The 72,089-nt window shown below is 49.1% G+C and overlaps 3 long non-coding RNA genes across 3 annotated transcripts in view; all 3 read right to left on the reverse strand.

The window, feature by feature from the left end:
• Nucleotides 1-27,858: 27,858 nt before the first annotated feature.
• Nucleotides 27,859-28,696, reverse strand: LOC131091262 (uncharacterized). The gene is made up of 4 exons (XR_009115378.1): nucleotides 28,345-28,696; nucleotides 28,227-28,268; nucleotides 28,088-28,131; nucleotides 27,859-27,986 (listed from the first exon to the last, which is right to left on the reverse strand). It is a non-coding gene; the product is annotated as an uncharacterized LOC131091262 (long non-coding RNA).
• A 33,991-nt stretch (nucleotides 28,697-62,687) lies between these two features.
• LOC131091261 (uncharacterized) lies at nucleotides 62,688-65,504 on the reverse strand. The gene is made up of 5 exons (XR_009115377.1): nucleotides 65,419-65,504; nucleotides 64,574-64,638; nucleotides 63,900-63,963; nucleotides 63,132-63,207; nucleotides 62,688-63,009 (listed from the first exon to the last, which is right to left on the reverse strand). It is a non-coding gene; the product is annotated as an uncharacterized LOC131091261 (long non-coding RNA).
• A 4,201-nt stretch (nucleotides 65,505-69,705) lies between these two features.
• The window catches only part of LOC131091260 (uncharacterized), a 3,056-nt gene continuing 672 nt past the window's right edge, over nucleotides 69,706-72,089 (reverse strand). The window contains exons 2-5 of the long non-coding RNA XR_009115376.1: nucleotides 71,903-71,978; nucleotides 71,471-71,780; nucleotides 71,013-71,130; nucleotides 69,706-69,867 (exon numbers count right to left, since the gene is read on the reverse strand). This is a non-coding gene — a long non-coding RNA (uncharacterized LOC131091260). The remainder of the gene's footprint in view (nucleotides 69,868-71,012; nucleotides 71,131-71,470; nucleotides 71,781-71,902; nucleotides 71,979-72,089) is intronic.

Genomic DNA, 72,089 nt, shown 5'->3' on the forward strand with positions numbered 1-72,089 from the left:
GGGGGAAAAAAAAAAAAAAACCCCCGGCTGGGGATTTTTTATTCTAATTTTAAAAATTAGTTGAAAAACCTGAAAAGCAAACGTCACACACACAAGGTTAAATCCACTCACCCTGTGCTCACACACACAGAGACGAGCACACACAGCCAAACACAGCCACAGGCTCTCACACATGCTCACACGCTCTGCCCACTTACACGCTCGCTGCGGCCCTTACCTGAGACGCTGAAGAACGTGCTTCGACGCATGTTGTGGCTGCCCCTCCCTGACATCAAATGGTAGATTAGGGAAATCGGTAGCCTCGGGGACCTGTGAGACAACAGAAAGTGGTCAGCAAGTGCCAATCTGACAGCCGGGAATTGTCCCCGCTCTGAACCGATAAGTTTTCCACCCAAAACCCCACAAAACACAAAGCAACAGGAAAATTTCTATAACTGTTCCACCTAACTATGACTAGCTGCCAGGGCAGGGCAGCTCCGACCATAAGTGGTACAACATAGGTACGCATAATATAAGCCAATGCACAAAGTGCCAGTACAGACAATAAAATGCAATGCACTTACATACATTATAAGTACATACAGTATAAGCCAACACAAGTACACACAATATAACCCAAGACAGGTACAAGCAAGATAAGTACATACAGTATAAGCCAACACAGGTACATGCAAGATAAACCAACACATGTACATGCAACATAAGTACATACAGTATAAGCCAACAGAGGTACATGCAAGATAAGTACATAGACTATAAGCCAACACAGGTACATGCAAGATAAACCAACACATGTACATGCAACATAAGTACATACAGTATAAGCCAACACAAGTACATACAATATAAGTACATACAGTATAAGCCAACACAAGTACATACAATATAAGTACATACAGTATAAGCCAACACAGGTACATACAACATGAGTACATACAGTATAAGCCAACACAGGTACATGCAACATGAGTACATACAGTATAAGCCAACACAGGTACACACAACCTAAGTGCATACAGTAAAAGCTGACACAAGTACATACAGTATAAGCCAACAGAAGTACATGCAACATGAGTACATACAGTATAAGCCGACACAGGTACACGCAACCTAAGTGCATACAGTAAAAGCTGACACAAGTACATACAGTATAAGCCAACACAGGTACATACAATATAATTACATACAATATATGCCAACACAGGTACATACAATATAGGTAGATAGATACAATACAAACAGGACTTAAGATCACTCTGGAAGATGAATTCCTGAGACCTATACCCTTTCAGAAGATGGAACCCATAGAACTACCGCAGTCACGTCAGGAGGGTATAAGACACTGCTCTAGAAGTCAAAGAAAATGTCATTGGGAAAAAAGGCACTACCGAAGCTGGTAGTGAGAAGGAAGACGGATGAGAACATCTTCGCTAATCCTACCTGGCTCAGAGTAAAAAGATAAAGAGGGCAGAATAAGAAAGATCCAGAAAGGCACATGAGTAGAATATAGGCAATATAGCACACATTAGTGCCGACAAAGCGTCGAGACGTAAGAAAGGCCTTAGGCGTGAAAGACAATGGACGCACACAACATAACACGGACGCAGATGACCTAACGCAAAGGCAAGCGCGAACTTTCCCCTTAGGGATCTGATATTGCAAACGCAAGATGAGCCACAGGAAAGGAAGACCTGTGATGATGGCACGTGATGATGAAATGTAGCTCGCAAAAAGAAGTTAGTGTCAAAGCAGTTAGGAAGACCCTCCAGACGCTCGGCCGGCCGACGGAAGGAAGCGGACTGCCGGATGACCGTGGCGAGAGCTGCGGACCCGAAGGCGAGCCCCTCGGGGGAAACGGCCGTGACTATGCCTAGTCGAGGAAAGCTGACGACGCAAAGTCCACGAGAACGTGGAGATGGGTCGGAACTGCCCTGCCCGGCAAAGGCTCTCGTGAGGCTGAGGACAAACCCTCTCTCTTTAATTGCAAAGAGCCCATCCCGCTACAGACCTCTCAGCTAAGCTGACGTGAAACTGCCCCCTGTGATAGTAAAGGCTTTTCCCCTTCTCCCGACCGCCGCCCCGACACTTAGCTTTTGAAAGACGAGCGGACAAAATCCATCCTCGGTCAGACGTGCGCGTTGAGATGTTCTCGATGTGTGTGATTCGGTGCTGCCGCTTCCCAGCTGTGGCTACGAGCCTGCTCAGGGTACCTAAGATACAACAGAAAATGTGACTATTGCCCTCAAAAACAGTAATGACTGCAACTCCTCCGCACCGCAGGCCCAGCTCACCTCAAAACTTGATTTGACTCAGGAGGCATCCCAGAAGACACCTGCAAAAAGAAAATGTACACACTTAGGGTGCTGCTGCATAACCCTCCCCTATGACTCACCCTGCCTAAACACCGACTCACCTGCCCTCCTCTGTTCCTTGGTCATGCTTAGGGCAGCGACAGCACCTGCAAGGAAACAAAGCAAAAAAGCATGCTGAGATACTGGGAAAACACAACCTCCCTACCGTGACAAGTATGCCACACCGATACCTTAGGCTTGCACCCGCCTCGCATGAGCATCCTCGGCCGGGATAGATCACAAGTGGACCACCTAAAAGAATAAAAAAAAAGAAAAAAAAACAAGAGGAGACAGTTAGAGCTGCGCCAGAAACTGAGACCTCAGCAATAAAATTGCGAGTGTACGCTACGCAATGCTCACCTTGCCCGCTGGCCTGGACTGCAGCTCTCTGCCTTGACTTCCTAAAAGGAAAGGCAAAAGAGCTGTGACAGCCATAATTTATGCTTCCTCTACAGAGGAAAACAGTGACTGACCTGCTTGGGGGAAGCCCCTCACCCTAGATGCAGGGCTCGGCCCTGGATTTGATCCTTCTGCATCTGAAAGACAGTTACGAGAAAAGTCAAAGGGCTGCAGGATAACTTAGAGGCTCCAGACATGTCATGTCCATTTACAAATCCCATCTAGACGCCAACTAGACCCCACATTACAAATTACAAGCCCCCGAGACGCCTCCGATTGCACCCGGCTACGGGGCAGGGCGGAGCAGCTCCGGCACAAATGTGTGCGGACACCCGTGACACGGGACGGGACGAGACAAACAACGAGGACAAAACACACACAGAAACCTGTAGGCAAAGAAAATGACTGCAAGGACTGATAAGATGAAAAATGAGATGACCAAAGTTAGACTGATGGTGAGCTGATGAGCCTCACAGATGCCTGGCAAAAGAAAATGCTAAACTTAATGATTCAGTCCAAGAACTGCAAAGATGAATGCCCAGGAGCCCTAGAGTCACAATGCTCTAACTCAGCTCACATGCTCACAAGTGCTAATCAGCCATAACGGAACCTTGCAGGGTGCAAGTGTCCATACAGCTGAGAACAAGACCTGAAAAGACCTCTGACAGACTGCTTCTAAAAAGAGATGCAATTCTGATGCCTGTCTGGGCTCCCGGGTGAAGAGTTCCGTGGCACGGCTGCCAGGGCAAAGAACGCTGAGATCACGGATGCTAGGAAAGGTTACTGAGAGGCCCCTCATACTGCTAAGGTAAAGAGACATGACATATCCAGACAGACAACACACAAAAGACAAGGGACACAAGACACACCGGGACTGCTCTGCCCTGCTGCCCGCCTCAGCACCGTAACCAAAACTGAGGCTTTGCTTTTGTGAGGCCTAAGGGGCCACATGTTGGCTACCCTCATCTCCAGAGCCAATTGAAAACCCCCACCCTGGGAGTCTGACCTAGCACCCCACTTTCATCCCCTCTGTGGTTCATAGCCCTCTACTTATCTCACAGACATCTGGCGATACTGCTCTGTATCGGGTGCGAAGGAAGGCGGCCTCAGCAGCTGCGGAGTTCCTGCTGCCACCGGGCTGGTGTCTCTCAGACAGCTAGATTAAAGAAAACCAAACATCAGTGCCTGATCTTGGCACCGCATGGGCCAAAAGCCACAAGTCTGCTACTCACTGTTGTCCTACCAATGGCCGATCGCCTGGAGTCACACACATCACCATACTGAGACACCGATGCCACCGTCACAGAGTACACCTGCATGAAGAGGACAGGAGATGATGTGGGATTGCTCAAAACTGCATGGACCCACGCTCCTCATCCCTACTTGCCCAACTTACCGGAATTCCTCAGTGGATCCGGACACCTACCCAGAAGACAGGGCTGACAAAGTCAGCAAACCCAGTCCTTCATCTGGTGGGGGATGGCAGCTTGACGTGCTCAGAGCGGCTTGACTAAGGCACAAAAACAAGAATGGAGACTTAGACTGGCCCCGGAAAGTGAGACCTCAGCAACAAGGAAGGCTACTGGTCACTGCTCACCTTGCCTTCTTGAACTTGACTGCTGAGATCCAGCTTTGCATCCTAAAAATAAAGACAAAGAACAGACCTGTAACAGGGTCACACTTACCACACACCCTGCACAGACAACTGTTGACTGACCTGATTTCAGGAACCCCCTCACCCAGGATGGGATGCGCAGCCATGGATGCAATGCACCTGCACCTGAAAGAAAGTAAGAACATAGGTCAAATACCAGGAGGATAACTCAAAATCTGCAAAAACCTTCTATCAACCTAGGAATATCATCTAGAGTCGAAGTACACCCAACATTACAAATTCCAAGTCCACAGGATTACTCCAATTACACCAGGCTAGGCAACAGGGCAGAGCAGCTCCGGCACAAATGTGTGCAGACACCCGTGACACAGGACAGGCAGGACAGGACAGACAACGGGGACACAACAAGAACAGAAATCTCTTGGCAAGGAAAATGGCTGCAAGGACTGAGAGAATGCAAAAGGAGATGACTGAGTTCAAACTGACAGTCAGCTGATGAGGCTCAGAGAACCCTGGAGGAAGAAGATGCTAACTGAAGGATTTATTCCAAGAACAGCAAAGATCGATGCCTAGGAATCCTATGCTCAGAATCCTCTGCCTGCCCTCACATTCTTACAAGTCCTAATCCACCACAATGGATCCAGGTGGGGCATAGCTGTCCGGACAGCTCAGAACAAGACCTGACAAGACACCTGACTGGATGCTTCCAAAGAGAGAACTTTTGACCGGGGAGCTCAGACAGGTATCAGAATCGCATCTATGGCCTGGGTGCCAGGCCAGGGAATGCAGAGATCACAGATGCTAACAAGGATGCCAGGTTTCCTGACAGGCCCCCCTAAGGTAAAAGACACGGCATACACAAACAACACATAATGCACAACAGACAAAGGACACGAGACACACCAGGACTGCTCTGCCCTGCGCTCCTCAGCACTGGGACCAAAAGTGAGACGTGGCTTTTATGGGGCCTAAGGGGCCACTTCATGAACACCCCCCACCTCCAAATTGGACTCAAATACCCCTCCCAGTAATTCCCAAACCAGCACCATTCCTTCATCCCCTCTGTGGGTCACAGCCCTCTACTTATCTCTCAAACATCCGGGGATGCCAGTCCGTCTCAGGTGCAGAGAAAGGCCACCTCGTCAGCTGGGAAGGTCCTGCTGGCAACGGGCTGGTGTCTCTCAGACAGCTAGATTAAAGACAACCAAACATCAGGGCCTGACCTTGGCACCGCATCGGCCACAACCCCACCGCTCTGCTACTCACCGCGCTCCTAAGAAGGCCCGGCACCTGCTAAGCCTGACCCTCTGCCACACCTGGAATGCATCTGCACCTGAAAGAAAGTTAGAACATATATCAAACACCACCAGGATAACTCAAAAGCAGCAAACACCTTATGTCAATCTAGGAAGAGCATCTAGAGCCCAAGTACAGGCCACATTACAAATTCCAACTCCCCATGGTTTGTCCTATTGCAGCAGGCCAGGCGGCAGGGCAAAAGAGCTCCGGCACAAATATGTGCGGACACCCGTGACACGGAACGTGACAAACAGGGGGACGTGAAACACGACACATCATGCTTGCGGTGAGGGCCTCGAGGGAAGAGGGCAAAAGGGACCCCAAAGACACACCAGGTAACAGGCACAGATGACAACACCAGACACACCGGAGCTGTTCTGCACTGCCCGCCTAAAAGCTGCCATCAAAAGTAGAGTCTCTCCCTTCACTTGTCCTAACATGCCCTTGGACATGATTGCTTCTGCCTCCGCTATTTGTTAAATCTGGCCCAAAAACTCCCAATCTCCTACACTCCCATCTCCAGGCCAAGGCCCCCGACTTATCTTTTGGATGATGAGTGATGGCAATCCACATTGGTCCTGAAATGAGTCTACCTCGGAGGGCCCGTGATAGCCTGTTAGCCTCTTGGTCAGCTACAAGAAAGAAAACCGAAACCAAAGTGTGAGTCCAGAATTATGGGGGACATACCCCAACCAGTCAGCTACTTGCCCGTTCCTGAGTGTGCCTGGCTCCCTCAGGCTCCAGCTTCATCCTGATTCCAAGGCTGTGGCCTTCATTAGGGGTGGCACCTGGGTAAGAGAAAGGCAAAGTTAAATGGCATTGCTGTGAGTGCAGTGGATGACCTTGTGTGCTGCAAGACATGGGAATGCCTCAGCTAGGCTTCTGAACAGCCTTGTGGGGGGGGGCCCTCAAATAAACACCCTTTCTCACCCTGCTGCCTGCAAACCCCCTCCCAAGAACTCCTAACTCAATACCTGATCACCCACCCTCTCCCAGTCACAATCCTCAACTCACCTGAAGCCTCAATCTCAAACATCATCCTTGACACTGGGCAGATCTCTCTTGCGACATGATCAATCCGCTGAAATGTTGTTCTTGAGAGCTGAGCAATAACAACCACTTCTCTCCGCTGCTCACCTAGGCTGCTGGTATCCAGATTTATTTCCTAAAAACAAAGACAAAGAACAGTGCTGTAACACAGTCACCATACACACTTCTGCTGCAGAGACAAACGGGGCCTCACCTGCTCGGGGCAATCCCCTCAACGGGACGGGGCCCTCTGGCACAGATTTAATCCATCTCAATCTGAAAAAAAAGTTAGGACAAGAGTCAAACTGCTGCAGGATAACTGAGGAGCTCCAGATATCCTGTGTCCATCTACAAATCCCACCTAGAGTCCAACTACACCCCACATTACACATTCCAAGTCCCCAGGCCCTCTCCTATCGCACCAGGCTGTGCGGCAGGGCAGAGCAGCTCCGGCACATATGTGTGCTGACACCCGTGACACAGGACAGGCAGGACAGGACAGACAACGGGGACACAACAGGAACAGAAATCTCTTGGCAAGGAAAATGGCTGCAAGGACTGAGAGAATGCAAAAGGAGATGACTGAGTTCAAACTGACGGTCAGCTGATGAGGCTCACAGAACCCTGGAGGAAGAAGATGCTAACTGTAGGATTTATCCCAAGAACAGCAAAGATCGATGCCTAGGAATCCTATGATCTGAATCCTCTGCCTGCCCTCACATTCTTACAAGCCCTAATCCACCAAAATGGATCCAGGTGGGGCACAGCTGTCCCCACAGCTCCGAACAAGACCTGACAAGACATCTGACTGGATGCTTCCAAAGACAAAAGAGAGTCTGATGCCTGTCTGAGCTCCCCAGTCAAAAGTTTTGTGGCCGGGCTGCCAGGCCAAGGAATGCAGAGATCACAGATGCTAACAAGGATGCCAAGGTTTCTGACAGGCCCCCCCTAAGGTAAAAGACATGGCATACACAAACAACACATAATGCACAACAGACAAAGGAGACGAGACACACCGGGACTGCTCTGCCCTGCACACCGCAGCACTGGGATCAAAAGTGAGACGTGGCTTTTATGGGGCCTAAGGGGCCACTTCATGAACACCCCCCACCTCCAAATCGGACTCAAAAACCCCTCCCAGTAATTCCCAAACCAGCACCATGCCTTCATCCCCTCTGTGGGTCACAGCCCTCTACTTATCTCTCAGACATCCGGGGATGCCAGTCCGTCTCAGGTGCAGAGAAAGGCCACCTCGTCAGCTGGGAAGGTCCTGCTGGCAACGGGCTGGTGTCTCTCAGACAGCTAGATTAAAGACAACCAAACATCAGGGCCTGACCTTGGCACCGCATCGGCCAAAACCCCACCGCTCTGCTACTCACCGCGCTCCTAAGAAGGCCCGGCACCTGCTAAGCCTGACCCTCTGCCACACCTGGAATGCAGCTGCACCTGAAAGAAAGTTAGAACATATGTCAAACACCACCAGGATAACTCAAAAGCAGCAAACACCTTATGTAAATCTAGGAAGAGCATCTAGAGCTCAAGCACATCCCACATTACAAATTCCAACTCCCATGGGTTTGTCCTATTGCAGCAGGCCAGGCGGCAGGGCAAAAGAGCTCCAGCACAAATATGGGCAGACACCCGTTACACGGAATGTGACCAACAGGGGGACGTGAAACACGACACATCATGCTTGCGGTGAGGGCCTCGAGCGGAGAAGGCAAAAGGGACCCCAAAGACACACCAGGTAACAGGCACACGGCACAACACCAGACACACCGGAGCTGTTCTGCACTGCCCGCCTAAAAGCTGCCATCAAAAGTAGAGTCTCTCCCTTCACTTGTCCTAACATGCCCTTGGACAAGATTGCTTTTCCCTCCACTATTTGTTAAATCTGGCCCAAAAACTCCTAATCTCCTACACTCCCATCTCCAGGCAAAGGCTCCCAACTTATCTTTTGGATGATGAGTGATGGCAATCCACGTTGGTCCTGAAATGAGTCTGCCTCAGTGGGCCCCTGATAGCCTGTTAGCCTCTTGGTCAGCTACAAGAAAGAAAACCAAAACAAAAGTATGAGTCCAGAATTATGGGGGACATATCCCAGCCAGTCAGCTACTTGCCCTCTCCTGAGTGTGCCTGCCTCCCTCAGGCTCCAGCTTCATCCTGATTCCAAGGCTGTGGCCTGCATTAGGGGCGGTACCTGGGTAAGAGAAAGGCAAAGTTAAATGGCATTGCTGTGAGTGCAGTGGATGACCTTGTGTGCTGCGAGACATGGGAATGCCTCTGCTAGGCTTCTGAACAGCCTTGCGTGGGGGGCCCTCAAATAAACAAATAAACACCCTTTCTCACCCTGCTGCCTGCAAACCCCCTCCCAAGAACTCCTAACTGGATACCTGATCACCCTCTCTCTCCCAGTCACAACCCTCAACTCACCTGAAGCTTCAATCTCAAACATCATCCTTGACACTGGGCAGATCTCTCTTGCGACATGATCGATCTGCTGAAAAATTGTTGTTCTTGAGAGCTGAGCAATAACAACCACTTCTCTCCGCTGCTCACCTTGTCTGCTGGTATCCAGATTGACTTCCTAAAAAGAAGGACAAAGAACAGTGCTGTAACACAGTCACCATATACACTTCTGCTGCAGAGACAAATGGGGCCTCACCTGCTCGGGGCAACCCCCTCAACGGGATGGGGCCCTCTGACACAGATTCAATCCATCTCAATCTGAAAAAAAAGATAGGACAAGAGTCAAACTGCTGCAGGATAACTGAGGAGCTCCAGATATCCTGTGTCCATCTACAAATCCCACCTAGAGTCCAACTACACCCCACATTACACATTCCAAGTCCCCGGGCCCTCTCCTATCGCACCAGGCTATGCGGCAGGGCAGAGCAGCTCCGGCACAAATGTGTGCTGACACCCGTGACGCAGGACAGACAGGACATGACAAACAAAGCACACAACACACAGACAGAAATCTACCGGCAAAGAAAATGGGCGCAAGGACTGATACAATGCAAAAGGACATGACCGAGTTGAAACTGATGGTGAGCTGATGAAGCTCAGAGAACCCTGGAGGAAGAAGGTAACTGAAGGATTTATTCCAAGAACAGCAAAACCGGATGCCTAAGAATCCTATGGTCGGAATCCTCTGCCTGCCCTCACATTCTTACAAGTCCTAATCCACCAAAATGGATCCAGGTGGGGCATAGCTGTCCGGACAGCTCAGAACAAGACCTGAAAAGACACCTGACTGGATGCTTCCAAAGACAGAAGAGAGTCTGATGCCTGTCTGAGCTCCCCAGTCAAAAGTTCTGTGGCCAGGCTGCCAGGCCAGGGAATGCAGAGATCACAGATGCTAACAAGGATGCCAGGGTTTCTGACAGGCCCCCCTAAGGTAAAAGACATGGCATACACAAACAACACATAATGCACAACAGACAAGTGACACGAGACACACCGGGACTGCTCTGCCCTGCGCTCCTCAGCACTGGGATCAAAAGGTAGACGTGGCTTCTATGGGGCCTAAGGGGCCACTTCATGAACACCCCCCACCTCCAAATCGGACTCAAAAACCCCTCCCAGTAATTCCCAAACCAGCACCATGCCTTTATCCCCTCTGTGGGTCACAGCCCTCTACTTATCTCTCAGACATCCGGGGATGCCAGTCCGTCTCAGGTGCATAGAAAGGCCACCTCGTCAGCTGGGAAGGTCCTGCTGGCACCGGGCTGGTGTCTCTCAGACAGCTAGATTAAAGACAACCAAACATCAGTGCCTGACCTTGGCACCGCATCGGCCAAAACCCCACCGCTCTGCTACTCACCGCGCTCCTAAGAAGGCCCGGCACCTCCTAACCCTGACCCTCTGCCACACCTGGAATGGAGCTGCACCTGAAAGAAAGTTAGAACATATGTCAAACACCACCAGGGTAACTCACAAGCAGCAAACACCTTATGTAAATCTAGGAAGAGCATCTAGAGCCCAAGTACAGCCCACATTACAAATTCCAACTCCCATGGGCTTGTCCTATTGCAGCAGGCTACACGGCAGGGCAGAACAGCTCCGGCACAAATATGTGCAGACACCCGTGACACGGAACGTGACAAACAGGGGAACGAGAAACACGAGACATCATGCTTGTTTTGAGGGCCTCTAAGGGGAGAAGGCAAAAGGCATGCCAAAGACACACTAGGGAACACGGCACAGTGGACAACATGACGCAGACCGGAGCTGTTCTGCGCTGCCCGCCGGAAAGCTGCCATCAAAAGTAGAGCCTCTCCCTTTAGCTGTCCTAAGAGGCCCTTGGACAAGATTGCTTTCCCCTCTGCTAATTTTTAAATCTGGCCCAAGAACTCCAAATGGGCTACTCTCCCATCTCCAGGCCGTGACCCCCAACTTATCTTTTCAATGATGGGTGATGGGAATCCACGTTGCACCTGAAATAAGTCTGCCTCCGAGGGCCTCGTAATGACCTGCGTGCCTCTCGGTCAGCTACAATAAAGAAAACCAAAACCAAAGTGTGAGTCCAGAGTTATGTGGGCCAAATCCCAGCAAGGCAGCTACTTGCCCTCACCTGAGTGGGCCTGGCTCCCTCAGGTTCCAGCTTCATCCTGACTCCAAGGCTGCGGCCTTTATTCAGAATGGCAACTGGGTTAAACAAAGGGAATGTCAAATGGCATTCCTGTGACTGCAGTGGATGACCTTGTGTGAGAAAGACATGAAAATGCCCCTGCTATGCTTCTGAAAACCTTGGGTGGGGGAGCCCTCAAATAAACACCCTTTCACACCCTGCTGCCTACAATCCCCCCCCCCAAGAACTCCCAACTGGATACCTACTCACCCTCACTTCACCTACTCTCAATTCTCAAATCCCCTGAAGCCCCAATCTCACGCATCTTCTTGGACACAGGGACGATCCCTCTTATGACATGATTGATCTGCTGAAAAATGTACTGGAGTTGACACACCCTGGAATCTGTGAAAGCTGCCCTCCTACTAAAAACAATAGAAGAAAAAAAAAAAAAAAAAACAAACACAAGAACAAAACCAGAAACTACAAACATACTTTACCCCCCCTAAACACAAAACTCGAAACCACAAACCTAAATACTCCCTGTATTCCATGGCGTTTTCTTCACTGTATTTCCCAAGCCTCTGTTACTTTAGATGCCCAGAAACACCTGCTGAAAATGAGCTGAGATAAGCTAAAAGAGACTCTTCACTGAAATGAGAGGAGAGCTCTTACCCCAGCAGTTCCCAGGGAGGGAATGAAGGCCCCCAGCCAAGGCTGGGGTTAATATACCCCTGATAGTGCCCGCCTCTTGTTCCCATGATGCCCTGGAAAAGGGAGGGGACTAATCCCACCGGGTATAAAAGCCCTCAGAAGAGCTGCAGCAGTTTGGCTCCTCTGACTCAGATTCAAGAGGAGCAAAGGGCTTGTTAAAGAAGAAAGCTCTTCATTGAAAAAACAGTGCTTTCCATTTTCACAGCGACTACTTGCAGCAGAAGAACAGAAAACTGGTAAGACATTAAACTTTTTCTTAAGGTTACATAGATAGATACATTGGGTGATAAGCTGCTGCCTTACATAATTAGTCTTTGGTAATTGCTAAGTAGAACATCATGTAGGACTGAGTAGGGTGGAGAAGAAGGATAATGACATAAATAGTCTAACTCCCATTGGGACTCCTAATTAGGCCTAACTGCATTAGAAATAAAAATGAGAAAAAAAACCTCCTGGGTGGCTTATGTGTTAAGTACACGCCGGGCTCGCTCTTCTCTAAGATACCGGCTCCAAAGGCACGGAAAAAAAGTGGCCAGAAATGAATACTTAAATTCTAAAAATGCTGAAAAAGACACAGCTTCCTTCAAGTGAACCCATAGAAATTAGACAGCGGGGCAGTTAGGTCCACTGAAACTGATAACATGACAAATAAACTGATTCTACCCTATAATTCGTTCTCCGAAAATATTGTGAAACGAAGGGTTCTCCTCAATTTAAATTCCTCAAGCAATGAAAAAACAGAATTTTTTCTGTCAATCAAAACCCTTAACAACGAGGGACAGCTGGGGAAGGTTTGCAGGAGGCACTTACGACTCACAAACTGACCTGACTTTCCGGTGGTGACGGCTTGTGTCTGTGAGACGTCTGGCGCGAGGCACGTTTTTCGGCAAGCGGCCGGCCGCTCTGGTCCGTAGACCTCTGAACGCCGGTGCTGGCCCTTATCCCTAGCAATGACAGCTAACTAACTCAGATTCAAGATGGCGATTTGCAAGAGGCACGTGGCACTACCAAAGTACCTTGAGGTGTCCCTGGTGCCAGCTGGAATCTGGAAGGCATACTTCACAAAACAGAATTTCAGGAGACACCGCACCGCTCCGGGCTACAGGCCCGTGAACGCGAACACCGGCCCTTTCCCCTGGCAAACGAAACTCACCTGCCCGGGTTGGTTCAGAGGAGGCGCTTGGGACTGACTACGCAGCCTGATTTTGCAGAGGTGCCGGTGTGGGCTTGAGAGGCATCCTGTGCCATGCAAAATATGAGGAGCCGGCTGGGCACTCGTGGCAGCTGAGTCCTGACCAAAAATGCCACCCCGTTTCCTAGGTAAACAAAACTAACCGTTCCGGGTTCCTGGTGTCCCTTTGCAGAAGGCGCTTGTTATTGTTAATGCAGCCTGAGTGTTCACTGCTGCCGGCTTGGGTCTGCAAGGCATCTGACACAATGCAGAATTTTAGGAGCCAAACAGCCGCTCCAGGCCACGGGCACCCAAACACCAAAGCTGGGTCTTTTCCCTGGAAAGAAAATGCAACAGACTACGTTCCTGATGGCAGATTGCGGGAGCGCCTTAAGACACTCAAACCAGCCTGACCTGCAAGTTGTGCCAGCTTACGACCTGGAAGCATCCTGTGCAATAGGGAATTTCAACAGGCAGCGGAACACGCTGGGCCTGAGGCGCCTGAAAAAAAATGCTGACCCGTTGCCCTGGGAAACGACGCTCAACGGCGCAGGGTCCTGATGGCAGATTCCGGGAGACGCTGGGCGCTGTCAAAGTAGCCTGACTTTGCAGTGGTGGCAGCTAGAGTCCGGGAGGCATCCTCTGCAATGCAGAAGTTCAGCAGGCGATGGGCCTCTCTGGACAACTGGCCCCTCAACACAGAGACCGGCCTTTTCCCCAATCAATCCACACTCACCAGATCACATTCGAGATGGCAGATTACAGAAGCCACTTAGCACTGTGAAACCAGCTAGAGTTGGAACTGATTCCACCTGAGGTCTAGGGGGCACCTGCGCAAGGCAAAAGGTCAGTAGGCAGACAGCCCCTAGGACCTGAACACAATAGGCAGCCCTTTACACAGGGAAGTGTAACTCACCGGCCGAGGTTCCTGATGGCAGATGGCAGGAGACGCGTGCTGAGGAAAAAGCAGCTGGAGTTGGAACTCGTGCCACCTTGGCTCGAAGAGGCATATTTGGCAATACAGAACTTTCAGCAGGCAGCCAGCAACTCCGGGCAAGGCCTCCTGAACACCACTGCCGGCCCTTTCCCAGAAGAAGAAAACTCAGCATCCCAGGTTCCTGATGGAATATTGCTGGAGCCATTTGGGACCCTCAACCGAGACTGACTGTACGGTGGTGGCAGCTTGGGTCTGGGAGCCATCCTGCGCAATGCAGAATTTTAGCCGGCTGATGGCCACGAAGGGCCCCTGGGCCCTGAATGTGAACACCAGCCCTTTTCTCAGGTAAGCGTGACTCAGCTGCCAGGTTCCTGATGGGAGATAGGAGACACGTGCCGAGGCCAAAGCGGCTGGTATTGGGACAGGGGCCAACTGGGTCTGGGAGGCAGATTGGGAAATGCAGAAGTTCAGAAGGCAAACAGCCGGCCGCTCCGGGCCAAACGCCCCTGAACACTAATGCTGACCCTTTTCCCAGGTAAAGAAAACCGAGCAACCCGGGTTCCTGATTTCAAATTGCTGGAGGCGCTTAGGAGTCTCAAATCGTCTCGACTCGGCACCTGTGACAACTTGGATCTGGGAGGCATCCTGCGCAATGTGGAATTTCAGGAGCTAGCCGTCCACTAAGGGCCCCCGGCCCCTGAACGGGAACGCCAGCCCATTTCTCAGGGAAGCGTTACTCAACCACCCGGGTTCCTGATGGCAGATGGCAGGAGACACGTGCCGAGGGAAAAGGAGCTGGACTTGGAACTGGTGCCGGCTTGGGTCTGGGAGGCACATTTGGCAATGCAGAATTTCAGCAGGCAGTCAGCCGCTCGAGGCAAGGCCTCCTGAACAACGCCAGCCCTGTCCCAGAAAATGAAAACTCAGCAGCCCAGGTTCCTGATGGAATATTGCTGGAGCTATTTGGGACCCTCAAACCAGCCTGACTTGGCGGCGGTGGCAGCTTGGGTCCGGGAGGGATCCTGTGCGATACAGAATTTCACCAGACAGCCGTCCACAAAGGGCCCCTGCGCCCTGGACACAAATGCCGCCCGTTACCCCAGGTAAGTGTAACTCACCAGCTCGGGTTCTTCATGGAAGATTGCTGGGGACATTCTGAACCTTCAAACCAGCCTGACTTTGCGGTGCAGGGAGCTAGGGTCTGGGAGGCATACTGTGCGTTGCAGAATTTCAGATGGCAGACAGCCAGCCCCTCTGGACCAGAGGCTCCTAAACACTAGTGCTGTCCCTTTTCCCAGGTAAGCAAAACTCAGCCCCCCAGGTTCCTTGTTGCAGATTAGTGGAGGCACTTGGGACTCTCAAATGAGCTCGACGCGAGTGAGGTGGCAGCTTTGGTCGGGGAGGCATCCTGAGCGATGCAGAACTTCAGCAGGCAGACGGCCGGCCACTCCGGGCCACGGGATCCTTAAAATTAGTCCTGTCCCTTTTCCCAGATAAGGAAAACTCAGCCACCCAAGTTCCTGGTGGCATATTGTTCGAGGCGCTTGGGACTCTCAAAAAGATCAACTAGGCACAGGTGGCAGCTTGGGGCTGGGACGCATCCAGACCAATGCAGAATTTCAGGACGCAGCAGGCCACTACGGGCCACTAAGGGCCCGGGACACCAATGCTGCCCTTTACACAGGGAAGTGTAACTCAGCAGCTCAGGTTCCTGAAGGAAGATTGCTGGAGCCACTTGAGACTCCCAAACCAGCTTGACTTTGCGGTGGTGGCAGCTGGGGTGCGGGAGGCATCCTGCCCGATGCGGAATTTCACCGGGCGGCCGGCCGCTAAGGGCCCCTGGGCACTGGACAAAAATGCTGCCCATTACGCAGGGAAATGTAACCCAGCCACCCGGGTTCCTGATGGCAGGAGACACGTGCCGAGGACAAAGCAGCTGGAGTTGGAACTGGTGCCGGCTTCGGTCTGGGAGGCACGTTTGGCAAAGCAGAAATATCAGCAGGGAGCCAGCCAATCCAGTCAGGGCCTCCTGAACACAAATGCCAGCCCTGTCCCAGAAGAAGAAAACTCAGCACCCCAAGTTCCTGATGGCAGGAGACACGTGCCGAGGACAAAGCAGCTGGAGTTGGAACTGGTGCCGGCTTCGGTCTGGGAGGCACGTTTGGCAAAGCAGAAATATCAGCAGGGAGCCAGCCAATCCAGTCAGGGCCTCCTGAACACAAATGCCAGCCCTGTCCCAGAAGAAGAAAACTCAGCACCCCAAGTTCCTGATGGGAGATTGCTGAAGCCATTTGGGAGCCTCAAAGCCTCCTCACTCTGCAGCGGTGGCAGCTTGGGTCAGGGTGGCATCCTGCGTAATGCAGAAATTCAGCACACAGCAGGTCACTAAGGGCCCCTGGGCCCTGAAAAAAGATGCTGCCCTTTACACAGGGAAGTGTAACTCACCAGCTTAGGTTCTTGATGGCAGATTTCTGGGGCCATTTGGGACCCTCAAACCAGCCTGACTCTGCGGTGGAGGCACCTTGGTCCGGCAGGCATCCTGCGCAATGCGGAATTTCAGCAGGCAGACAGCCACTCCAGGCAAGACCTCCGGAACACCACTGCCAGCCCTTTCCCAGAAGAAGAAAACTCAGCAGCCCAGGTTCCTGATGGCATATTGCTGTAGGAGCTTGGGAGTCTCAAACAAGTTCGACTCAGGTGAGGTGGCAGCCTGGGTCTGGGAGGGATCCTGCGCATTGCAGAATTTCAGAATGCAACCGGCCACTAAAGGCCCCTGGGCCCTGTATACCAATAATGCCCTTTACACAGGGAAGTGGAACTCACCAGCTCCGGTTCCTGATGTCAGATTGGTGGAGCCATTTGGGACCCTCAAACCAGCCTGACTTTTAGGTGGTGGCAGCTTGGGTCTGGGAGGCATCCTGTGCAATGTGAAATTTCAGCAGACATCCGGCCACTCCTGTCCCCAGCCTCCTGAAGACACATGCTGACCCTGTACCCAGGTGAGCAAAACTCAACCCCCAGGTTCCTTGTTGCAGATTGGTGGAGGCGCTTGGGACTCTCAAACCAGCTCGACTCGGCTGAGGTGGCAGCTTGGGTCTGGGAGGCATCCTGCGCAATGTGGAATTTCAGAAGTCAGCCGGCCACTAAGAGCCCCTGGGCCCTGAAAACCAAAGCCGCCCTTTACACAGGGAAGTGTAACTCACCAGCTCAGGTTCCTGATGGCAGATTGCTGGGCCCATTTGGGACCTTCAAACCAGCCTGACTTTGCGATGGTGGCACCTGGGGTCGGGGAGGCATCCTGCGCACTGCAGAATATGAAGAGCCAGCCGGCCACTAAGGGCCCCTGGGCACTGGAACCAAATGCCGCCCATTACACAGGGAACTGTAACTCACCAGCTCAGGTTCTTGATGGCAGATTGCTGGACTTACTTGGGACTCTCAAACCAGCCTGACTTTACGGTGGGGGCAGCTTGGGTCGGGGAGGCATCCTGCACAATGTGGAATTTCAGAAGTCAGCCGGCCACTAAGGGCCCCAGGACCCTGAAAATCAAAGCCGCCCTTTACACAGGGAAGTGTAACTCACCAGCTCAGGTTCCTGATGGCAGATTGCTGGGCCCATTTGGGACCTTCAAACCAGCCTGACTTTGCGGTGGTGGCAGCTGGGGTCGGGGAGGCATCCTGCGCACTGCAGAATATGAAGAGCCAGCCGGCCACTAAGGGCCCCTGGGCCCTGAAAACCAAAGCCGCCCTTTACACAGGGAAGTGTAACTCACCAGCTCAGGTTCCTGATGGCAGATTTCTGGGGCCATTTGGGACCCTCAAACCAGCCTGACTTTACGGTGGGGGCAGCTTGGGTCTGGGAGGCATCCTGTGCAGTCCTAAATTTCAGAAGGCAGCCGGTCCCTCCGGTCCCCAGGCTCCTGAACAGTCATGCTGACCCTTTCCCCAGGTAAGCAAAAGTCAGCAGCCCAAGTTCCTGGTGGCATATTCCTCGAGGCGCTTGGGACTCTCAATTGAGCTCAACTCGGCTGTGGCAGCAGCTTGGGTCTGGGAGGCATCCTGCACAATGTGGAATTTCAGAAGTCAGCCGGCCACTAAGGGCCCCTGGGCCCTGAAAACCAAAGCCGCCCTTTACACAGGGAAGTGTAACTCACCAGTTCAGGTTCCTGATGGCAGACTGCTGGGCCCATTTGGGACCTTCAAACCAGCCTGACTTTGCGGAGGTGGCAGCTTTGGTCGGGGGGGCATCCTGCGCAATCTTAAATTTCAGAAGACAGCCGGCAACTCCGGTCCCCAGGCTCCTGAACAGTCATGCTGACCCTTTGCCCAGGTAAGCAAAAGTCAGCAGCCCAAGTTCCTGGTGGCATATTCCTCGAGGCGCTTGGGAGTCTCCATCGAGCTCAACTCGGCTGTGGCAGCAGCTTGGGTCTGGGAGGCATCCTGCGCAATGGAGAATTTCAGCAGGCAAACGGCCGGCCACTCCAGACCGCAGGTCCCTGATCATTAGGGCTGACCCTTTCCACACGTAAGCAAAAGTCAGCAGCCCAAGTTCCTAGTGGCAGATTGTTTAAGGTGCTTGGGACTCTCAATCGAGCTCAACTCGGCTGTGGCAGCAGCTTGGGTCTGGGAGGCATCCTGCGCCATGTGGAATTTCAGAAGTCAGCCGGCCACTCTGGTCCCCAGGCTCCTGAACAGTAATGCTGACACTTCCCCCAGATAAGCAAAACTCAGATGCCCAGGTTCCTTGTTGCAGATTGCTGGTGGTGCTTGGACTCTCAAACGAGCTCGACTCGGCTTAGGTGGCAGCTTACGTCTGGGAGGCATCCTGCGCAATGCGGAATTTCAGAAGGCACACAGACAGCCACTCCGGGCCACAGGCTCCTGAAAACTAATGATGACCCTTTCCCCAGGAAAGCAAAAGTCAGCAGCCCAAGTTCCTGGTGGCATATTCCTCGAGGCGCTTGGGACTCTCAAACAAGCTCGACTCAGCTGAGGTGGCAGCTTGGATCCGGGAGGCATCCTGCGCACTGGAGAACTTCAGCAGGCAGACGGCCAGCCACTCAGACCACAGGCCCCTGATCATTAGGGCTGACCCTTTCCCCACGTAAGCAAAAGTCAGCAGCCCAAGTTCCTGGTGGCAGATTGCTCAAGGCGCTTGGGACCCTCAAATGAGCTTGACTCAGGTGAGGTGGCAGCTTGGCTCTGGGAGGAATCCTGCGCCATGTGAAATTTCAGCAGGCAGCCGGCCCCTCCAGGCCGCAGGTTCCTGAAAACTAATGCTGCCCCTTACTCAGGTAAGAAAATCTCAGCCCCCCATGTTCCTAGTTGCAGATTGGTGGAGGCGCTTGGGACTCTCAAACGAGCTCGACTCAGCTGAGGTGGCAGCTTGGCTCTGAGAGGCAGCCTGCGCAATGCAGAATTTCAGCAGACAGCCTGTCACTAAGGGCCCCTGAGTCCTCAACACCAATGCTGCCCTTTACACAGGTAAGTGTAACTCACCAGCTCAGGTTCCTGATGGCAGATTGCTGGACACATTTGGGGGCCCTCAAAGCAGCCTGACTCTCCAGTGCTGGCATCTTGGGTCTGGGAGGCATACTGCGCAATGCAGAATTTCAGCAGGCAGACGGCTGGCCACTCCGGGCCACAGGCTCCTGAACACTAGTCCTGTCTCTTTTCTCAGGTAAGCCAAACTCAGCCGCCCAGGTTCCTTGTTGCAGATTGCTGGTGGTACTTGGGACTCTCAAATGAGCTCGATTTGGCTGAGGTGGCAGCTTACATCTAGGAGGCATCCTGTGCAAGGCAGAATATCAGAAGTCACACAGGCAGCCACTCCGGGCCACCGGCTCTCTAAAACTAATGCTGACCCTTTGCCCAGGTAAGCAAAACTCAGCCCCCCAGGTTCCTTGTTGCAGATTGATGGAGCTGCTTGGGACTCTCAAACGAGCTCGTCTCAGGTGAGGTGGCAGCTTGGGTCTGGGAGGCATCCAGGTGTTCCCCCCGACCCTGTGAGAAGCTCTCGCAGTCCTTCCATGAGACAGTGCCGGGAGCGGCCGATAAACCCCTCCACTCAGCAGCTCCATGCAAAAGGGAGCTGAGGCAAAGCCTCCCCCTAAAACAGCCTCGCCCCGGCAGGAGCCACCCCCTCATCATCCTCACACTCACACCTGGGCTGCTCCCAGCCCCCATCATATATTTTTCATATTTATATTCACATGTATATTTAGAATTTATATTACTGTATAATAAAAATTATATTATATATTGCATCTCTTCATGTTACTTACATAGATTTCTATTTCTATTTCTATTTCTATTCATAGTTTGGTATTATATAATAAATATATAGAGATATAAAGATATATTTCTGTATGTCGATTTACATTTCTATAGTACTTATATTATTTAAAATAAAACCCCTGCCTCTAACGACATAAAAAGCTAAGACACCCCTTTCTTTAAAACACATTTAAAATTTTAAAAATAATTTTGTTTGTCATAATTCTATTCACATCTATATTTGTAATTTTCATTTGTTATATTTATAGATATATATATATTGGAGAGAATACCTTTTTATATAATAATAGATACATTCTTTTGACACAATATATGTCTTTTACTTATATAAATATATATTAAATATTTATTGATATCGACATATATCTGATATATTTGCATTTCTAGTTTTATATTTTTTATGAAATCTCCAGCCCATACCCCAATAAAAGCCAAACAATCCCCAATTCATTTAAACTGTATTTAGACATAAATCCTGTCACAGCTGCGTTGCTCAGCAGTGCCCCAAGCTAATCTGACACTTGTTCATCTCCTGGACCTGAATCTGAACCCGCTCACCTTGATCGCACCTGGCAGAACCATTTTCGTACCTTTTTCTGGCATGTCTTGTTTTTGGTTTTTTTTGTCTTGAGTTTTTGTGCCCTTTATTGCCTCTCTTTCTTGCCTTGTTTCTTGGGGCTTTTACTCCCTTTTTCCTTGATTTTTTTCTGGCATTTCTTGGGGTTTTTTCTTCGTTTCTTCTTGCCCATTTTGGTGTTTATTCTGGTTTTTCCTTGCCCCCCTTGGGGGTTTTTTTTCAGTTTGTTTTTTTTTTTTTTCTTCCCCATCTTGGTTTTTTGTTGTGATTTTGTTTCTAGCCCATCTTGGGGTTTTTCTCTGGTCTGTTTTCAGGGATTTTTCTTGCCCATCTTGGTTTTCTTCTGTGGGTTTGTTTTTTGTTGTTTTTTTTTTTTTCTTTTCTTTTTCTTTTTTTCCCCCCTAGGTTTCTCCTTGCCCTCCTTGTTTTTGGTTTTTTTTGTCTGTCTTCCTTCCTTCCTTCTTTCTTCCTTTCAGTTCCTTTCCTTATTTTCTTTTTTTCTTTCTCTTCCTTTCTTTCTTTCCCTGTATTTCTAATCTTGGTTTTCATTTCTAGCTTTAGAATAAAAAAGCAGCAGTAGAAACTTTCAGGCTATCTGGGATTAAAAAAACTCCAAAATGAAAATGATTTAAAGAAAACTATTTATTTCCTGGGAACCTGAAATTTTCTACTGCTGCACGTGACATAGAGCGTTTATTCCTTCTTATAGATAGTTGATATTTCATACTTACTTTATACAGCGCTCCCTGCTGTGTGCACCGGCGCGCTGCAGGCACAGCGCCCCCTGCTGTCTGCACAGGCGCACTGCAGGCACAGCGGTGCGGTGACGTTCAGTTCTGTTTAATGAAACTCGGCTAGGTTCAGCTTGGTTCGGCTCTTGGTCTAAACTCATTTAAGTTCGGCTCTTCGGAACAATTCGCACAGTAACGCTTTACGGCACCTTTTACGACAGTCGCGCTTTACGGCACCTTTTACGACAGTCGCGCTATACGGCAGTCTTTACGACAGTCGTGCTTTACGACGTCTTTACGACAGTCGTGCTTTACGGCACCTTTTACGACAGTCGCGCTTTACGGCCGTATTTACGACAGTCGTGCTTTACGACGTCTTTACGACAGTCGCACTTTACGACGTCTTTTACGACAGTCGCGCTTTACGGCACCTTTTACGACAGTCGTGCTTTACGGCACCTTTTACGACAGTCGCGCTTTACGGCACCTTTTACGACAGTCTTGCTTTACGACGTCTTTTACGACAGTCGTGCTTTACGGCACCTTTTACGACAGTCGCGCTTTACGACGTCTTTTACGACAGTCGCGCTTTACGGCCGTATTTACGACAGTCGTGCTTTACGACGTCTTTTACGACAGTCGTGCTTTACGGCACCTTTTACGACAGTCGCGCTTTACGACGCCTTTACGACAGTCGCGCTTTACGACGCCTTTACGACAGTCGCGCTTTACGACGTCTTTTACGACAGTCGTGCTTTACGGCACCTTTTACGACAGTCGTGCTTTACGACGTCTTTTACGACAGTCGCGCTTTACGACGTCTTTTACGACAGTCGCGCTTTACGACGTCTTTTACGACAGTCGTGCTTTACGGCACCTTTTACGACAGTCGCGCTTTACGACGTCTTTTACGACAGTCGCGCTTTACGACGTCTTTTACGACAGTCGCGCTTTACGGCACCTTTTACGACAGTCGCGCTTCACGGCACCTTTTACGACAGTCGCGCTTTACGGCACCTTTTACGACAGTCGTGCTTTACGACGTCTTTTACGACAGTCGTGCTTTACGGCCGTATTTACGACAGTCGCGCTTTACGACGTCTTTTACGACAGTCGCGCTTTACGACGTCTTTTACGACAGTCGCGCTTTACGGCACCTTTTACGACAGTCGTGCTTTACGACGTCTTTTACGACAGTCGTGCTTTACGGCACCTTTTACGACAGTCGCGCTTTACGACGTCTTTTACGACAGTCGCGCTTCACGGCACCTTTTACGACAGTCGCGCTTTACGGTCGTATTTACGACAGTCGTGCTTTACGACGTCTTTTACGACAGTCGTGCTTTACGGCACCTTTTACGACAGTCGTGCTTTACGACGTCTTTTACGACAGTCGCGCTTTACGACGTCTTTACGACAGTCGCGCTTTACGACGTCTTTTACGACAGTCGTGCTTTACGGCCGTATTTACGACAGTCGCGCTTTACGACGTCTTTTACGACAGTCGCGCTTTACGACGTCTTTTACGACAGTCGCGCTTTACGGCACCTTTTACGACAGTCGTGCTTTACGACGTCTTTTACGACAGTCGTGCTTTACGGCACCTTTTACGACAGTCGCGCTTTACGACGTCTTTTACGACAGTCGCGCTTTACGGCCGTATTTACGACAGTCGTGCTTTACGACGTCTTTTACGACAGTCGTGCTTTACGGCACCTTTTACGACAGTCGCGCTTTACGACGTCTTTTACGACAGTCGCGCTTTACGGCCGTATTTACGACAGTCGTGCTTTACGACGTCTTTTACGACAGTCGCGCTTTACGACGCCTTTACGACAGTCGCGCTTTACGACGTCTTTTACGACAGTCGCGCTTTACGACGTCTTTTACGACAGTCGTGCTTTACGGCACCTTTTACGACAGTCGTGCTTTACGACGTCTTTTACGACAGTCGCGCTTTACGACGTCTTTACGACAGTCGCGCTTTACGACGTCTTTTACGACAGTCGCGCTTTACGGCACCTTTTACGACAGTCGTGCTTTACGACGTCTTTTACGACAGTCGTGCTTTACGGCCGTATTTACGACAGTCGCGCTTTACGACGTCTTTTACGACAGTCGCGCTTTACGACGTCTTTTACGACAGTCGCGCTTTACGGCACCTTTTACGACAGTCGTGCTTTACGACGTCTTTTACGACAGTCGTGCTTTACGGCACCTTTTACGACAGTCGCGCTTTACGACGTCTTTTACGACAGTCGCGCTTTACGGCCGTATTTACGACAGTCGTGCTTTACGACGTCTTTTACGACAGTCGCGCTTTACGGCCGTATTTACGACAGTCGCGCTTTACGGCACCTTTTACGACAGTCGCGCTTTACGGCACCTTTTACGACAGTCGTGCTTTACGACGTCTTTTACGACAGTCGCGCTTTACGACGTCTTTTACGACAGTCGCGCTTTACGGCACCTTTTACGACAGTCGTGCTTTACGACGTCTTTTACGACAGTCGTGCTTTACGGCACCTTTTACGACAGTCGCGCTTTACGACGTCTTTTACGACAGTCGCGCTTTACGGCACCTTTTACGACAGTCGCGCTTTACGGCCGTATTTACGACAGTCGCGCTTTACGGCACCTTTTACGACAGTCGCGCTTTACGGCACCTTTTACGACAGTCGTGCTTTACGACGTCTTTTACGACAGTCGCGCTTTACGACGTCTTTTACGACAGTCGCGCTTTACGGCACCTTTTACGACAGTCGTGCTTTACGACGTCTTTTACGACAGTCGTGCTTTACGGCACCTTTTACGACAGTCGCGCTTTACGACGTCTTTTACGACAGTCGCGCTTTACGGCACCTTTTACGACAGTCGCGCTTTACGGCACCTTTTACGACAGTCGTGCTTTACGGCACCTTTTACGACAGTCGCGCTTTACGACGTCTTTTACGACAGTCGCGCTTTACGGCACCTTTTACGACAGTCGTGCTTTACGGCACCTTTTACGACAGTCGTGCTTTACGACGTCTTTTACGACAGTCGCGCTTTACGACGTCTTTTACGACAGTCGCGCTTTACGGCCGTATTTACGACAGTCGTGCTTTACGACGTCTTTTACGACAGTCGCGCTTTACGGCCGTATTTACGACAGTCGTGCTTTACGACGTCTTTTACGACAGTCGCGCTTTACGACGTCTTTTACGACAGTCGCGCTTTACGGCCGTATTTACGACAGTCGTGCTTTACGACGTCTTTTACGACAGTCGCGCTTTACGGCCGTATTTACGACAGTCGTGCTTTACGACGTCTTTTACGACAGTCGCGCTTTACGACGTCTTTTACGACAGTCGCGCTTTACGGCACCTTTTACGACAGTCGTGCTTTACGACGTCTTTTACGACAGTCGCGCTTTACGGCACCTTTTACGACAGTTTTTTTTCTTCCCAATTTGGAGTTTTTCCTGGGGTTTTTTTGCCAGTCTTGCGGGGTTTTTTCCAGATTTATTCTTGCCCATCTTGAATTTTTTTTCTGGGTTTTTTTCTGGGTTTTTTCTTGCCCATCTTGGTGGTTTTTTTCCCTTTTTTTTTTTTCCTTTTTTTTTTTTTTTCCTTGGTTTTTTCAGGTTTTTTTCTGGTCCATCTTGCTTTTTTTCTTGCCCATCTTGGGGGGATTTTCTGTGATTTTTCTGGGTTTGTTGAGGATCTTCTCCTTGCTCATCTTGGTTTTTTTTTTTTGCGTTTTTTTCCTGCCAGTCTGGGGTTTTTGTTCTTGGTTTTTTTCTGGGTTTTTCCTTGCCCTTCTTGGGATTTTTTTTCCGTTTTTTTTTCCTGGTTTATTTTTCCTGGTTTTTCCTGGTTTTTCCTGCGTTTTTTCTGGTCCATCTTGTGGGGGTTTTTTGGGATTCTTCTTGCCCATCTTGAGGTTTTTTTCCTGGTTTTCTGTGGGTGTTTTCTGCCGTTTTTCTTGCCCATCTTGGGGTTTTTTTCTGGGTATTCTCGCCCATGTTTGGTTTTTTTCCTTGGTTTTTTCTGGGCTTTTCTTGCCCATCTTGGTTTTTTTTTCCTGGTTTTTTCTTGCCCATCTTGGGGTTTTTAGCTTTTTTTCCCGGGTTTGCTCTTGCCCCTCTTGAGATTTTTTCCCTGGGATTGTTCTGGGTTTTTTCTTGATTTTTTTCTTCCCCATCTTGCAGTTTTTTTCCTGGATTTTTGTGGGGTTTCTTTGTTGCCCATTTTGGGGTTTTTTCTGCTTTTTTCTGGGTTTTTCTTGCCCATCTTGGGTTTTTTTACTGGGTTTTTTGGGCCTTTTCTAGCCTATCTTGGAGTATTTTTCTGGGTTTTTACTTGGCCGGGACCAAAAAAAAAAAAAGCAGCCAGGGTGGAAGGCAGCTGGGGATTTTTTATTCTCAATTTAACAATGAGTTGCAAAACCTGAAAAGCAAAAGTCATATACACAAGGTTAAATCCAGTCAGCATGCGCTCACACACGCAGAGACGAGCAGACAGACACAGCCACGTGCTCTCACACACACTCCTTCTTACACGCTCACTGTGGCCCTTCTCTGAGATGCTGAAGAAGGTGCTTTGACACATCTTCTGGCTGCCGCTCCTTGAGCTAAATGGCAGATCCTGGGGAAATCAGCAGCCTCGGCGACCTGTGAGACAACAGGAAGGGTCAACAAGTGGCTATCTGACAGCTAGGACTTGTCCCCACTCTGGACTGATGAATTTTCTACCCAAAATCCCACAAAAGACAGATGAACAGTAAAGTTGTTATAACTGTTCTACCTAACTGTGACTATGTGCCAGGGCAGGGCAGCTCCGATCATAAGTGGTACAGTCTACACACAATATAAGCTGACGCATACAGTGCAAGTGTACACAGAGTGTAAGTACACACAATATAAGGCGACATGCTTACATGCAGTATAAGTACAGACAATATAAGGCGATGCACTTACATTGCATGTACCTATGCTGGCTTATACTGTATGTACTTATACTGTATGTAAGTACATACAATATAAGCCAACATAGGAACATACAATATAAACCACGACTTAAGAAAACTCTCTGGAAGATTACTTATTGAGCCCTGTATCCTTTGAGAAGATGGAACCTATAGAACTACTGCAGTCACGTGAGGAGGGTGTAAGATGCTCCCTCTAGAAGTTCAAGAAAATGGAAAAAAACCCACTACCAAAGCTGATAGTGAGAAGGAAGATGGATGAGAACATCTTGTCCCTGTGAGACATTCCTGTCTCAAAGAGTAAAAATGTAAAGATGCTGGAATAAGGGATATCCAGCAAGGAATGTGAGTAGAACATGGCACAGAAGAGAGCCGATAAAGCATTGAGATGTAACAAAGGCCTATGCCGTGGAAGACAATGGACACACACACCATAACATAGACACAGATGACATAACACAGAGACAAGTTGCAACTGCTTGGCACTTTCCCTTTAGGGACCCGAGAGTCCTAGCACAAGACGAGCCAGAGGCCAATGAGGCCAAGGGAAAGGAAGCCCTATGACAACAGCACGTGATGATGAAATGCAACTCATTAAAGGAAGTTGGGGCCAAAGCAGTTAGGAGGATGCTCGAGAGGGTCAGCAAGCCTAGAGAAGGAAGCGGACTGCCAGGTGACTGCGGCTACAGCTCCGGACCTTAAGGCAAGCTCCACGGGGGAAAGAGCCGTGACGACTTCAAGTCGAGGAAGGCAGATGACGCAAAGTTCACGAGAATGTGGAGATGGGTAGGAACTGCCCTGCCCGGCAAAGGCTCTGGTGAGGCTGAGGAGAAACCCTCTCCCTTTACTTCCAGGGAGCCTGTCCCACTACAGACCTCTCCGCTAAGCTGACATCAGATTGCCTCCTGTGATAGTAAAGGCTTTTCCCCTTCTCCCAACCACTGGCCCCGACACTTAGCTTTTGGAAGACAAGCAAACAAAATCCATCCTCGGTCGGACGTGGACGTTGAGACGTTCTCAATGTGTGCGCTTCGGTGCTGCCGCTTCCAAGCTGTGGCTACAAGCCTGCCCAGGGTACCTAAGGCAAAACAGAAAACGTGACTATTGCCCTCAAAAACAGTAATCCCCGGGACTCCTTCGCACCCCTGCCCCAGCTCACCTCAAGTCTTGATTTGACTCCAGAGGCCGCCTGGAAGATACCTGCAAAAAGAAAATGTACACACTTAGCATGCTGCTGCATAACGCTCACCTAGGAATCAGCCCGCCTAAACTCCGAGTCACCTGCCCTCCTCTCTTCCCCGGCATGCCTAGGGCAGCGACAGCACCTGCAAAGAAACAAAGCAGAAAAGCATGCTGAGATACTGTGAAAACACAACCTCCCAACCCTGACAAGTATGCCACACTGATACCTTAAGCTTGAACCCACCTGGCATGGGCATGCTGGGCTAGGATAGATGGCAAGCAGTCCATCTAAAATAAAAAGAGGAATAATACATACCTAGAGCTGCACCAGAAACTGAGACCTCAGCAATAACAACTGTTTCGGTACCCTACTGAATGCTCACCTTGCCCACTCAGCCTTGACAGCTGCTCTCTGCCTTGACTTCCTAAAAATAAAGACAAAGAGCAGAGCTGCAGCAGCCACAATTTATGCTTCCTCTGCAGAGACAAACAATGACTGACCTTCACAGGGGAATCCCCTCACCCAGAATGGGGGGCTCTGCCCTGGATTTATCCTTCTGCAACTAAAAGAAAGTTAGGATGAAAGTGAAAGGGCTGCAGGATAACTTATGGGCTCCACGTATCCTGTGTCCATCTACAAATCCCATCTAGAATCCAACTACACATTACAAATTCAAAGTCCCTGAGACTTCTCATATTGCACCAGGATATGCAGCAGGGCAGAGCAGCAGCTCCAGCACAAATGTGTGCAGACACCCGTGACACAGGACAGACAAGACGTGACAAACACTGGGGACACAACAGGAACGGAAATCTCTTAGCAAGGGAAATGGCTGCAAGGACTGAGAGAATGCAAAAGAAGAAGAGTTGAAGATGATGGCGAGATGATGAGGCTCAGAGAACCCTGGAGGAAGAAGATGCAAACTGAATGATTTATTCCAAAAACTGCAAAGATGGATGCCCGAGAATCCTACAGTCAGAATCCTCTCCCTAACCTCACATCCTTACAAGTCCTACTCTGCTATAATGGATCATTGCGCAGCATGGCTGTCCGTACAGCTCAGAACAAGACATGACAAGACATTTGACTGGACGTTTCTAAAGAGAGATGCATTTCTGATGCCTGTGTGAGCTCCCCAGTCAAAAGATCTATGGCATGGGTGCCAGGGCGAGGAACGCTGAGATCACGGATGCTAGGAAAGGTTTCTGAGAGGCCTCTCACAGGGCTAAGATAAGAGACATGAGATATCCAGGAAAACACACAATACACAAGTGACACAAGACACACCAGGACTGCTCTGCCCTGCTGCGCACCTCAGCACTGTGACCAAAAGGGAGACTTTGCTTTTATGGGGCCTAAGGGGCAACATCTTGGCTAACCTCATTGCCAGAGCAAACTCAGACCCCCACCTCAGGGAGTCCTGACAAAGCACCCAACGTTCATCCCCTCTGAGGGTTGCAGCCCTCTGCTTATCTCTCAGACATCAGGGGATGCCTGTGTCAGGTGCAAAGAAAGGCCACCTCGTCACCTGGTAAGGTCCTGCTGGCACCGGGCTGGTGTCTCTCAGACAGCTAGATTAAAGAGAACCAAACATCAGTGCCTGACCTTGGCACCGCATCGGCCAAAACCCCACCAGTCTGCTACTCACCATGCTACTAGGAATGCCCAGCACCTCCTAACCCTGACCCTCTGCCATGGATGCAATGCATCCACACCTGAAAAAGTTAGAACATATGTCACACACCTCCACAATAACTTTAACTTTCAAGCTGGAAACACCTTATATAAACCTACGAATAGCACCTAGTGCCCAAGTAGAGCCCACATTCAAATTTCAACTCCCCAGGCTTGTCCCATTGCAGCACGCCATGCGGCAGGGCAGAACAGCTCCGGCACAAATACCTGCAGACACCCGTGACACAGAACATGACAAACAGGAGGACACCAAACACAACACATCATGCTTGTGGTGAGGGCCTCGAGGGAAGAGGGAAAAAGGGACCCCAAAGACACACTAGGGAACACAGCACACCAGACAACAGGACACAGACCGGAGCTGTTCTGCACTGCCCGCCTGAAAGCTGCCATCAAAAGAAGAGCCTCTCCCTTTAGCTGTCCTAACAGGCCCTTGGAGAAGAATGCTTTTCCCTCTGCTGGTTTTTAACTCTGCCCCAAGAACTCCCAACCTGCTACACTCCCATCTCCAGGCCGTGGCCCCCAACTTATTTTTTGCATGATTGGTGAGGGGAATCCACGCTGCACCTGAAATGCATCTGCCTCGGAAGGCTCTGTGATGGCCTGTTAGCCTCCCAGTCAGCTACAATAAAGAAAACCAAAACCAAAGTATGAGTTCAGACTTATGTGGGCCAAATCCCAGCAAGGCAGCTACTTGCCCTTTCCTGAGCATGCCTGGCTCCCTCAGGCTCCAGCTTCATCCTGATTCCAAGGATGTGGCCTTCCTTAGGAGTCGCACCTGGGTTAGAGAAAGGCAAAGTTAAATGGCATTCCTGTGAGTGCAGTGGAGGACCTTGTGTGCTCTAAGACATGGCAATGCCTCTGCTAGGCTTCTGAACAGCCTTGTGTTGGGGGGGCCCTCAAATAAACAAATAAACACCCTTTCTCACCCTGCTGCCTGCAAACCCCCTCCCAAGAACTCCTAACTGGATACCTGATCACCCTCCCTCTCCCAGTCACCATCCTCAACTCACCTGAAGCCTCAATCCCAAACATCATCCTTGACACTGGGCAGATCCCTCTTGTGACACAATGAATCTGCTGAAAAATGGTTGTGCTTCAGAGCTGAGCAATAACAACCACTTCTCTCTGCTGCTCACCTTGGCTGCTGGTATCCAGAGTTACTTCCTAAAAAGAAAGACAAAGAACAGAGCTGTAACACAGTCACCATACACACTTCTGCTGCAGAGACAAATGGGCCTCACCTGCTCAGGGGAATCCCCTCAACGGGACGGGGCCCTCTGGCACAGATTTAATCCATCTCAATCTGAAAAAAAAGGTAGGACAAGAGTCAAACTGTTGCAGGATAACTGAGGAGCTCCAGATATCCTGTGTCCATCTACAAATCCCACCTACAGTCCAACTACACCCCGCATTACACATTCCAAGTCCCCAGGACTTCTCCTATCGCACCAGGCTGTGCGGCAGGGCAGAGCAGCCCCGGCACAAATGTGTGCAGACACCCGTGACACAGGACAGACAGGACAGGACAGACAACGGGGACACAACAGGAACAGACATCTCTTGGCAAGGAAAATGGCTGCAAGGACTGAGAGAACGCAAAAGGAGATGACCGAGCTGAGACCGATGGTGAGCTGATGAGGCTCAGAGAACCCTGGAGGAAGAAGATGCTAACTGAAGGATTTATTCCAATAACTGCAAAGATCGATGCCTAGGAATCCTATGGTCAGAATCCTCTGCCTGCCCTCACATTTTTTACAAGTCCTAATCCACCATAATGGATCCAGGTGGGGCATAGCTGTCCCTACAGCTCAGAACAAGACCTGACAAGACACCTGACTGGATGCTTCCAAAGAGAAAAGAGAGTCTGATGCCTGTCTGAGCTCCCCAGTCAAAAGTTCTCTGGCCCGGGTGCCAGGCCAAGGAATGCAGAGATCACAGATGCTAACAAGGATGCCAAGGTTTCTGACAGGCCCCCCTAAGTTAAAGATATGGGATACACAAACAACACATAATGCACAACAGACAAGTGACACAAGACACCCCGGGACTGCTCTGCCCTGCACACCGCAGCACTGTGATCAAAAGTGAGACGTGGCTTTTATGGGGCCTAAGGGGCCACATCGTGAACACCCCCCACCTCCAAATTGGACTCAAAAACCCCTCCCGGTAATTCCCAAACCAGCACCATGCCTTCATCCCCACTGTGGGTCACAGCCCTCTACTTATCTCTCAGACATCTGGGGATGCTGGTCCCTGTCAGGTGCAAAGAAAGGCCACCTCGTCAGCTGGGAAGGTCCTGCTGGCACCGGGCTGGTGTCTCTCAGACAGCTAGATTAAAGAGAACCAAACATCAGGGCCTGATCTTGGCACCGCATCGGCCAAAACCCCACCGCTCTGCTACTCACCGCGCTCCTAAGAAGGCCCAGCACCTCCTAACCCTGACCCTCTGCCACACATGGAATGCATCTGCACCTGAAAGAAAGTTACAACATATGTCAAACACCACCAGGGTAACTCACAAGCTGCAAACACCTTATGTCAATCTAGGAATAGCATCTAGAGCCCAAGTACAGACCACATTACAAATTCCCACTCCCTATGGTTTGTCCTACTGCAGCAGGCCATGGGCAGGGCAGAACAGCTCCGGCACAAACGTGTGCACACACCCGTGACAGAGAACGTGACAAACAGGGGGGACAAGAAACACGACACATCATGCTTGTGGTGAGGGCCTCAAGGGGAGAAGGCAAAAGGGACCCCAAAGACACACTAGGGAACACGGCACACCGGACAACACCAGACAGACCAGAGCTGTTCTGCACTGCCCGCCTGACATCTGCCATCAAAAGTAGAGCCTCGCCCTTTAGCTGTCCTAAGAGACCCTTGGAGAAGATTGCTTTTCCCACAGCCAATTTTTAATTCTGGCACAAGAACTCCCAACCTGATACACTCCCATCTCCAGGCCGTGGCACCCGACTTATCTTTTGGATGATGGGTGATGGGAATCCACGCTGCACCTGAAATGCGTCTGCCTCGGAGGGCTCTTTGATGGCCTGTGAGCCTCTCGGTCAGCTGCAATAAAGAAAACCAAAACCAAAGTGTGAGTCCAGAGTTATGCGGGCCAAATCCCTGCAAGGCAGCTACTTGCCCTTTCCTGAGTGTGACTGGCTCCTTCAGGCTCCAGCTTCATCCTGATTCCAAGGCTGTGGCCTTCCTTAGGAGTGGCACCTGGGTTAAAGAAAGTCAAAGTTAAATGGCATTGCTGTGACTGCAGTGGATGACCTTGTGTGCTGTAAGACATGGCAATGCCTCTGCTAGGCTTCTGAACAGCCTTGTATGGGGGGGAGCCCTCAAATAAACACCCTTTCTCACCCTGCTGCCTGCAAACCCCCTCCCAAGAACTCCTAACTGGATACCTGATCACCCTCCCTCTCCCAGTCACAATCCTCAATCACCTGAAGCCTCAATCTCAAACATCATCCTTGACACTGGGCAGATCCCTCTTGTGACACGATCAATCTGCTGAAAAATTGTTGTGCTTCAGAGCTGAGCAATAACAACCACTTCTCTCCGCTGCCCACCTTGGCTGCTGGAATCCAGATTTATTTCCTAAAAAGAAAGACAAACAACAGAGCTGTAACACAGTCACCATACACACTTCTGCTGCAGAGACAAATGGGGCCTCACCTGCTCGGGGCAATCCCCTCACCCGGGATGGGGCCCCCTGGCACAGATTTAATCCATCTGATTCTGGAAAAAAAGTTAGGACAAGAATCACACTGTTGCAGGATAACTGAAGAGCCCCAGATATGATGTGTCCATCTACAAATCCCATCTAGAGTCCAACTACACCCCACATTACAAATTCCAAGTCCCCAGGACTTCTCCGATTGCACCAGGCTGTGCGGCAGGGCAGAGCAGCCCCGGCACAAATGTGTGCTGACACCCGTGACACAGGACAGGCAGGACAGGACAGGACAGACAACGGGGACACAACAGGAACAGACATCTCTTGGCAAGGAAAATGGCTGCAAGGACTGAGAGAACGCAAAAGGAGATGACCGAGCTGAGACCGATGGTGAGCTGATGAGGCTCAGAGAACCCTGGAGGAAGAAGATGCTAACTGAAGGATTTATTCCAATAACTGCAAAGATCGATGCCTAGGAATCCTATGGTCAGAATCCTCTGCCTGCCCTCACATTTTTTACAAGTCCTAATCCACCATAATGGATCCAGGTGGGGCATAGCTGTCCCTACAGCTCAGAACAAGACCTGACAAGACACCTGACTGGATGCTTCCAAAGAGAAAAGAGAGTCTGATGCCTGTCTGAGCTCCCCAGTCAAAAGTTCTCTGGCCCGGGTGCCAGGCCAAGGAATGCAGAGATCACAGATGCTAACAAGGATGCCAAGGTTTCTGACAGGCCCCCCTAAGTTAAAGATATGGGATACACAAACAACACATAATGCACAACAGACAAGTGACACAAGACACCCCGGGACTGCTCTGCCCTGCACACCGCAGCACTGTGATCAAAAGTGAGACGTGGCTTTTATGGGGCCTAAGGGGCCACATCGTGAACACCCCCCACCTCCAAATTGGACTCAAAAACCCCTCCCGGTAATTCCCAAACCAGCACCATGCCTTCATCCCCACTGTGGGTCACAGCCCTCTACTTATCTCTCAGACATCTGGGGATGCCGGTCCCTGTCAGGTGCAAAGAAAGGCCACCTCGTCAGCTGGGAAGGTCCTGCTGGCACCGGGCTGGTGTCTCTCAGACAGCTAGATTAAAGAGAACCAAACATCAGGGCCTGATCTTGGCACCGCATCGGCCAAAACCCCACCGCTCTGCTACTCACCGCGCTCCTAAGAAGGCCCAGCACCTCCTAACCCTGACCCTCTGCCACACATGGAATGCATCTGCACCTGAAAGAAAGTTACAACATATGTCAAACACCACCAGGGTAACTCACAAGCTGCAAACACCTTATGTCAATCTAGGAATAGCATCTAGAGCCCAAGTACAGACCACATTACAAATTCCCACTCCCTATGGTTTGTCCTACTGCAGCAGGCCATGGGCAGGGCAGAACAGCTCCGGCACAAACGTGTGCACACACCCGTGACAGAGAACGTGACAAACAGGGGGGACAAGAAACACGACACATCATGCTTGTGGTGAGGGCCTCAAGGGGAGAAGGCAAAAGGGACCCCAAAGACACACTAGGGAACACGGCACACCGGACAACACCAGACAGACCAGAGCTGTTCTGCACTGCCCGCCTGACATCTGCCATCAAAAGTAGAGCCTCGCCCTTTAGCTGTCCTAAGAGACCCTTGGAGAAGATTGCTTTTCCCACAGCCAATTTTTAATTCTGGCACAAGAACTCCCAACCTGATACACTCCCATCTCCAGGCCGTGGCACCCGACTTATCTTTTGGATGATGGGTGATGGGAATCCACGCTGCACCTGAAATGCGTCTGCCTCGGAGGGCTCTTTGATGGCCTGTGAGCCTCTCGGTCAGCTGCAATAAAGAAAACCAAAACCAAAGTGTGAGTCCAGAGTTATGCGGGCCAAATCCCTGCAAGGCAGCTACTTGCCCTTTCCTGAGTGTGACTGGCTCCTTCAGGCTCCAGCTTCATCCTGATTCCAAGGCTGTGGCCTTCCTTAGGAGTGGCACCTGGGTTAAAGAAAGTCAAAGTTAAATGGCATTGCTGTGACTGCAGTGGATGACCTTGTGTGCTGTAAGACATGGCAATGCCTCTGCTAGGCTTCTGAACAGCCTTGTATGGGGGGGAGCCCTCAAATAAACACCCTTTCTCACCCTGCTGCCTGCAAACCCCCTCCCAAGAACTCCTAACTGGATACCTGATCACCCTCCCTCTCCCAGTCACAATCCTCAATCACCTGAAGCCTCAATCTCAAACATCATCCTTGACACTGGGCAGATCCCTCTTGTGACACGATCAATCTGCTGAAAAATTGTTGTGCTTGAGAGCTGAGCAATAACAACCACTTCTCTCCGCTGCCCACCTTGGCTGCTGGAATCCAGATTTATTTCCTAAAAAGAAAGACAAAGAACAGAGCTGTAACACAGTCACCATACACACTTCTGCTGCAGAGACAAATGGGGCCTCACCTGCTCGGGGCAATCCCCTCACCCGGGATGGGGCCCCCTGGCACAGTTTTAATCCATCTGATTCTGGAAAAAAAGTTAGGACAAGAATCACACTGTTGCAGGATAACTGAAGAGCCCCAGATATGATGTGTCCATCTACAAATCCCATCTAGAGTCCAACTACACCCCACATTACAAATTCCAAGTCCCCAGGACTTCTCCGATTGCACCAGGCTGTGCGGCAGGGCAGAGCAGCCCCGGCACAAATGTGTGCTGACACCCGTGACACAGGACAGGCAGGACAGGACAGGACAGACAACGGGGACACAACAGGAACAGACATCTCTTGGCAAGGAAAATGGCTGCAAGGACTGAGAGAATGCAAAAGGAGATGACTAAGTTCAAACTGACGGTCAGCTGATGAGGCTCAGAGAACCCTGGAGGAAGAAGATGCTAACTGAAGGATTTATTCCAATAACTGCAAAGATCGATGCCTAGGAATCCTATGGTCAGAATCCTCTGCCTGCCCTCACATTCTTACAAGTCCTAATCCACCATAATGGATCCAGGTGGGGCATAGCTGTCCGGACAGCTCAGAACAAGACCTGACAAGACACCTGACTGGATGCTTCCAAAGACAGAAGAGAGTCTGATGCCTGTCTGAGCTCCCCAGTCAAAAGTTCAATGGCCCGGGTGCCAGGCCAAGGAATGCAGAGATCACAGATGCTAACAAGGATGCCAAGGTTTCTGACAGGCCCCCCTAAGGTAAAAGACATGGCATACACAAACAACACATAATGCACAACAGACAAAGGACACGAGACACCCCGGGACTGCTCTGCCCTGCACACCTCAGCACTGCGATCAAAAGTGAGACGTGGCTTTTATGGGGCCTAAGGGGCCACCACATGAACACCCCCCACCTCCAAATTGGACTCAAAAACCCCTCCCAGTCATTCCCAAACCAGCACCATGCCTTCATCCCCTCTGTGGGTCACAGCCCTCTACTTATCTCTCAGACATCTGGGGATGCCGGTCCCTGTCACGTGCATAGAAAGGCCACCTCGTCACCTGGGAAGGTCCTGCTGGCACCGGGCTGGTGTCTCTCTGACAGCTAGATTAAAGAGAACCAAACATCAGGGCCTGATCTTGGCACCGCATCAGCCAAAACCCCACCACTCTGCTACTCACCGTGCTCCTAAGAAGGCCCGGCACCTCCTAACCCTGACCCTCTGCCACACATGGAATGCATCTGCACCTGAAAGAAAGTTAGAACATATGTCAAACACCACCAGGGTAACTCACAAGCTGCAAACACCTTATGTCAATCTAGGAACAGCATCTAGAGCCCAAGTACAGCCCACATGACAAATTTCAACTCCCCAAGGCTTGTCCTACTGCAGCAGGCCATGGGCAGGGCAGAACAGCTCCGGCACAAATGTGTGCACACACCCGTGGCACAGAACGTGACAAACAGGGGGACATGGAACACGACACATCATGCTTGTGGTGAGGGCCTCGAGGGAAGAGGGCAAAAGGGACCCCAAAGACACACTAGGGAACACGGCACACACCGGAGCTGTTCTGCACTGCCCACCTGAAAGCTGCCATCAAAAGTAGAGCCTCTCCCTTTAGCTGTCCTAAGAGGCCCTTGGAGAAGAATGCTCTTCTCTTTGCTAATTTCTAAATCTGCCCCAAGAACTACCAACCCACTATTCTCTCATCTCCAGGCCCTGGCCCCCAACTTAACTTTTGGATGATCGGCGATGTGGATCCACGTTGCACCTGAAATGAGTGTGCCTCGGAGGGCTCTGTGATGGCCTGTGAGCCTCTCGGTCAGCTACAATAAAGTAAACCGAAACCAAAGTGTGAGTCCAGAGTTATGCGGGCCAAATCCCTGCAAGGCAGCTACTTGCCCTTTCCTGAGTGTGCCTGGCTCCCTCAGGCTCCAGCTTCATCCTGATTCCAAGGCTGTGGCCTTCATTAGGGGTGGCACCTGGGTTAGAGAAAGGCAAATTTAAATGGCATTGCTGTGAGTGCAATGGATGACCTTGTGTGCTGCAAGACATGGCAATGCCTCTGCTAGGCTTCTGAACAGCCTTGTGTGGGGGGGCCCTCAAATAAACACCCTTTCTCACCCTGCTGCCTTCAAACCCCCTCCCAAGAACTCCTAACTGGATACCTGATCACCCTCCCTCTCCCAGTCACAATCCTCAATCACCTGAAGCCTCAATCTCAAACATCATCCTTGACACTGGGCAGATCCCTCTTGTGACACGATCAATCTGCTGAAAAATTGTTGTGCTTCAGAGCTGAGCAATAACAACCACTTCTCTCCGCTGCCCACCTTGGCTGCTGGAATCCAGATTTATTTCCTAAAAAGAAAGACAAACAACAGAGCTGTAACACAGTCACCATACACACTTCTGCTGCAGAGACAAATGGGGCCTCACCTGCTCGGGGCAATCCCCTCACCCGGGATGGGGCCCCCTGGCACAGATTTAATCCATCTGATTCTGGAAAAAAAGTTAGGACAAGAATCACACTGTTGCAGGATAACTGAAGAGCCCCAGATATGATGTGTCCATCTACAAATCCCATCTAGAGTCCAACTACACCCCACATTACAAATTCCAAGTCCCCAGGACTTCTCCGATTGCACCAGGCTGTGCGGCAGGGCAGAGCAGCCCCGGCACAAATGTGTGCTGACACCCGTGACACAGGACAGGCAGGACAGGACAGGACAGACAACGGGGACACAACAGGAACAGACATCTCTTGGCAAGGAAAATGGCTGCAAGGACTGAGAGAACGCAAAAGGAGATGACCGAGCTGAGACCGATGGTGAGCTGATGAGGCTCAGAGAACCCTGGAGGAAGAAGATGCTAACTGAAGGATTTATTCCAATAACTGCAAAGATCGATGCCTAGGAATCCTATGGTCAGAATCCTCTGCCTGCCCTCACATTTTTTACAAGTCCTAATCCACCATAATGGATCCAGGTGGGGCATAGCTGTCCCTACAGCTCAGAACAAGACCTGACAAGACACCTGACTGGATGCTTCCAAAGAGAAAAGAGAGTCTGATGCCTGTCTGAGCTCCCCAGTCAAAAGTTCTCTGGCCCGGGTGCCAGGCCAAGGAATGCAGAGATCACAGATGCTAACAAGGATGCCAAGGTTTCTGACAGGCCCCCCTAAGTTAAAGATATGGGATACACAAACAACACATAATGCACAACAGACAAGTGACACAAGACACCCCGGGACTGCTCTGCCCTGCACACCGCAGCACTGTGATCAAAAGTGAGACGTGGCTTTTATGGGGCCTAAGGGGCCACATCGTGAACACCCCCCACCTCCAAATTGGACTCAAAAACCCCTCCCGGTAATTCCCAAACCAGCACCATGCCTTCATCCCCACTGTGGGTCACAGCCCTCTACTTATCTCTCAGACATCTGGGGATGCCGGTCCCTGTCAGGTGCAAAGAAAGGCCACCTCGTCACCTGGGAAGGTCCTGCTGGCACCGGGCTGGTGTCTCTCAGACAGCTAGATTAAAGAGAACCAAACATCAGTGCCTGATCTTGGCACCGCATCGGCCAAAACCCCACCACTCTGCTACTCACCGCGCTCCTAAGAAGGCCCAGCACCTCCTAACCCTGACCCTCTGCCACACAGGGAATGCATCTGCACCTGAAAGAAAGTTACAACATATGTCAAACACCACCAGGGTAACTCACAAGCTGCAAACACCTTATGTCAATCTAGGAATAGCATCTAGAGCCCAAGTACAGACCACATTACAAATTCCCACTCCCTATGGTTTGTCCTACTGCAGCAGGCCATGGGCAGGGCAGAACAGCTCCGGCACAAACGTGTGCACACACCCGTGACAGAGAACGTGACAAACAGGGGGGACAAGAAACACGACACATCATGCTTGTGGTGAGGGCCTCAAGGGGAGAAGGCAAAAGGGACCCCAAAGACACACTAGGGAACACGGCACACCGGACAACACCAGACAGACCAGAGCTGTTCTGCACTGCCCGCCTGACATCTGCCATCAAAAGTAGAGCCTCGCCCTTTAGCTGTCCTAAGAGACCCTTGGAGAAGATTGCTTTTCCCACAGCCAATTTTTAATTCTGGCACAAGAACTCCCAACCTGATACACTCCCATCTCCAGGCCGTGGCACCCGACTTATCTTTTGGATGATGGGTGATGGGAATCCACGCTGCACCTGAAATGCATCTGCCTCGAAGGGCTCTGTGATGGCCTGTGAGCCTCTCGGTCAGCTGCAATAAAGAAAACCAAAACCAAAGTATAAGTCCAGAGTTATGTGGGCCAAATCCCACACAGGCAGCTACTTGCCCTTTCCTGAGTGTGACTGGCTCCTTCAGGCTCCAGCTTCATCCTGATTCCAAGGCTGTGGCCTTCCTTAGGAGTGGCACCTGGGTTAGAGAAAGTCAAAGTTAAATGGCATTGCTGTGACTGCAGTGGATGACCTTGTGTGCTGTAAGACATGGCAATGCCTCTGCTAGGCTTCTGAACAGCCTTGTATGGGGGGGAGCCCTCAAATAAACACCCTTTCTCACCCTGCTGCCTGCAAACCCCCTCCCAAGAACTCCTAACTGGATACCTGATCACCCTCCCTCTCCCAGTCACAATCCTCAATCACCTGAAGCCTCAATCTCAAACATCATCCTTGACACTGGGCAGATCCCTCTTGTGACACGATCAATCTGCTGAAAAATTGTTGTGCTTGAGAGCTGAGCAATAACAACCACTTCTCTCCGCTGCCCACCTTGGCTGCTGGAATCCAGATTTATTTCCTAAAAAGAAAGACAAAGAACAGAGCTGTAACACAGTCACCATACACACTTCTGCTGCAGAGACAAATGGGGCCTCACCTGCTCGGGGCAATCCCCTCACCCGGGATGGGGCCCCCTGGCACAGTTTTAATCCATCTGATTCTGGAAAAAAAGTTAGGACAAGAATCACACTGTTGCAGGATAACTGAAGAGCCCCAGATATGATGTGTCCATCTACAAATCCCATCTAGAGTCCAACTACACCCCACATTACAAATTCCAAGTCCCCAGGACTTCTCCGATTGCACCAGGCTGTGCGGCAGGGCAGAGCAGCCCCGGCACAAATGTGTGCTGACACCCGTGACACAGGACAGGCAGGACAGGACAGGACAGACAACGGGGACACAACAGGAACAGACATCTCTTGGCAAGGAAAATGGCTGCAAGGACTGAGAGAATGCAAAAGGAGATGACTAAGTTCAAACTGACGGTCAGCTGATGAGGCTCAGAGAACCCTGGAGGAAGAAGATGCTAACTGAAGGATTTATTCCAATAACTGCAAAGATCGATGCCTAGGAATCCTATGGTCAGAATCCTCTGCCTGCCCTCACATTCTTACAAGTCCTAATCCACCATAATGGATCCAGGTGGGGCATAGCTGTCCGGACAGCTCAGAACAAGACCTGACAAGACACCTGACTGGATGCTTCCAAAGACAGAAGAGAGTCTGATGCCTGTCTGAGCTCCCCAGTCAAAAGTTCAATGGCCCGGGTGCCAGGCCAAGGAATGCAGAGATCACAGATGCTAACAAGGATGCCAAGGTTTCTGACAGGCCCCCCTAAGGTAAAAGACATGGCATACACAAACAACACATAATGCACAACAGACAAAGGACACGAGACACCCCGGGACTGCTCTGCCCTGCACACCTCAGCACTGCGATCAAAAGTGAGACGTGGCTTTTATGGGGCCTAAGGGGCCACCACATGAACACCCCCCACCTCCAAATTGGACTCAAAAACCCCTCCCAGTCATTCCCAAACCAGCACCATGCCTTCATCCCCTCTGTGGGTCACAGCCCTCTACTTATCTCTCAGACATCTGGGGATGCCGGTCCCTGTCACGTGCATAGAAAGGCCACCTCGTCACCTGGGAAGGTCCTGCTGGCACCGGGCTGGTGTCTCTCAGACAGCTAGATTAAAGAGAACCAAACATCAGTGCCTGATCTTGGCACCGCATCAGCCAAAACCCCACCACTCTGCTACTCACCGTGCTCCTAAGAAGGCCCGGCACCTCCTAACCCTGACCCTCTGCCACACATGGAATGCATCTGCACCTGAAAGAAAGTTAGAACATATGTCAAACACCACCAGGGTAACTCACAAGCTGCAAACACCTTATGTCAATCTAGGAACAGCATCTAGAGCCCAAGTACAGCCCACATGACAAATTTCAACTCCCCAAGGCTTGTCCTACTGCAGCAGGCCATGGGCAGGGCAGAACAGCTCCGGCACAAATGTGTGCACACACCCGTGGCACAGAACGTGACAAACAGGGGGACATGGAACACGACACATCATGCTTGTGGTGAGGGCCTCGAGGGAAGAGGGCAAAAGGGACCCCAAAGACACACTAGGGAACACGGCACACACCGGAGCTGTTCTGCACTGCCCACCTGAAAGCTGCCATCAAAAGTAGAGCCTCTCCCTTTAGCTGTCCTAAGAGGCCCTTGGAGAAGAATGCTCTTCTCTTTGCTAATTTCTAAATCTGCCCCAAGAACTACCAACCCACTATTCTCTCATCTCCAGGCCCTGGCCCCCAACTTATCTTTTGGATGATCGGCGATGTGGATCCACGTTGCACCTGAAATGAGTGTGCCTCGGAGGGCTCTGTGATGGCCTGTGAGCCTCTCGGTCAGCTGCAATAAAGTAAACCGAAACCAAAGTGTGAGTCCAGAGTTATGCGGGCCAAATCCCTGCAAGGCAGCTACTTGCCCTTTCCTGAGTGTGCCTGGCTCCCTCAGGCTCCAGCTTCATCCTGATTCCAAGGCTGTGGCCTTCATTAGGGGTGGCACCTGGGTTAGAGAAAGGCAAATTTAAATGGCATTGCTGTGAGTGCAATGGATGACCTTGTGTGCTGCAAGACATGGGAATGCCTCTGCTAGGCTTCTGAACAGCCTTGTGTGGGGGGGCCCTCAAATAAACAAATAAACACCCTTTCTCACCCTGCTGCCTTCAAACCCCCTCCCAAGAACTCCTAACTGGATACCTGATCACCCTCCCTCTCCCAGTCACAATCCTCAATCACCTGAAGCCTCAATCTCAAACATCATCCTTGACACTGGGCAGATCCCTCTTGTGACACGATCAATCTGCTGAAAAATTGTTGTGCTTCAGAGCTGAGCAATAACAACCACTTCTCTCCGCTGCCCACCTTGGCTGCTGGAATCCAGATTTATTTCCTAAAAAGAAAGACAAACAACAGAGCTGTAACACAGTCACCATACACACTTCTGCTGCAGAGACAAATGGGGCCTCACCTGCTCGGGGCAATCCCCTCACCCGGGATGGGGCCCCCTGGCACAGATTTAATCCATCTGATTCTGGAAAAAAAGTTAGGACAAGAATCACACTGTTGCAGGATAACTGAAGAGCCCCAGATATGATGTGTCCATCTACAAATCCCATCTAGAGTCCAACTACACCCCACATTACAAATTCCAAGTCCCCAGGACTTCTCCGATTGCACCAGGCTGTGCGGCAGGGCAGAGCAGCCCCGGCACAAATGTGTGCTGACACCCGTGACACAGGACAGGCAGGACAGGACAGGACAGACAACGGGGACACAACAGGAACAGACATCTCTTGGCAAGGAAAATGGCTGCAAGGACTGAGAGAATGCAAAAGGAGATGACTAAGTTCAAACTGACGGTCAGCTGATGAGGCTCAGAGAACCCTGGAGGAAGAAGATGCTAACTGAAGGATTTATTCCAATAACTGCAAAGATCGATGCCTAGGAATCCTATGGTCAGAATCCTCTGCCTGCCCTCACATTCTTACAAGTCCTAATCCACCATAATGGATCCAGGTGGGGCATAGCTGTCCGGACAGCTCAGAACAAGACCTGACAAGACACCTGACTGGATGCTTCCAAAGACAGAAGAGAGTCTGATGCCTGTCTGAGCTCCCCAGTCAAAAGTTCAATGGCCCGGGTGCCAGGCCAAGGAATGCAGAGATCACAGATGCTAACAAGGATGCCAAGGTTTCTGACAGGCCCCCCCTAAGGTAAAAGACATGGCATACACAAACAACACATAATGCACAACAGACAAAGGACACGAGACACCCCGGGACTGCTCTGCCCTGCACACCTCAGCACTGCGATCAAAAGTGAGACGTGGCTTTTATGGGGCCTAAGGGGCCACTTCATGAACACCACCCACCTCCAAATTGGACTCAAAAACCCCTCCCAGTCATTCCCAAACCAGCACCATGCCTTCATCCCCTCTGTGGGTCACAGCCCTCTACTTATCTCTCAGACATCTGGGGATGCCGGTCCCTGTCAGGTGCAAAGAAAGGCCACCTCGTCAGCTGGGAAGGTCCTGCTGGCACCGGGCTGGTGTCTCTCAGACAGCTAGATTAAAGAGAACCAAACATCAGTGCCTGACCTTGGCACCGCATCGGCCAAAACCCCACCACTCTGCTACTCACCGCGCTCCTAAGAAGGCCCGGCACCTCCTAACCCTGACCCTCTGCCACACGTGGAATGCATCTGCACCTGAAAGAAAGTTAGAACTTATGTCAAACAAAACCAGGGTAACTCACAAGCTGCAAACACCTTATGTCAATCTAGGAAGAGCATCTAGAGCCCAAGTACAGCCCACATTACAAATTCCCACTCCCTATGGTTTGTCCTACTGCAGCAGGCCATGGGCAGGGCAGAACAGCTCCGGCACAAACGTGTGCACACACCCGTGACAGAGAACGTGACAAACAGGGGGGACCAGAAACACGACACATCATGCTTGTGGTGAGGGCCTCAAGGGGAGAAGGGAAAAGGGACCCCAAAGACACACTAGGGAACACGGCACACCGGACAACACCAGACAGACCAGAGCTGTTCTGCACTGCCCGCCTGACATCTGCCATCAAAAGTAGAGCCTCGCCCTTTAGCTGTCCTAAGAGACCCTTGGAGAAGATTGCTTTTCCCACAGCCAATTTTTAATTCTGGCACAAGAACTCCCAACCTGATACACTCCCATCTCCAGGCCGTGGCACCCGACTTATCTTTTGGATGATGGGTGATGGGAATCCACGCTGCACCTGAAATGCGTCTGCCTCGGAGGGCTCTTTGATGGCCTGTGAGCCTCTCGGTCAGCTGCAATAAAGAAAACCAAAACCAAAGTGTGAGTCCAGAGTTATGCGGGCCAAATCCCTGCAAGGCAGCTACTTGCCCTTTCCTGAGTGTGACTGGCTCCTTCAGGCTCCAGCTTCATCCTGATTCCAAGGCTGTGGCCTTCCTTAGGAGTGGCACCTGGGTTAAAGAAAGTCAAAGTTAAATGGCATTGCTGTGACTGCAGTGGATGACCTTGTGTGCTGTAAGACATGGCAATGCCTCTGCTAGGCTTCTGAACAGCCTTGTATGGGGGGGAGCCCTCAAATAAACACCCTTTCTCACCCTGCTGCCTGCAAACCCCCTCCCAAGAACTCCTAACTGGATACCTGATCACCCTCCCTCTCCCAGTCACAATCCTCAATCACCTGAAGCCTCAATCTCAAACATCATCCTTGACACTGGGCAGATCCCTCTTGTGACACGATCAATCTGCTGAAAAATTGTTGTGCTTCAGAGCTGAGCAATAACAACCACTTCTCTCCGCTGCCCACCTTGGCTGCTGGAATCCAGATTTATTTCCTAAAAAGAAAGACAAACAACAGAGCTGTAACACAGTCACCATACACACTTCTGCTGTAGAGACAAATGGGGCCTCACCTGCTCGGGGCAATCCCCTCACCCGGGATGGGGCCCCCTGGCACAGATTTAATCCATCTGATTCTGGAAAAAAAGTTAGGACAAGAGTCACACTGTTGCAGGATAACTGAAGAGCCCCAGATATGATGTGTCCATCTACAAATCCCATCTAGAGTCCAACTACACCCCACATTACAAATTCCAAGTCCCCAGGACTTCTCCTATTGCACCAGGCTGTGCGGCAGGGCAGAGCAGCCCCGGCACAAATGTGTGCTGACACCCGTGACACAGGACAGGCAGGACAGGACAGGACAGACAACGGGGACACAACAGGAACAGACATCTCTTGGCAAGGAAAATGGCTGCAAGGACTGAGAGAATGCAAAAGGAGATGACTAAGTTCAAACTGACGGTCAGCTGATGAGGCTCAGAGAACCCTGGAGGAAGAAGATGCTAACTGAAGGATTTATTCCAATAACTGCAAAGATCGATGCCTAGGAATCCTATGGTCAGAATCCTCTGCCTGCCCTCACATTCTTACAAGTCCTAATCCACCATAATGGATCCAGGTGGGGCATAGCTGTCCGGACAGCTCAGAACAAGACCTGACAAGACACCTGACTGGATGCTTCCAAAGACAGAAGAGAGTCTGATGCCTGTCTGAGCTCCCCAGTCAAAAGTTCAACGGCCCAGGTGCCAGGCCAAGGAATGCAGAGATCACAGATGCTAACAAGGATGCCAAGGTTTCTGACAGGCCCCCCTAAGGTAAAAGACATGGCATACACAAACAACACATAATGCACAACAGACAAAGGACACGAGACACACCGAGACTGCTCTGCCCTGCACACCTCAGCACTGCGATCAAATATGAGACTTTGCTTTTATGGGGCCTAAGGGGCCACTTCATGAACACCACCCACCTCCAAATTGGACTCAAAAACCCCTCCCGGTCATTCCCAAACCAGCACCATGCCTTCATCCCCTCTGTGGGTCACAGCCCTCTACTTATCTCTCAGACATCTGGGGATGCCGGTCCCTGTCAGGTGCAAAGAAAGGCCACCTCGTCAGCTGGGAAGGTCCTGCTGGCACCGGGCTGGTGTCTCTCAGACAGCTAGATTAAAGAGAACCAAACATCAGTGCCTGACCTTGGCACCGCATCGGCCAAAACCCCACCACTCTGCTACTCACCGCGCTCCTAAGAAGGCCCAGCACCTCCTAACCCTGACCCTCTGCCACACGTGGAATGCATCTGCACCTGAAAGAAAGTTAGAACTTATGTCAAACAAAACCAGGGTAACTCACAAGCTGCAAACACCTTATGTCAATCTAGGAACAGCATCTAGAGCCCAAGTACAGCCCACATGACAAATTTCAACTCCCCGAGGCTTGTCCTACTGCAGCAGGCCATGGGCAGGGCAGAACAGTTCCGGCACAAATACCCGCAGACACCCGTGACACAGAACGTGACAAACAGGGGGACATGAAACACGACACATCATGCTTGTGGTGAGGGCCTCGAGGGAAGAGGGCAAAAGGGACCCCAAAGACACACTAGGGAACACGGCACACACCGGAGCTGTTCTGCACTGCCTGCCTGACATCTGCCATCAAAAGTAGAGCCTCTCCCTTTAGCTGTCCTAAGAGGCCCTTGGAGAAGATTGCTTTTCCCACAGCCAATTTTTAATTCTGGCACAAGAACTCCCAACCTGATACACTCCCATCTCCAGGCCGTGGCCCCAAACTTATCTTTTGGATGATGGGTGATGGGAATCCACGCTGCACCTGAAAGGAGTCTGCCTCGGAAGGCTCTGTGATGGCCTGTGAGCCTCTTGGTCAGCTACAATAAAGAAAACCAAAACCAAAGTGTGAGTCCAGAGTTATGTGGGCCAAATCCCACACAGGCAGCTACTTGCCCTTTCCTGAGTGTGCCTGGCTCCCTCAGGCTCCAGCTTCATCCTGATTCCAAGGCTGTGGCCTTCATTAGGGGTGGCACCTGGGTAACAGAAAGGCAAAGTTAAATGGCATTCCTGTGAGTGCAGTGGAGGACCTTGTGTGCTGTAAGACATGGGAATGCCTCTGCTAGGCTTCTGAACAGCCTTGTGGGGGGGGCCCTCAAATAAACAAATAAACACCCTTTCTCACCCTGCTGCCTGCAAACCCCCTCCCAAGAACTCCTAAACTGGATACCTACTCACCCTCCCTCTCCCAGTCACAATCCTCAACTCACCTGAAGCCTCAATCTCAAACATCATCCTTGACACTGGGCAGATCTCTCTTGTGACACGATGAATCTCCTGAAAAATTGTTGTGCTTGAGATCTGAGCAATAACAACCACTCCTCCCCGCTGCCCACCTTGACTGCTGGCATCCAGATTGACCTCCTAAAAAGAAAGACAAAGAACAGAGCTGTAACACAGCCACCATACACACTTCTGCTGCAGAGACAAATGGGCCTCACCTGCTCGGGGCAATCCCCTCACCCGGGATGGGGCCCCCTGGCACAGATTTAATCCATCTGATTCTGGAAAAAAAGTTAGGACAAGAATCACACTGTTGCAGGATAACTGAAGAGCCCCAGATATGATGTGTCCATCTACAAATCCCATCTAGAGTCCAACTACACCCCACATTACAAATTCCAAGTCCCCAGGACTTCTCCGATTGCACCAGGCTGTGCGGCAGGGCAGAGCAGCCCCGGCACAAATGTGTGCTGACACCCGTGACACAGGACAGGCAGGACAGGACAGGACAGACAACGGGGACACAACAGGAACAGACATCTCTTGGCAAGGAAAATGGCTGCAAGGACTGAGAGAACGCAAAAGGAGATGACCGAGCTGAGACCGATGGTGAGCTGATGAGGCTCAGAGAACCCTGGAGGAAGAAGATGCTAACTGAAGGATTTATTCCAATAACTGCAAAGATCGATGCCTAGGAATCCTATGGTCAGAATCCTCTGCCTGCCCTCACATTTTTTACAAGTCCTAATCCACCATAATGGATCCAGGTGGGGCATAGCTGTCCCTACAGCTCAGAACAAGACCTGACAAGACACCTGACTGGATGCTTCCAAAGAGAAAAGAGAGTCTGATGCCTGTCTGAGCTCCCCAGTCAAAAGTTCTCTGGCCCGGGTGCCAGGCCAAGGAATGCAGAGATCACAGATGCTAACAAGGATGCCAAGGTTTCTGACAGGCCCCCCTAAGTTAAAGATATGGGATACACAAACAACACATAATGCACAACAGACAAGTGACACAAGACACCCCGGGACTGCTCTGCCCTGCACACCGCAGCACTGTGATCAAAAGTGAGACGTGGCTTTTATGGGGCCTAAGGGGCCACATCGTGAACACCCCCCACCTCCAAATTGGACTCAAAAACCCCTCCCGGTAATTCCCAAACCAGCACCATGCCTTCATCCCCACTGTGGGTCACAGCCCTCTACTTATCTCTCAGACATCTGGGGATGCCGGTCCCTGTCAGGTGCAAAGAAAGGCCACCTCGTCAGCTGGGAAGGTCCTGCTGGCACCGGGCTGGTGTCTCTCAGACAGCTAGATTAAAGAGAACCAAACATCAGTGCCTGATCTTGGCACCGCATCGGCCAAAACCCCACCACTCTGCTACTCACCGCGCTCCTAAGAAGGCCCAGCACCTCCTAACCCTGACCCTCTGCCACACAGGGAATGCATCTGCACCTGAAAGAAAGTTACAACATATGTCAAACACCACCAGGGTAACTCACAAGCTGCAAACACCTTATGTCAATCTAGGAATAGCATCTAGAGCCCAAGTACAGACCACATTACAAATTCCCACTCCCTATGGTTTGTCCTACTGCAGCAGGCCATGGGCAGGGCAGAACAGCTCCGGCACAAACGTGTGCACACACCCGTGACAGAGAACGTGACAAACAGGGGGGACAAGAAACACGACACATCATGCTTGTGGTGAGGGCCTCAAGGGGAGAAGGCAAAAGGGACCCCAAAGACACACTAGGGAACACGGCACACCGGACAACACCAGACAGACCAGAGCTGTTCTGCACTGCCCGCCTGACATCTGCCATCAAAAGTAGAGCCTCGCCCTTTAGCTGTCCTAAGAGACCCTTGGAGAAGATTGCTTTTCCCACAGCCAATTTTTAATTCTGGCACAAGAACTCCCAACCTGATACACTCCCATCTCCAGGCCGTGGCACCCGACTTATCTTTTGGATGATGGGTGATGGGAATCCACGCTGCACCTGAAATGCATCTGCCTCGAAGGGCTCTGTGATGGCCTGTGAGCCTCTCGGTCAGCTGCAATAAAGAAAACCAAAACCAAAGTATAAGTCCAGAGTTATGTGGGCCAAATCCCACACAGGCAGCTACTTGCCCTTTCCTGAGTGTGACTGGCTCCTTCAGGCTCCAGCTTCATCCTGATTCCAAGGCTGTGGCCTTCCTTAGGAGTGGCACCTGGGTTAGAGAAAGTCAAAGTTAAATGGCATTGCTGTGACTGCAGTGGATGACCTTGTGTGCTGTAAGACATGGCAATGCCTCTGCTAGGCTTCTGAACAGCCTTGTATGGGGGGGAGCCCTCAAATAAACACCTTTCTCACCCTGCTGCCTGCAAACCCCCTCCCAAGAACTCCTAACTGGATACCTGATCACCCTCCCTCTCCCAGTCACAATCCTCAATCACCTGAAGCCTCAATCTCAAACATCATCCTTGACACTGGGCAGATCCCTCTTGTGACACAATCAATCTGCTGAAAAATTGTTGTGCTTGAGAGCTGAGCAATAACAACCACTTCTCTCCGCTGCCCACCTTGGCTGCTGGAATCCAGATTTATTTCCTAAAAAGAAAGACAAAGAACAGAGCTGTAACACAGTCACCATACACACTTCTGCTGCAGAGACAAATGGGGCCTCACCTGCTCGGGGCAATCCCCTCACCCGGGATGGGGCCCCCTGGCACAGTTTTAATCCATCTGATTCTGGAAAAAAAGTTAGGACAAGAATCACACTGTTGCAGGATAACTGAAGAGCCCCAGATATGATGTGTCCATCTACAAATCCCATCTAGAGTCCAACTACACCCCACATTACAAATTCCAAGTCCCCAGGACTTCTCCGATTGCACCAGGCTGTGCGGCAGGGCAGAGCAGCCCCGGCACAAATGTGTGCTGACACCCGTGACACAGGACAGGCAGGACAGGACAGGACAGACAACGGGGACACAACAGGAACAGACATCTCTTGGCAAGGAAAATGGCTGCAAGGACTGAGAGAATGCAAAAGGAGATGACTAAGTTCAAACTGACGGTCAGCTGATGAGGCTCAGAGAACCCTGGAGGAAGAAGATGCTAACTGAAGGATTTATTCCAATAACTGCAAAGATCGATGCCTAGGAATCCTATGGTCAGAATCCTCTGCCTGCCCTCACATTCTTACAAGTCCTAATCCACCATAATGGATCCAGGTGGGGCATAGCTGTCCGGACAGCTCAGAACAAGACCTGACAAGACACCTGACTGGATGCTTCCAAAGACAGAAGAGAGTCTGATGCCTGTCTGAGCTCCCCAGTCAAAAGTTCAATGGCCCGGGTGCCAGGCCAAGGAATGCAGAGATCACAGATGCTAACAAGGATGCCAAGGTTTCTGACAGGCCCCCCTAAGGTAAAAGACATGGCATACACAAACAACACATAATGCACAACAGACAAAGGACACGAGACACCCCGGGACTGCTCTGCCCTGCACACCTCAGCACTGCGATCAAAAGTGAGACGTGGCTTTTATGGGGCCTAAGGGGCCACTTCATGAACACCACCCACCTCCAAATTGGACTCAAAAACCCCTCCCAGTCATTCCCAAACCAGCACCATGCCTTCATCCCCTCTGTGGGTCACAGCCCTCTACTTATCTCTCAGACATCTGGGGATGCCGGTCCCTGTCAGGTGCAAAGAAAGGCCACCTCGTCAGCTGGGAAGGTCCTGCTGGCACCGGGCTGGTGTCTCTCAGACAGCTAGATTAAAGAGAACCAAACATCAGTGCCTGACCTTGGCACCGCATCGGCCAAAACCCCACCACTCTGCTACTCACCGCGCTCCTAAGAAGGCCCGGCACCTCCTAACCCTGACCCTCTGCCACACGTGGAATGCATCTGCACCTGAAAGAAAGTTAGAACTTATGTCAAACAAAACCAGGGTAACTCACAAGCTGCAAACACCTTATGTCAATCTAGGAAGAGCATCTAGAGCCCAAGTACAGCCCACATTACAAATTCCCACTCCCTATGGTTTGTCCTACTGCAGCAGGCCATGGGCAGGGCAGAACAGCTCCGGCACAAACGTGTGCACACACCCGTGACAGAGAACGTGACAAACAGGGGGGACCAGAAACACGACACATCATGCTTGTGGTGAGGGCCTCAAGGGGAGAAGGGAAAAGGGACCCCAAAGACACACTAGGGAACACGGCACACCGGACAACACCAGACAGACCAGAGCTGTTCTGCACTGCCCGCCTGACATCTGCCATCAAAAGTAGAGCCTCGCCCTTTAGCTGTCCTAAGAGACCCTTGGAGAAGATTGCTTTTCCCACAGCCAATTTTTAATTCTGGCACAAGAACTCCCAACCTGATACACTCCCATCTCCAGGCCGTGGCACCCGACTTATCTTTTGGATGATGGGTGATGGGAATCCACGCTGCACCTGAAATGCGTCTGCCTCGGAGGGCTCTTTGATGGCCTGTGAGCCTCTCGGTCAGCTGCAATAAAGAAAACCAAAACCAAAGTGTGAGTCCAGAGTTATGCGGGCCAAATCCCTGCAAGGCAGCTACTTGCCCTTTCCTGAGTGTGACTGGCTCCTTCAGGCTCCAGCTTCATCCTGATTCCAAGGCTGTGGCCTTCCTTAGGAGTGGCACCTGGGTTAAAGAAAGTCAAAGTTAAATGGCATTGCTGTGACTGCAGTGGATGACCTTGTGTGCTGTAAGACATGGCAATGCCTCTGCTAGGCTTCTGAACAGCCTTGTATGGGGGGGAGCCCTCAAATAAACACCCTTTCTCACCCTGCTGCCTGCAAACCCCCTCCCAAGAACTCCTAACTGGATACCTGATCACCCTCCCTCTCCCAGTCACAATCCTCAATCACCTGAAGCCTCAATCTCAAACATCATCCTTGACACTGGGCAGATCCCTCTTGTGACACGATCAATCTGCTGAAAAATTGTTGTGCTTCAGAGCTGAGCAATAACAACCACTTCTCTCCGCTGCCCACCTTGGCTGCTGGAATCCAGATTTATTTCCTAAAAAGAAAGACAAACAACAGAGCTGTAACACAGTCACCATACACACTTCTGCTGTAGAGACAAATGGGGCCTCACCTGCTCGGGGCAATCCCCTCACCCGGGATGGGGCCCCCTGGCACAGATTTAATCCATCTGATTCTGGAAAAAAAGTTAGGACAAGAGTCACACTGTTGCAGGATAACTGAAGAGCCCCAGATATGATGTGTCCATCTACAAATCCCATCTAGAGTCCAACTACACCCCACATTACAAATTCCAAGTCCCCAGGACTTCTCCTATTGCACCAGGCTGTGCGGCAGGGCAGAGCAGCCCCGGCACAAATGTGTGCTGACACCCGTGACACAGGACAGGCAGGACAGGACAGGACAGACAACGGGGACACAACAGGAACAGACATCTCTTGGCAAGGAAAATGGCTGCAAGGACTGAGAGAATGCAAAAGGAGATGACTAAGTTCAAACTGACGGTCAGCTGATGAGGCTCAGAGAACCCTGGAGGAAGAAGATGCTAACTGAAGGATTTATTCCAATAACTGCAAAGATCGATGCCTAGGAATCCTATGGTCAGAATCCTCTGCCTGCCCTCACATTCTTACAAGTCCTAATCCACCATAATGGATCCAGGTGGGGCATAGCTGTCCCTACAGCTCAGAACAAGACCTGACAAGACACCTGACTGGATGCTTCCAAAGACAGAAGAGAGTCTGATGCCTGTCTGAGCTCCCCAGTCAAAAGTTCAACGGCCCAGGTGCCAGGCCAAGGAATGCAGAGATCACAGATGCTAACAAGGATGCCAAGGTTTCTGACAGGCCCCCCTAAGGTAAAAGACATGGCATACACAAACAACACATAATGCACAACAGACAAAGGACACGAGACACACCGAGACTGCTCTGCCCTGCACACCTCAGCACTGCGATCAAATATGAGACTTTGCTTTTATGGGGCCTAAGGGGCCACTTCATGAACACCACCCACCTCCAAATTGGACTCAAAAACCCCTCCCGGTCATTCCCAAACCAGCACCATGCCTTCATCCCCTCTGTGGGTCACAGCCCTCTACTTATCTCTCAGACATCTGGGGATGCCGGTCCCTGTCAGGTGCAAAGAAAGGCCACCTCGTCAGCTGGGAAGGTCCTGCTGGCACCGGGCTGGTGTCTCTCAGACAGCTAGATTAAAGAGAACCAAACATCAGTGCCTGACCTTGGCACCGCATCGGCCAAAACCCCACCACTCTGCTACTCACCGCGCTCCTAAGAAGGCCCAGCACCTCCTAACCCTGACCCTCTGCCACACGTGGAATGCATCTGCACCTGAAAGAAAGTTAGAACTTATGTCAAACAAAACCAGGGTAACTCACAAGCTGCAAACACCTTATGTCAATCTAGGAACAGCATCTAGAGCCCAAGTACAGCCCACATGACAAATTTCAACTCCCCGAGGCTTGTCCTACTGCAGCAGGCCATGGGCAGGGCAGAACAGTTCCGGCACAAATACCCGCAGACACCCGTGACACAGAACGTGACAAACAGGGGGACATGAAACACGACACATCATGCTTGTGGTGAGGGCCTCGAGGGAAGAGGGCAAAAGGGACCCCAAAGACACACTAGGGAACACGGCACACACCGGAGCTGTTCTGCACTGCCTGCCTGACATCTGCCATCAAAAGTAGAGCCTCTCCCTTTAGCTGTCCTAAGAGGCCCTTGGAGAAGATTGCTTTTCCCACAGCCAATTTTTAATTCTGGCACAAGAACTCCCAACCTGATACACTCCCATCTCCAGGCCGTGGCCCCAAACTTATCTTTTGGATGATGGGTGATGGGAATCCACGCTGCACCTGAAAGGAGTCTGCCTCGGAAGGCTCTGTGATGGCCTGTGAGCCTCTTGGTCAGCTACAATAAAGAAAACCAAAACCAAAGTGTGAGTCCAGAGTTATGTGGGCCAAATCCCACACAGGCAGCTACTTGCCCTTTCCTGAGTGTGCCTGGCTCCCTCAGGCTCCAGCTTCATCCTGATTCCAAGGCTGTGGCCTTCATTAGGGGTGGCACCTGGGTAACAGAAAGGCAAAGTTAAATGGCATTCCTGTGAGTGCAGTGGAGGACCTTGTGTGCTGTAAGACATGGGAATGCCTCTGCTAGGCTTCTGAACAGCCTTGTGGGGGGGGCCCTCAAATAAACAAATAAACACCCTTTCTCACCCTGCTGCCTGCAAACCCCCTCCCAAGAACTCCTAAACTGGATACCTACTCACCCTCCCTCTCCCAGTCACAATCCTCAACTCACCTGAAGCCTCAATCTCAAACATCATCCTTGACACTGGGCAGATCTCTCTTGTGACACGATGAATCTCCTGAAAAATTGTTGTGCTTGAGATCTGAGCAATAACAACCACTCCTCCCCGCTGCCCACCTTGACTGCTGGCATCCAGATTGACCTCCTAAAAAGAAAGACAAAGAACAGAGCTGTAACACAGCCACCATACACACTTCTGCTGCAGAGACAAATGGGCCTCACCTGCTCGGGGCAATCCCCTCACCCGGGATGGGGCCCTCTGGCACAGATTTAATCCATCTCAATCTGAAAAAAAAAGGTAGGACAAGAGTCACACTGTTGCAGGATAATTGAGGAGCTCCAGATATGATGTGTCCATCTACAAATCCCATCTAGAGTCCAACTACACCCCAAATTACAAATTCCAAGTCCCCAGGACTTCTCCTATCGCACCAGGCTGTGCGGCAGGGCAGAGCAGCTCCGGCACATACGTGTGCTGACACCCGTGACACAGGACAGACAGGACAGGACAGACAACGGGGACACAACAGGAACAGAAATCTCTTGGCAAGGAAAATGGCTGCAAGGACTGAGAGAATGCAAAGGGAGATGACCGAGCTGAGACCGATGGTGAGCTGATGAGGCTCAGAAAACCCTGGAGGAAGAAGATGCTAATTGAATGCAGTTATTAGAATAAATCAAAGATGGATGCCTAGGAATCCTACAGTCAAAACCCTCTACCTAACCTCGTAATATTACAAGTCCTAATCCACCATAATGGATCCAGGTGGGTCATAGCTGTCCCTACAGCTCAGAACAAGACCTGACAAGACACCTGACTGGATGCTTCCAAAGAGAGAAGAGAGTCTGATGCCTGTCTGAGCTCCCCAGTCAAAAGTTCTCTGGCCCGGGTGCCAGGCCAAGGAATGCAGAGATCACAGATGCTAACAAGGATGCCAAGGTTTCTGACAGGCCCCCCTAAGATAAAAGACATGGGATACACAACCAACACATAATGCACAACAGACAAGTGACACGAGACACCCCGGGACTGCTCTGCCCTGCACACCTCAGCACTGCGATCAAAAGTGAGACGTGGCTTTTATGGGGCCTAAGGGGCCACCACATGAACACCCCCCACCTCCAAATTGGACTCAAAAACCCCTCCCAGTCATTCCCAAACCAGCACCATGCCTTCATCCCCTCTGTGGGTCACAGCCCTCTACTTATCTCTCAGACATCTGGGGATGCCGGTCCCTGTCACGTGCATAGAAAGGCCACCTCGTCACCTGGGAAGGTCCTGCTGGCACCGGGCTGGTGTCTCTCTGACAGCTAGATTAAAGAGAACCAAACATCAGGGCCTGATCTTGGCACCGCATCAGCCAAAACCCCACCACTGTGCTACTCACCGCGCTCCTAAGAAGGCCCAGCACCTCCTAACCCTGACCCTCTGCCACACATGGAATGCATCTGCACCTGAAAGAAAGTTAGAACATATGTCAAACACCACCAGGGTAACTCACAAGCTGCAAACACCTTATGTCAATCTAGGAACAGCATCTAGAGCCCAAGTACAGCCCACATGACAAATTTCAACTCCCCAAGGCTTGTCCTACTGCAGCAGGCCATGGGCAGGGCAGAACAGCTCCGGCACAAATGTGTGCACACACCCGTGGCACAGAACGTGACAAACAGGGGGACATGAAACACGACACATCATGCTTGTGGTGAGGGCCTCGAGGGAAGAGGGCAAAAGGGACCCCAAAGACACACTAGGGAACACGGCACACACCGGAGCTGTTCTGCACTGCCCACCTGAAAGCTGCCATCAAAAGTAGAGCCTCTCCCTTTAGCTGTCCTAAGAGGCCCTTGGAGAAGAATGCTCTTCTCTTTGCTAATTTCTAAATCTGCCCCAAGAACTACCAACCCACTACTCTCTTATCTCCAGGCCCTGGCCCCCAACTTATCTTTTGGATGATCGGCGATGTGGATCCACGTTGCACCTGAAATGAGTGTGCCTCGGAGGGCTCTGTGATGGCCTGTGAGCCTCTTGGTCAGCTACAAGAAAGTAAACCGTAACCAAAGTGTGAGTCCAGAGTTATGCGGGCCAAATCCCTGCAAGGCAGCTACTTGCCCTTTCCTGAGTGTGCCTGGCTCCCTCAGGCTCCAGCTTCATCCTGATTCCAAGGCTGTGGCCTTCATTAGGGGTGGCACCTGGGTTAGAGAAAGGCAAATTTAAATGGCATTGCTGTGAGTGCAATGGATGACCTTGTGTGCTGCAAGACATGGGAATGCCTCTGCTAGGCTTCTGAACAGCCTTGTGTGGGGGGGCCCTCAAATAAACAAATAAACACCCTTTCTCACCCTGCTGCCTTCAAACCCCCTCCCAAGAACTCCTAACTGGATACCTGATCACCCTCCCTCTCCCAGTCACAATCCTCAACTCACCTGAAGCCTCAATCTCAAACATCATCCTTGACACTGGGCAGATCCCTCTGAAGACATGATGAATCTGCTGAGAAACTGTTGTGCTTGACACAGCTTGGAATTTCAGGGAGTCTCACTCCTCCATTAAAGAAAAAAAAAAAAACAAAAAAAATAACAATAACGACAACAACAACAACAAAAAAAAACTAAACCAGAAAACAAAAATAAAAAAACCCAAAACACCTAAATCCCCACAAAAAAAAAAAAAATACAGAAACTACCAAAAAATCAAAGAAAGCAATGAAAACCAACCAAAAACCCCAAAAAGAAAACCTAAGAAACAAAAAATTCCACCAAAAAAAAATCCAACCAAAAAAAAAAAACAGTGCAAAACCAAAAATTTCAAAGGCACTTTACCACCCCTAAACACAAAACCCAAAATCACAAACCTAAATATTCCCTGTGTTCTATGCTGTTTTCTTCACAGAATCTTCCAAGCCTCTGTGCTTTAGATGCCCAGAAACACCTGCTGAAAACAAGCTGAGACGAGCTGAAAGAGCCTCTTCCCTGAAATGAGAGGAGAGCTCTTACCCCAGCACATCCCCGAGAGGGAATGAAGCCCCTCAGCCACGGCTGGGGTTAATATACCCCTGATGGTGCCCGCCTCTCGTTCCCATGGCACCCAGGAAAAGGGAGGGGGCGAATCGCACCAAGCCCTCAGAGCAGCTGCAGCTGTTTAGCTCCTCTGACTCACATTCAAGGGCAGTAAAGGGCTTGTTATAGAAGAAAACTCTTCAGAAAAGTAACCGTGCTTTCTTTTTTGCAACAACTACTTGGAGCAGAAGAACAGAAAACTGGCAAGATATAAAACTTTGTGGTAAGGTTACATAGCTGGATAAATTGGGTGATTGGTTAATTTGCTGTTACCTTACATAATTATTCTGTGTTTAACAAAAGCCATCTAATAAATTCACACCCAAAACTCCAGCAGCCCAGCTGGCCCTACCAAATCTCTATGTTTATGCATACAGTAAACAAAACCAAAATCCCAGTAATACCTATGAGAACTCTGTGAAAGAAACCTATTGAAATTGATCCTACCTCAAATACAAAACAACCCATCCAAAGTTAGCTTCACTCAAAAAACAATTTACACAGAGTTAATAATACCAAGAAATAAAACAACACACCATATATCACCAATGAATATAACAGTGAAGAAAAAAAAACACTTTTTTTTTTTGTTTTTTTAAACTAACTTCTTTTATTAGCTAGAACAAAAGATTTTGCCAGGACTGTAACAACAACTTCTTCTCCTTCTGAAATGTCCCTTCTTCTTCCCAAATTCCTTACAACTTCTGAATTTACATCCAAGCAAAAAGCAAAATTCGTGCACTTGTGCATTCGATGCTCCTGTCAGATTCTCTGTTTCCCTCCACATCTTCTTACACTTTCAGTCTTCACGCTGTCCTGCCGTGATGAGTTTGACGGAAGAATTGGTAAACGTTAAGAGAGGATTTCCCTGCCTCCCTCCCCAAAGCTGGTTTCCTTAGCGCATTTCACTCAATCCCAAGCCGGCAACGATGCACGCTCACCTCAAGGCTCACAGCTGCTCGGCTAAACTCGGCTCTAGTCGGCTAAACTCGGGCATTGTCATCTGCATTCGGCTGGACTCGACCCTTCGGCACGGCTCGGCTCCCTTCGGCCGGACTCGGAGCTGTTCTGTGCGCTCGGGGCGCCTCGGCTCGCTTCGGCCGAACTCGGAGCCGATCAGTGCGCTCAGCGCGGCTCGGCTCGCTTCGGCAGAACTCGGAGCCGATCAGTGCGCTCAGCGCGGCTTGGCTCGCTTCGGCAGAACTCGGAGCCGATCAGTGCGCTCGGCGCGGCTCGCCTCGCTTCGGCCGAACTCGGAGCCGCTCTCTGCGCTCGGCTCGCCTCGGCTCACTTCGGCAGAACTCGGAGCCGCTCTGTGCGCTCGGCGCGGCTCGCCTTGCTTCGGCCGAACTCGGAGCCGCTCAGTGCGCGCGGCTCGGCTCGCCTCGCTTCGGCCGAACTCGGAGCCGCTCAGTGCGCGCGGCTCGGCTCGCCTCGCTTCGGCCGAACTCGGAGCCGCTCTCTGCGCTCGGCGAGGCTCGGCTTCATTCGGCCGAACTCGGAGCCGCTCTCTGCGCTCGGCGCGGCCCGGCTCGCTTCGGCCGAACTCGGAGCCGCTCTGTACGTTCGGCGCGGCTCGGCTCGGCTCGGCTCCCTGACGGCGGGCAAGCGGCGCCGCCTCACGTTAAACTCGCCCGGCTCGGGGCTCTCCTGCTGCCGCGTCCCGCGGGCGGCCCGGCCATCGCACGGACACGATCGGGAGCGCGGGGTGGCACAGGAGCTCATTGGGCTATGACCGCACTCGCGCTAATTAGCGCGCACGAGAGCAGCGGGCTCGGTTCGGCTGAGCTCGGCTCGGTTCAGGCAGCCTCGCAAGCCTGGCCTCGGTTCGCTCGAGGCCGTCAGACTCCGCCGGTCTCGCCTTGGTTCGGCTGAGCTCGTTCCATTAGGCCGGAGGAGGCGTCGTTCGCTCGTGTTTTTTACAAATATCTTTCCATATTGACTGTATATTTCTATATTTAGTTTTATACTTCTATAATACTTCCATTATTTCAAATAAAAACCCCGTCTCTAACCAAATAAATAAAAAAACCCCTTCTTTTAAAGGATATTGAAATATTTTTTATTTATACTTTGTATAATTATACATTCATATTTTAATTTATCGTTTCTTTGGATGTATTACATTAATAATGATATATTATATATATAAAATTTTAAAATAGATTTAAATTATTATTTAAATTATGTATAATATCTACTGCTACAACTAATTTTTTCTTATATTTTTAATTTTTATATTTATCTGTATGTATTTATTATATATTTCTAAACTTAGATTTCTACCTTTATATTATTTGTATTTATAATTTTTACTATCAAAACCCTGCCTATTGACCAATAAAGAAAACCCGCTTTATTTAAGTATTTTAAAAATATTTTCATGCTTATAATTGTCATATTTATATTTATAATTTGTTCATTATTAGATGAGAACACACCTGCTCCTGCACCCCAGTGGGGCTCCTTCTCCTTGGGACCTTGGGGTGCCCCAACGGCATCAGAGCCCCGAGTCTTCACCCCCTTCTCCTCTATTTAGAAACTACACTACAACTTTTTTCTGGAAACAAAGACATTACCTAAATCCTCTCCCCGTGTCCCAGACAGATGGATATTCAGTTATTAGTTGGCTGGGCAGCAGTTTCTTAAATATAATGATAAACAAGATGTGAACATTTTAGCTACAAGCAAATAGGCAAATCTGAACAAGGTACTGATGGCCAGCCACTGAAGTTATTTTGAAGGAATTTTTTAAACAATAAAATACTGATACCACAAAAATAAAGCAAAAAGCTAACTACTGGCTAAGAAAAAATTAACTTTTGACAGCAACAACATTCTAACCACACAGGCTTTTTCCCGATGTCATACCTTATAACTACCTCTCTTGGGAATTCTTATCATGTATCCCAAAAGGAATAAATACCTTAGAGCGTCCTAAAGCAAAACGTAGCACACATGAGCTCCTCACACTCCCGGGAGGCCAGCACAGCGTGCACTGAGTCTGCAATGAATTCTGCTCAGTGAGGGTCTGCAAACAAAGGTTCAACTGATGAATTTAACTGATTTTAAAGGGAGGTTTTCTAAGCACTGAGGCACAACAAAGAACAAGAAACAACAATTCTTAAAAAAATCTGCAAGTTTTATTTAGCATATATGCGACTGATTTCCACGCTGTTGCTTCTCACTTTGATTCGTCTGTAGGTTCAGGAAGATGACAATGCACACTCTGCCTTCCGTGAGCCCCCCACAGCAGCTGAGCGCTGCTCCGTGTGCTCAGATCATCAGGAACTGGATTACACGTGCCCGGATGGACTGGAACTGCTCTGCTGCAGATTCAGGAGACGATGGCAGAGAGGGGCTGGGCGAGGCGTCGTCCCAATTCCATTTCTGTGTGACGAGAAGCGGTTTGTTCCCAACAGCTGCAACAATCCCCAGCTCCCTTCCGTGGTGAGTACCGATGGCACACAAATGGCAGCCTGAGGAAATCGTGTTCTGGGCTCTAAGTGGGTGGGACAGGGTCTGATTTTTTGTTTTGTACTTGTATGATGATTAGTACAGCAGGGCTCTGATGGATGACATGGCAACACAGAACTAAAAACTCCTCGATAGGATTACATCGACTTCTAGGAAAAGACAAAAGCTTAGGACCCTTCTGAAATCTACTTTTAATCCAAAGCACGGGGATTGTCAGCATGCTGCACCTTCCAGCTTTTCAAAGCAGCTTACCTCTGAAGACCAGGAAACATTGATTTCTACAGAAACAATGGGCAACTCCCAGGCTAATCTCAGCACTACTGTTTAATAGGGGACCTGCCAGCGTGCCAGTCCAGCTTCAAGTGTGCTTTACTTCAGTCTAACATCCTCACACAATTCTTCTCACACCTTCCAACCCTGAAATCTTATTTTCCCCTAAAGCTTCTCTTCATTAGCAATTTCCAAGTAACATGGTATTTTTACAACATTCAAAAATGTCATGCTGGACTGTGCTAGAGAGTACTCTGCAAATATAAGCTTAGCAAAGTTTGAATTGACTTGTCCAGAGAAAAAACCTACAAGTGAACACCTACACCTGCCTACAAAGAGCTAACAAGCCCCCGGCAGCTGCCAGCATCAAAGCACAGCAGATGTTTCTAATACAGGGTAAGGATAACAATATCACCTTTTGTTCTCTCCAGCTTCTTTCCCCTGCAGTCATATTTTGCTTCTTATGATTTTTTTAGTCTCTGTATCTTCTTGGACAGCACCGAGACCGACGACAAGGATACGAGAGTCTTTCCCTGCCATAGGGAGAGAACCAGGAAAACAGTTAAAAAAAGAACAGGGCAGTTTGAAATTCATACTTGCAACGAGAAGCAGCGCCTAACCAACAGAACAAAAGTAAACGAAGCATGACACCTCCCTGGGGACAGAAGACTTATAAACTCTCCAGGATTTACAATTCTAGCGACCAAGCCCTTCAGGACAGCAGCCAAGTGTCCCATGGGGTGGTGCTGCACCAAAGAACCATCTGAGAGTGCCCAAAGAGTGAAATGCACAATATTTTGCAAAGACAAAAAATCTTGCAAAATAACAAACATACAATAGATGTAAACTACAGGGCAAGAGTACAAGTGTTACCTTTGGGAGCTGGAACCATCCAGGTGAGCACCTGATAACTGGATCCTCACCAGAGTTTGAACCCTTCAGGACACAGAAGGGTTTTCCCCAGAAACTTCACAGACTGAGTTTTGACAGAAGCACGCTCGCCGGATCCTCAGAAACGTCACCCCTTCTCCAGGTGTCTGGAGAGAACTGCAAATGGCTCTCACGTAGTTGGAGCTGGTTCTGTAAGGTCTCAGGGTGAATTTCACCAGATGCAACCAAACTGGGCCACTCCCAGTGGGACAGAAGGAACCCAAAGCTTGGGTAAGCAGAGCTGCAGCAAATACTGAGGAAACAAACATAACAGCGTAAAAAATAATAAACCATCCTTTTTTTTTTCTCTTGCTTTTGTTTTTTCTTTTCTTATTCAGATCAGCATAGCAATTAAAGAGAAGGTGAAAAACTCACCATTACTGAACATTTCATCATCGGTAAGCTGAGCATCCTTAGCACAGAGGACTCCAAAGTTAAAATTCACCGATCCCTGGGAAATAAAGCCAAATATCGTATCGTAAACAATCAAACAGCAGACATAAAAATTTGTTTCCTCTCAGGACTTTCAGGTATGTATGTATCTTTGCATTACACATTAGAACATACACTTTATACCATCACCTAATACATAATAATTTACCTTTAAATTTTGATAGTATAGCATGAATTTTTAACTTAAACTGGTGATCTATCATTATTAAGTTGGTGCATAAAGTTATTTCTGCTGTCACGTTCAAAAAAACATTAATTTTTTTTAACTGTAATGAGCAATTGATTTCGAAGTCATCACAAGCCCATCAAAATACAAAGCTGGGTTCACCGGACGGGTCTGTGAGCTAGAAGAAGTTAGGCTTGTACTTCCCTCTTGTTCTTCCAGAACCAATAAATCCTGTCAACAAAACCAGGATCTTTAGCCCGCTGCTGTGAAAGATTCTACAAGGATGATGGTTTGATTTGTGTTTAGAAGTTTTGATTTGAAATGGCCAGTCCAATGGATAAAGACAGTTTAAGTAGTATTACATTACTATTATTATTATTTCCATTATTATTTTTGCTAGTACTACTACTATTATTATCACCTGCTACTGGAAGAAACAAACCAGTAGCACCTATACTTAATTACTTTTATTTCCAGGAAATAATAAAGAAAAAGAACCAAACCAAAAAAAAGTCAGTTCCTACCTTTTATATCAAGGGATGAAAAATTTCTCTTGGGCTCTTCTCCAATTTATCAAGACTCATAGCACTGAAAGGCAAACAAAACAGTGCTTTATAGAAGGTCAAGTGCACGTTTCAAGGCTGAACCACCAACTGATTGCAGTGACAGCAGTTACAAAATGAATCCTTCCAAGGGCCTCTCTTAAATGGAATGTTCTGTGGAACTGCCATTTCTTTCCCAAAACACTAACTTCCAACACTTCCTAAACTTATTTTGCATTTTAAAAATAGAAATTAGTAAGACTCTGTGTGGAGGTCAGGTTTATTTCCTTCTAACGCACAGAGCTCTGTTCCATCACCCTTCACTTTGGCTCTACACAGAATCATGGTGAGCTTTTTAGGAGGGCTCAATAATCAATTCTATTTCTCTCTTTTCCTAGTTCTCTCTCTTCTTCAATAATTCAAGGCAAGTCAAATGAAAAATGACAAGTTCAGCATCAGAGTCACACTTTTTCCCTTTGTCTGGTCAAGAACAGGCTCTAAATCCACTTATTGCTGCCTTCAACGATTCAGACTTGCAAAACCATTCTTACATGTTTTACAGGTTTATCATAAAACCCACAGAACGCAAGCTCTGAATTACAGGAAAAGGTACACAGGCAAATATCTAAAGGGATCACTTAATTTTAAATACATACCTTGATAGAGAGCGCACTGAGAACCTTTCCGTGGGACTCTAAGGGACGCATGCTTTCTGAGCACCCTGTAAACAAGAAAAGCTACGATATGCTACAGGACATCCCCACTTTTTCCACATATTCAAATAGGATTTTTAATAAAAACAATTAAGTTACAAAAGAAGGAAGAAAGACAAGCTAATTTTACTCAGCTGTATTTACTGCCGATTTAGAGAAAAATGCCGGGCCGCGTCGCCCGTTGCGTCACACGCCGCGCCGGCAGCAGGGCCTGGCGGGAGCTGGAGTCTCGGGCTGACAGCCACTCATGTGCCGCGTCAGCCGTTGCGTCACACGCCGCGCCGGCAGCACGGCCTGCCGGGAGCTGTAGTCTCGGGCTGACAGCCACGGCTCCGTCCCCCGCCACCGGGAGTTGCAGTCCTTCCCGGGCATCAAATGGATCCTTCGCCCCAGGGCAGGGAAGGACATGAGGCAGCACCGCTCCTCCCGAATGCCCTCTCTTTTTCCCTCCAACTCTTTTTCTTTTTTTAACTCTGTTTTTCACCCCTTTCCCTTCCCTTCCCTTCTGCTCTCCTGCTTTCTTTCCTTTCCTTTCCTTTTTTTTTCCCCCCCTTTTTTTTCCCTTTCCCTTCCTTTTTCTTGTATTTCTAATCTTGGTTTTCCTTTCTAGCTTTAGAATAAAAAAGCAGCAGTAGTAACTTTCAGGCTACCTGGGAGTAAAAAAAATCCGAAAACTATAATGACTGAAAGAAAACTATTTATTCCCTGGGAGCCTGAAATTTTCTACTGCTGCACATGACACAGAGCTTTTTATTCCTTCTTATAGATAGTTGATATTTTATACTCACTTTATACACCGCCCCCTGCCGTCTGCACCGGCGCTGTGCAGGCAGAGCGCTGCGGCGTCGTTCGGTTCTGTTTAAATAAACTCGGCTAAATTAGGCTTGGCTCGGCTTAGGTCTAAAATCGTTTCGGTTCGGCTTTTCGTCTAAATTCGGCTTTTCCGGCTCTTCGGCAGAACTTCGGCCCGGTTGGGCTAAAGTCGGTCATATTCGGCTCTTTGCCTAAATGCGGCCAATGTCGGCTACACTCGGTACCGGTTACACTCGGCTATCATCGGCTCTTCGTCTCAAGTCGGCCGTGTTCGGCTACAGTCGGTTCTTCGTCTCAAGTCGGCTGTGTTCGGCTACACTCGGCTCTTCGTCTCAAGTCGGCTGTGTTCGGCTACACTCGGCTCTTCGTCTCAAGTCGGCTGTTGTCGGCCATACTCGTCTCTTCGGCTCAACTCGGCTATTTTCGGCTGCACTGGGCTCTTCGGTTAAACTCGGCTATTGTCGGCTAAACCCGTCTCTTCGGCTCAACTCGGCTATTTTCGGCTGCACTGGGCTCTTCGGTTAAACTCGGCTGTTTCCGGCCACACTCGGCTCTTCGGGAAACTCGGCTGTTTCCGGCCACACTCGGCTCTTCGGCTCTGCGGAACAATTCGGCCCGGCTCGGCTCCCTCGGGGCGGGAAGGCGGCCGTGAGAGGACCCCGGCACAGCGAGGCGTTTACCCAGATGCCTCTCACAAACCCGCCGAAACACGCCCGCCCGCGGCGCCGCTGAGACCACAGCATGTGTCGGGTACACTTGAAACGCCATAGAAAATACCACCGGGGCCGCGCCGGGGTCGGTATTCCATGCAGGCAGTCCAGTTACACCCACCCCGGTCCTCCACTTCCCCGCCCTTTTCGCCGCCCTGCTGAGAAGGTCAATTAAAAGTCCGCGACATCCGCGACGCGCCACTCCCAAGGTGGCGGCCTCTCGGTGCAGGGCTGCAGTACCGCGCTCTGCCCACGAGATGGCAGCACTGCCGCCCGCCCCGGCCGGGGGCGCAGCGCGCCTCGGGGCTGCGGCAGCGAAGGCGGCAAAAAAGAACAGGGGCGACCCCCGCCGAAAACTGCTCTGAAATAAACCCCCAAAACAACCGGGAAGAGGAAAAATAAACTTCTGCCTCTAATCTAATAGGATAAAACAAAACAAAACCCCAACAATTTCTTTAAAAAACAAAATTAAATATTTTATAAATTTTTTTTTTCATATTCATATTCACATTTCTATTTAATAATGTATATTGATCTACACTGTCCATTTATACATTTGTTTTTATGAATACATTTCTATTCCATATTGCATATATCCCTAAAACTTAAATTTATTTTTATATTTTTATACATATTTTTACATAGTAAGTATATATTTCTGTTAGGATTTTTACTTCTCTAACACTCACAGTACTCAAAATAAAACCCCTGCCTCTACCCCATACATGGCAAATAAAACCCCCTTTCATTTCAACTGTATTTAAATTTTTTTAAAAAATATTTTTCAAATTTATATTTAAAATGTTTACTGATGTATGATCGATTTTGCATTTATATTTAGCGATTTATTTATAAATTTATATTCTATGTTACATGTGTTCCTATTACTTATATTTTTATATACTTTTACTCATATCTTTATATATTTATTATATCTTTCTGTGTTAGGATTTTTACATCTGTAACACATTATTTAAAATAAAACCCCTGCCTCTACCCACATTAAAGCCAAAAAGAACCTCAGTCTTCTCAACTGTATTTAAATATTTTTTAAAATTCTATTTTCCAGGTTCATATTCACTTTTACATTTAAAATGTATACTAATGTATACTCTTATTTGTATTCTCCATTCCATCTCTTCCTATTATTTATATTTACTTATATTTTGTGTTTATATATATATTTATATCTTGATTTTATATCTCAATATTTAGAAATATATAACAATATCTACATTCATATTATTTAAAATAAAAACCCTGCCTCTAACCCAATAATAAAAAAGACCCAAACCCTTTCTTTTAAAAAATATTTAAATAGCTTTTATCCTTATGTCTGATTTTTATATTCCTATTTGTATTTATAATAATGTATGTTAATGTCTATTGCTTACTTATACATTTATCTTTAGCAATGTCGTTATGAATAAATTTACATTCTATATTACATCTGATGCGAGTAGTTATTTATATATTTTTATACATATTTTTATACATTGATTAAATATTTCTGCGTCAAGATTTTTACTTCTCTAACACTTATAATATTCAAAATAAAACCCCTGCCTCTACTTAAATAAAAGCCAAAACATTCCCTTTCTTTTAAACTATATTTACATATTTTTATATTTATATTCTCGTATAATGTTATTTATATGCTATACTACAACTCTTCATATTACTTACATATATTTATATATAAATTTATAGTCATGCTTTAGCAATTTCTCTTTATGTATTTATTATACATTCCTATCTTAAGATCCACATTTCTATATTCCTTATATTATTTAAAATAAAACTCCTGCCTCTAACCAAATAAAAACCAAGGACACCCCTTTATTTGAACCAGATTTAAAATGCAGGAAGTAAATTTATTTTTCAAAATTATAGTGATATTTATATGGATATTTTTATTTATTTTATTCATAGATATATATATATTAGAGAGAACCTTCTAATATAATAATAGATATATATTTTCTGTATTGTATATTTCTTTTACTCATATTTATTTAAATTAAATATTTATAGATTTGTATTTGTATATATATTTGTATATCTGAATTGATATTTTATTTCTGTCATTTATTTAAAAACCCCAGCCTATAACCTAATAACACCCCCAATTTATTTTAACTCTATTTAAATATTTTTATATTTACAATGTATATTTATTTATCTTTGTGTGTATATATATAAATATAATAGACTATCATTTATCTATGTGATAATATGTTACAATTATATACCATGTATTATAGTTTTATGTATGTATCTGTTATCTATATTTATGTTTACCACTCTAATTTTAGATTTATTTTTAAATGTATATTTATTTCTATTTTCATCTCTATATTAAACCATAGAAGTTCATTAGCCCGACACACCAGAGCCACAACAATACTGTACCTTTGTCAGCACCGGCACGCAGCACACGCCCATCCCATCGCAGCACAGCAAAACAAAACCTATTTCTATTACTAACGGAACAAACATCCCACAACGTCATTGAACCCTAATAAAAACTCAAATAAACCTAACTGTAAATAAATGTTAAATCCCACTATAAAGTAGCCCAAAACCTCCGCACATTGTCATCATAAACTTCCTCCTAAACCAATATCTCAAAAAACTCAAAAACAACTCAAAAACAACTCAAAAATGACACAACTGCTAATAAAAACAAACACCCATTAACAATTAAATCAAACCAACTCACTAGACTCAAAACTGCACAGCTGACCCTAAACATTACTAAAAAAAGTCCCCAAAGCTCTACCTTTATGTTAATGCACAAATAATAACCTATCATCTATAAAAGTTATTTGAAAAAATTTAAAAAAATAATTAAAACCATAAAAATAAAAAATCTAAACCATTAAAATACTAAAAAATATCACTACCCAAATTAAAAAACGTATTGCCTATAAAAACCCACCATATAAACGCCCCTGTCCCAAAAAATAAAAAAAACTATCGAACCAGAAAGAAATCAGAACTTAGGAACCCTAAAACCATAGCGTTCAAAAAGTCACACCGCATCCCTTATCATACAGCAACTACAAACAACAGAAAACAATACAAGGAATTCTTAAAAACCACCTTAAAACCACTACATTGAAAAACATTTCAAAAATGAAAAACTGCATTTAACAAAAGCCATCTAATAAATTCACACCCAAAACTCCAGCAGCCCAGCTGGCCCTACCAAAGCTGTATGTTTATACATACAACAAACAAAACCAAAATCCCAGTAATACCCATCAGAAATCTATGAAAGAATCCTACTGAAATTAATCCTGCCTCAAATACAAACCAACCCATCCAGAAAGTCAGCTTCACTCAAAAAACAATTTACACAGAGTTAATAATACCAAGAAATAAAACAACACACCATATACCACCAATGAATATAATAGTGAAGGAAAAAAAAAAACACTACATTTTTTTCTTTTTTTTTTTTAAGCTAACTTCTTTTATTAGCTAGAACAAAAGCTTTTGCCAGGACTGTAACAACAACAACAACTTCTTTTTCTTCTTCTCCTTCTAAAATGTCCCTTCTCACTCCAAAATTCCTTTCAACTCCTGAGTTTACATCCAAGCAAAAAGCAAAATTCGTGCACTCGTGCGTTCGCTGCTCCTGTCAGATTCTCTGTTTCCCTCCACATCTTCTTACACTTTCAGTCCTCACGCTGTCCCGCCGTGATGAGTCTGACAGAAGAATTGGCACAAGTTAACAGAGCATTTCCCTCCCTCCCTCTGGTTTCCTCAGCGCATTTCAATCCATCCCAGGCCTGCAGTGATGCACGCTCACCCCAAAGCTCACAGCAAGCATGCAGCTGCCAAGGCTCACTCGGCTCCAGGGCCCAGAGCCTGCAGGCCCTGCAGCTGCCACACGGATGGACCTGGTTCCCTCCCCGGGTGCCCAGAGGGAAACCTGAGGGCAGGCGTCCACCCCGAGGGGGCACCCGCAGCCCCGGGCAGGCATGGAGTCGCCGGCTGCTCTCTGGGGACGACACCCTCCCTGCAGGCCACACTGCCTCGTCCTCTCCCTCCCTGGGGGACAGGCACCTCCAGGGTCTGTGACCAGCCCCCTTCCGTCAGCATCCAGGGGCTCTGTCAGAGCCAGAGGGCTCAATTCATGGTGAGTACCGATGGCACACAAATGGCAGCCCGAGGAAATCGTGTTCTGGGCTCTAAGTGCTTGGGACAGGGTCTGATTTTTTGTTTTGTACTTGTATGATGATTAGTACAGCAGGGCTCTGATGGATGACATGGCAACACAGAATTAAAAACTCCTCGACAGGATTACATCGACCTCTAGGCAAAGACAAAAGCTTAGGACCCTTCTGAAATCTACTTTTAATCCAAAGCACGGGGATTGTCAGCATGCTGCACCTTCCAGCTTTTCAAAGCAGCTTACCTCTGAAGACCAGGAAACATTGATTTCTACAGAAACAATGGGCAACCCCCAGGCTAATCTCAGCACTACTGTTTAATAGGGGACCTGCCAGCGTGCCAGTCCAGCTTCAAGTGTGCTTTACTTCAGTCTAACATCCACACAAAATTCTTCTCACATCTCCCAACCCTGAAATCTTATTTTCCCCTAAAGCTTCTCTTCATTAGCCATTTCCAAGTAACATGGTATTTTTACAACATTCAAAAATGTCATGCTGGACTGTACTAGAGAGTAATCTGCAAATATAAGCTTAGCAAAGTTTGAATTGCCTTGTCCAGAGAAAAAACCTACAAGTGAACACCTACACCTGCCTACAAAGAGCTAACAAGCCCCCGGCAGCTACCAGCATCAAAGCACAGCAGATGTTTCTAATAGAGGGTAAGGATAACAACATCACCTTCTGTTCTCTCCAGCTTCTTTTCCCTGCAGTCATATTTTGCTTCTTATGATTTTTTTAGTCTCTGTATCTTCTTGGACAGCACCGAGACCGACGACAAGGATACGAGAGTCTTTCCCTGCCATAGGGAGAGAACCAGGAAAACAGTTAACATAAGAACAGGGCAGTTTGAAATTCATACTTGCAACGAGAAGCAGCGCCTAACCAACAGAACAAAAGTAAACGAAGCATGACACCTCCCTGGGGACAGAAGACTTATAAACTCTCCAGGATTTACAATTCTAGCGACCAAGCCCTTCAGGACAGCAGCCAAGTGTCCCATGGGGTGGTGCTGCACCAAAGAACCATCTGAGAGTGCCCAAAGAGTGAAATGCACAATATTTTGCAAAGACAAAAAATCTTGCAAAATAACAAACATACAATAGATGTAAACTACAGGGCAAGAGTACAAGTGTTACCTTTGGGAGCTGGAACCATCCAGGTGAGCACCTGATAACTGGATCCTCACCAGAGTTTGAACCCTTCAGGACACAGAAGGGTTTTCCCCAGAAACTTCACAGACTGAGTTTTGACAGAAGCACGCTCGCCGGATCCTCAGAAACGTCACCCCTTCTCCAGGTGTCTGGAGAGAACTGCAAATGGCTCTCACGTAGTTGGAGCTGGTTCTGTAAGGTCTCAGGGTGAATTTCACCAGATGCAACCAAACTGGGCCACTCCCAGTGGGACAGAAGGAACCCAAAGCTTGGGTAAGCAGAGCTGCAGCAAATACTGAGGAAACAAACATAACAGCGTAAAAAATAATAAACCATCCTTTTTTTTTTCTCTTGCTTTTGTTTTTTCTTTTCTTATTCAGATCAGCATAGCAATTAAAGAGAAGGTGAAAAACTCACCATTACTGAACATTTCATCATCGGTAAGCTGAGCATCCTTAGCACAGAGGACTCCAAAGTTAAAATTCACCGATCCCTGGGAAATAAAGCCAAATATCGTATCGTAAACAATCAAACAGCAGACATAAAAATTTGTTTCCTCTCAGGACTTTCAGGTATGTATGTATCTTTGCATTACACATTAGAA

The sequence above is a fragment of the Melospiza georgiana genome, chromosome 18, assembly GCF_028018845.1.
Source record: "Melospiza georgiana isolate bMelGeo1 chromosome 18, bMelGeo1.pri, whole genome shotgun sequence".
Lineage (NCBI taxonomy): Eukaryota > Metazoa > Chordata > Aves > Passeriformes > Passerellidae > Melospiza > Melospiza georgiana.